We start from the raw sequence: 70558 nt of genomic DNA, 5'->3' as shown, positions 1-70558 counted from the left end.
TTTGCTTGTTCATCAAGTTTGCTTGCTCTCCAAGTTTGTAAAGGCTTGCTCACCAAGTTGAGCTTATTAATCTCACAGAAATAACCAACCGAATCTTCACTTGGGTGATCAAGGACTTCTCCAAGCTGGGGAACGAATCGCACAAGTCCGAAGTTTTCACTTCGGACAAAACGAATAAGTGGTGCGTGATTTGTCTTGTTTTTCTCTGGTGTTTGCGTTTTTTTTTTTTTTTTGTTGGTATAATTATTAGTGTTGTTGTGCCGGGTTTCTGTAGGGTGTTTACGATTCTTCCGACAGTCGTTCCGGAAGGAAGTATGAGAGTTATAAGATCAATGGTATTGGAGCTATCTCCGGTGACATTTGGTGAAATTCGCGGGTCGGTTTACGCAGAGTATAAGCTGAGAGTGCTCGATCAAATCAATGGCAAACACTTTGAGCGCACAGGTATGTCCACCCTTTTTTTTTGTTGCAATTGTTACCAAATTTGCCTACTAAGAGCATGTCCAATGTAGTGTTAAAAAAATCGAGCTAAATGTATAATTTGATGCACAATACCAAACAATCCAATTGAGTGCTATAATTTGTGTCTAAAATTGTAAAACAAAAGAAATGCATTTTACTATTGATCCCAAGGATTTAGACTAGCGGGCTTAGTTGGGTAAAATCAGATACTCACAGTTAAAAAAAAATAAGGAAAATTTCACACATATATCGTTTAAAGATGATAAGTCACTGAATACCTCAATTATTGAATATTCTATAAAAACCTCATTTTTTTTTAGTTTTCAGATGATTTAATAGTTATATGAAATTAGACGGTAAACAACCAAGAAAAAGTTAAAGGAAACGGTGAACAATAAAAAAAAAGGTCAAATATAACAGGAAAAGCTTTAAAAAATATCCTTGGAATAATAATGAGACATGAGATATTCTCGAAAAAAAAAAAAATTAACCCGGTAGTCGAGTAATTTCCTTAAAAAATAATAAGCATTTTTTTATATTTAAGGTGTTAGACCATTGCTAATCTCACCACTCTAATTATGTAGTAGAGGTCCCAATTTTATAAGGAAGTAGCATTTACAATAGAATTCTACATCGGAGCATACGCATAACTACATATTGTAAGAGATTGGGCGTTTAGCAATGTGAAACGTTTAAATTGGTTAATTAGCATTACATATTCTAATGGATCCTTTTTATATGCTGCAGAGAGCTCATGTTTTGAACCCCCGAACGAAAGTCCGTTCAGCCACTTCACTGAGCTTATGCCGTTGGAGGATCTTCACGACGAGTCAAATGGATTTATCGTGAACAATACCCTGATTTTCCAAGCGGAATTCCTTGCTGTCTCTAAAACCAAGATGTCTGGCCAAAAAAGAGAGAAAAGTGGAGGCGACAAACGAGAGCGAGTGAACGCCAGCTCTTAAAAAAAAAAAATTATGTTCATGGGGTTTTTGTATATGGTGTCCATAATTGATGTGAATTCGTCGGAGTTCAAATTTGAGCGGACCGTCTATCGGAAGGTTGTGATATAGACGAAGCTTTCGTGCTCGAAACTTTCAAATTAGGATGGATCGAATGATGCCACGATGGGTTGCGGAATTCCCATCGATAAATCGGACGAACGCCACAAGAATTTTGAGCACAAATTCTTGATAAGTTCTAGACTAAGAGAATCCTCACTAAACACACAAACACACTTTTTTCATATATCTTCCAAGATGCCCATACTAGAGCTTACACACACATATATAGTCTAGATAATAACCTCTAGACACAAACCATACATATTCTAATTCAATGGTTATAAAACCAAATGAATGAAAAAAAAACATAACCACCAAGTAATGAAAATTAAAAGCTAGAGGTTACAAACAAGTAAATCCAAATTTGTTGATGAGTCCATTGGTCTTTCTTCACATTGATGCTTGAGATGTCGTCATCATTCCCTCCGGGTTGAGAAGGATTTGCCCTAAAATCAAATTGTCTTTTCCTTTAATTTTTTTTTAATTTTTTTTTTATTATTACCTCACTTTCTTGGCACATTTGTTGTTGGTCTTTGAAAATTTCTTTTGGAGAAAGTGGTGACAAAGTGATGTCGCGGTGGTTGTGGTGGAAAGTGTACTTGTTGGTGAAGCCGTTGTGAGATACCTTCCGGTCGAATTGCCATGGCCGTCCGAGTAGTAAATGTCCGGCCTTCATTGGAACCACGTCGCAAAGAATCTTGTCTTCATATATTCCGATTTTAAATGGAACGACAACTTGTTGAACAACTTTAACACCTCCATTAATGTTGAGCCAATGGAGCTTGTATGGTCGTGGGTGGTTGGTCATCGATAAATCAAGCTTGTCGACCAAGGTAGTACTAGCCACGTTGGTACAACTACCACCATCAATGATCAAACTACATACCTTGTCCTTGATGAAGCACCGTGTTTGGAAGATTGTTTTTCGTTGAGCGTCGTCATCTTCCTTAGCGAGCACACTTAAGGACCGACGATTCACAAGTGTGAGACTTTTTGGGATGTCATTGGCCGGATCTTCTTCGTTCTCTTCTTTTTCTTCCGTCGACTCTTCATCGGTGGCGTACTCTCCATTTTCCGTCAAGATCATGGTGCGCTTGTTTGGACATTGGCTAGCGATGTGTCCTCGACCTTGGCATTTGAAGCACCTTATGTCACTATTTCTTGACATGTTGATGCCGGTATTGTCTTGAACATCATGAGTGAGTGGCGTGGGCGATGGTGGATCCACTATTTTGGAGGAGCTTGATCCTTTATCTTCTCGTTGTTGGTAGGGCGTCTTCCAAGGAGTCTTTTCGGCGGTCTTGAAGGATCGATTGCTTCCTCCTCTTAATTGTTTCTCTATGATATTTGCCATGTGGACCATTTCTTCAAGCTCTACGTAGTGGTGGAGCTCTACTTCGTTGGCGATGTCGATATTGAGCCCGGCTAGAAATCGAGCCATTGTTTGTTCTCGGTCCTCCTCTATATGTCGGCGCGGCTCATCAACATTTCCATCTCTTGGTAGTATTCTTCCACACTTCGGCTTCCTTGGTTGAGTCGTTGAAGTTTGGTATAAATTCCTCGGTGGTAATGGCTTGGCACAAATCTTTTCCTCAAGATTGACTTCATTTGCTCCCATGTGTCGATGGTGGGTTCGCGATTTTGATGGTTGTATTAAACTGGTTTTCAATCATTTTTTTGAAGTAAACGAAAGTGTCAAAGACTTCAGATTTAGTTTTTAGTAGGTAAATCCATGTGTATTTTGAGTGAGCATCAATGAAGTTTACATAGTATCTGAAACCGCTCCGAGAAATGCCGGAGAGGGCCCCCACAAATCAGAATGAATCAAGGCAAAAGGCTCATTGTAAACAGTAGTAGATGAAGAAAAAGGTTGTTTGTGACTCTTTCCCAAGTGACAAGCTTGACAAAAATGGAAGGTACTTTTCATTTCTTTGAGCAAATTACAACTTTGAAGAATTTGTTGCACAACTTTACTTGCTGGGTGTCCAAGGCGTCGGTGCCAAATGTCCATTGAAGATTGGGCATTGGCTTCGAAGTCGAACGCCTCTTTTGGAAGAGATGGACTAGAGACACTAGATAAACATAGACCAGTGTTTTTGATTGAAGGTAAAGGCTGGTTGAGACTAGTTCTAAGTGATTTGGTGTGTGGCGAAGCTTGAGGATCATGATGAGTGTTGAGATGGAAACGGTAGAGACCCCGATCAAGACTCCATCGCAGTAGCACCTCCCCCGTGGCCTGGTCCTTTACAAGACAAAAATTTGGGTGAAATTCAAAATAAACGTGATTGTCAAGAGCAAATTGTGAAACACTTAGGAGGTTTTTTGTGATATGAGGTACATGGAGCAGATTTGAGAGTAAAAAGGTGGGAGAATTTTTTGAGGAAACTATAAATGAGCCAACATGAGAGATACGCAAACCTGCACCATTTCCGACAAGAAGTTTGCTGCCACCATTGTACTCCGAGCCAAGGTTGAGGTTGCTGAGGTCATTCGTCACGTGGTTGGTGGCTCCAGAGTCTGGGAACCAGCTTGAGTTGTGGGTGGAGTCGTTTGAAGTAGAGATGTTGGTCGAGAAGGTAGAGGAGTTGTTGTTGTTGTATCCACCATCGGGGCCTGCCTGACGTGATGACGCTGGTGACGAGCCGGAAAAGGATGAGTCAAACCTGTAGAAGCACCGTTGGACGGTGTGGCCCATTTTTCCACATAGTTGGCACTGGACACGGCTATTGTTGTTCCAGCCTCTGCCTCCACGCCCTCGTCCACGGTGATTGCCTCTGCCTGACGGTTGAGGGTTGCTTGGTGGTCCTTGCTGGAAGGAGGTCTTTCTTGGAGGCTGGTGAGGTGACTGGGAAGCGAACTGAGCAGATGGAGCCACTATATCTCCGGCAGGGTCGAGCCTCGTTTCAAAGCTCAGAAGGAGTGCTGCAACATCCTTCACAAGAAAGGGCTCCATCTTCGAGGTGATAGGAACAACCACTGGATCGTACTCATGTCCAAGCCCGGAGAGGATGTGGAGGATCTGGTCGTCTTTGCTGAGCTTGTGACCTGCGGAGGCAAGAACATCGGTGTACGCCTTCATCTTGGTGAGATATTCCCTCATGGTTAGACTCCCTTTCTTGAGAGTTTGGAGTTGGAGCTTGTACTGCATGATTCTGGCACGAGATTGGGAGGCAAACGATTTTTCTAGTGAATCCCAAATTTCACTGGCCGTTTCAAAGCCCACCATGTTGACAAGCACCGATTCTTACATGGAAGCCAACAGCCAAGAGGCAAGAAGTTGGTCCTGTCTGACCCAGGTGGTGTATTCACCATTGGGTTGGCCTTGAATGGCACGCCCGGTGACTGGATCTGATGCTTCAAAGAACTCCGTCGGTTTTGGTATTTTTCCAAACAGAAAGCCTTCAAGGCCATAGCCCCTGACATTGGAGAGAACTTGTTGCCTCCACACCAAATAGTTTGTGTCTGAGAGTCTAATGGTGAGGGATTGGTTGGAGGGATTTATGAAGTAGGATTGAGGTGTTTGTGGGATGAAGGTTTGACCTTCGGTCTGAGAGCTTTGCTCTAGGGGAGTGGGTAGGTCTGTCATTCCTGGTATTGCTCTGATACCATAAAGGAAAACTAGACATAGTATTTTTGAATAAAAGAAGCAACAAATATTATTGTATTCATTGATGATATTAAAGGTGATAGGTGCGTTAATCACGCGTAAAACTCCTATTTCCCGAACCAAAAACCGACGAGTCCTCAAGTATTTTAATGGTTTTAGTAGGTTTTTGAGTAGTTTCAGATTCAAAAGAGAAATAGAGCGTCTACAATCAATTTCGTGGAAAAAGGACGGGATTTGGAGACAAAACGGTCGAAATAGAGTCAAAAAGCACAAGCAAGGAAATTGGCGACAACCGCGCGCCGCGCACCCTCCCTCGCGCGCCGCGCGATGACAGACTTAGAGACCGCGTGACGCGCCTCGGCAATAGCGCGCCGCGCATCCTGGGAACGCAATCATGAAATCACACAGAGTCTTACGCGCGCAGCGCGCATAACCCGGATTTGGAGCCGCGCGCCGCGCAAGGACGACCGCGCGGCGCGCGCTCTTCGGGTTTTGACGGAGTTACTTTCCGTTTTTGATGTTTTTGAGCGAATTAAATCATTCCAAAGGCCCAATATGCTCCGAAAATCACCCTTTGACCTATATATTAGACACTAAGATCTGAAAACAAAATCTTCCTTTTTGTTTTAGTTTCTCTTTTATTGTTTTGGTTGTTCTTGAGAGCTTTTGAAAGAGGAAAACGGCGTTCTTCAACGGAATTGACAACCCGACGAGTTCTCCTTCTCCGAATTCAATCGTTCTTCTTTCTTCCCTTTCTTTTATTTATTTTATTGCTCTAAATTATTGTTGAACATCAATTTTATTTAATATGAATTCTGTGTTGGTTTCAATCTTTATTTTAGTGCTTTTAATTATTCTGTAATGTTTAGCGTTGATTATGAATTCCATTAGAGGCTAAGTTTCTTTTGGGGTTGCGATGTAGCCGGGATTGATAATGGTTGGGGGGCTCGTTAGGGTTAGATAATCATTGTTTGCTTCATTATTATGGATTGCTTGATATGAATTGTTCGTTATGCTTTCTAGTGCTTGATCACCATTAGAACTGTTATCTAGGATTGTTTAGCTACTCGAGAGAGAGAGTAAATAATCGTGCTTTTGTTCATGTCATCATAGTTGATCCTAGGTTAGAAAATCTAGGCAATTTATGTAATCGTTTGAACTCTTGTTTCATTGCGTGTGATTGTTTTAATAGGATTAGATGCCGAGAGGATAATAATCCGTCAATTGCATAGGTTTGCTAGAACACTCGAGAGAGGCTAGTGAATAAGTTTGATAGAGTGAGATTAGCATCCATAGGAGTAGATTTTGTTGTTCGAGCCCGAAACCCCCGTCCTAGTTAGTTCCGGTGAAATCGTGACCCCTACCATCTCTTCTTGCAAAACTCGTATTTAACTCTCTACTTTAGTTTTATTATTGCTTTTGTTACAACCATCTTCTTAATCTTACTTGGAATTAATTAGCATCAAGTTTCAGAAAATCACTAGAGTAACTAGTCTCTGTGGGATCGATATCCGTTACTTACGTAACACTATTACTTGTTCGATACGTCCGCTTGCGTGCTAGTTATCAAAATATCGCAACAAGTTTTTGGCGCCGTTGCCGGGGACTAGTCTACAATAGCGATCGGATTTGCTTGCTCTTGCTATTTAATTTCTTAATTTTTGTTTTCTAACTTTTTGTGTCATTTTCTTGCTTTTGAAGGTGTATGCGAAAAAGATAGGTCATCAGCTCTCGTTCCAATCAACCCTGAGATCGAGATCGGCGTGATCCATATGGTGCAACAATCCCAATTTTCGGGATCACCGGCCGAAGACCCGCAAGACCATCTCACCAACTTCGTCGAGATCAGCAACACGTTCAAGCTCCACAACGTGTCCGACGAAGCCATCCGCCTCCGCCTCTTCCCATTTTCACTACGGGACCGAGCCAAGATGTGGCTCAACTCCCTCCCGCCGGGTTCCATCACCTCGTGGGCCGACCTGCGCGTCAAATTCATCTCAAAGTTCTTCCCGTTCGAGAAGATGCACAAGAGACGCAACGAGATCCATTCGTTCTCCCAGTTCGAGGGTGAGTCTTTATTTGAAGCTTGGGGACGCTTCAAGGAGCTGCAGCGGAAGTGTCCTAACCATGGCATCCAAGGGTGGATGATGGTGCAAATCTTCTACGGCGGCCTTTCTCCTTCATCGCGCACCCTCGTCAACACCGCCGCAGGGGGATCCTTCTTCCAAAAGACCGAGGAAGAAGCTCATGCCATCCTCGAGGAGCTCGCGTACAACAACGACCACTGTCCTTCCGAGCGAAGAATTCAGAAGCGCGAGCCGGTCACGCCAGAGATGGAATTGATAAAAGCTCTCGCAGCACAGGTGGCCGACCTCACCAAAACGCTCCATGAGCAGAAAGCTACAGTTCATGCTATCCAAACCCCCGCCCCCGAGTCGTGCTTCTGGTGTGCTGGCCCTCATTCTAGCGATGAGTGCGCGCAAGGGAACAAGGGCCAACAAGCAAGCTTCATCAACAATCGGCCGCCCTACAATCAAGGCCCAATGAGCACTTATCAGAATGGCGGATGGCGCGGTCCCCAGAATAACATGCCGATGCAACCCGCACCGCAAGCTCGGCCTCGACCGCATCAGAATCAGCCCCGACCACCGCCATATCAAGCCCCACCATTGCGAGCTTACAAGAACGAGACCAATCTGGAGGAGCTCGTAGCTAATTTGGCCACGTCGACGACTGCCTTCGTGAATACCACCACCGATTTCATGAACGAAACGAAGACGGCACTCTCGAACCAATCGGCTCAGATCCGAAATCTCGAGACGCGGGTGGGGCAACTCGCAACCGCCATCCACACACGACCCCAAGGCACACTTCCAAGCACCTCCGAAGTGAATCCAAGGGAGCACTGCAATGCCATTTCTCATCAACACGTTGCAGCCACCGAGAGCCCAAAGAAAGAAGAAGAAGAGGCTGCCCCGATCACCAGAGCTCCTAAGCCGCACCCGCCGGTCCATACATATGAGCCGCCACTTCCGTTCCCGCAAAGGCTCACGGTGGCACTTTCCGCCGAGTGTAGTGCGCTTCTAAAACAAGAGCTCCCGCCAAAATTAGAAGATCCGGGCAAGTTTACATTTCCGTGCACCATTGGAGACATCTTCATCGAGAACGCGTTGTGCGATCTTGGTTCGGGCATCAACCTCATGCCGTCGGCCGTCTTCAACAAACTTGGGGTGGGTGAACTAAAGCCCACGCGCACCACTCTCCAACTGGCAGATCGGACCGTAAGGTACCCGCGCGGCTTCGTGGAAGACCTCCTCGTTAAAGTCGGAAAATTCACTTTTCCGGCCGATTTCTACGTCATCGACATGGACGAGGATCGCGATATCCCCATTCTCTTCGGAAGGGCTTTCTTGGCCACTTGCGGTGTTTGCATAGACGTGCAAAAAGGTGAGCTAAAGACGCGCGTGAAGAACGAGGAGGAGACGTTCGGGATCTGTAAAACCCGAAAGCGCAAGAAGGAAAAAGAAGAGATCTACGTCATCGAGACGTACGAAGTCGCCACTCCACCATCCACACCTCCGCCACGGGCTCTTAAAGAAGAATCAACAAAAACTGCGAGCAAGGGTGCAAAGCCGAAGTCTCCATTCAAGCCATGGCGAGGACGTTGGCCGAGGCCATTCAAAGAGGTATGGATGAAGAAAGAGCGCGTAGAAGAAGATCCACCGCCTCCCGAGCGCGGCGGCGACGAGTAGGGGAGTTCTACCACCCCCGCGAGGTAAGTTCTCTGTCTCCCGTGTTTTTATGGATCTACATTGAGGGCAATGTAGAGATTAAGTTTGGGAGGGTGAACTACTTTGTGGGGGATTTCTGTTAGATTAGGTTGTTTTTTTATTTAATTTTGATTTTCTTAATTTTGTTTGGTGATTGCTTATAAGTGATAGTATTAAAGTGTTTTCTCTCGTTACTTGCCAATGATACCATGTATTTTCAAAGAAATCCGAGTTCGAGTCAATTTTAAAAAATTTTGTGCTTCATTGTGATTGACTAGTGGTTTGAGTAACGCAATTTCGGTTGATTTTTCCCACTTATGCACACACGTCGTCCCGGGGTTTGAGTAGTCCTTAGAGGTTCGATCACATCTTTAAATGTCTTTTAGCTCACGAACACTAAGAACCGCTCTAGCCCTCATCGAGGCGAAATGACATGTCACGAACCTAGGAAAAATGACATAGGCCTTCATTTGGACCGATCAGAGCCAAAAAGCCAACCCGTAATACTTCCTTGAGCACCCTTGCAGAAAAAGCCGAACGATTAATCATTTCTCGTTACTTAGTCAGAAAAAGCCAAGCCCATATTTGTTGAAATCCCACAAAGAACCCCGTTAACTTAGCGACTCTTGAGTGAATTCTTTCGATTTTGTGACATGTTTTTCGACTAGTCTCTACGTGTTTTATAGTTCATTAGACCCACGCCGGTGATTGTTCGTGTTTATTTTTATTGTTTTGTATCAAAAAGAAAAAAAAAAGGAAAAAAAAATGAGAAAAAAAAAAGAGAAAAAGAAAATACTACAAAAAAAAGAGTGTTTAATTTATGCATTTTATTATTATTTGTATTAGTTCCTGGCGTGGTAATCTCTGACATTAGTTTTAGAGACTAGACGTTGCATAGTCAAAGTTTGGGGGGGAAAACATTGGGAAGTAAAGGCTTAGGAAAGAAAACGTTCGCGAAAGGTGAAATATTATACCATGAACGTGGGAATGGGGGAGTGAGTAATATCATGTGAAAGTTGGTGAGTTTGGTGAGATTGAGTCGCTAGGTTGACGTTTTAGCCATATTTTGACCATATCCTACCGTTGACCCTAGCCTAACACTACAAGCCGACAAAGCCCTATTGATTTCTTTGGTAAGTGTCTTGCATTAGTGGAGAGTGAGCGGCGAAAAGCATTATGGTGTTCGATTCACATTCATCTCATTATTATTTGAGCACTTGACATTAGAAGACGTGAACGAACATATTGAGTTGATCTCTCACTCTTTCGGGACATATTTCACACACGGGAGATTTTGATCGGGAATGTGTTGAAAAAGGCCATTTAGTCAATCTAATTACTTTTGGGTTTCATGTGATGATTGACTTGGATTCGGAAATTTTTGTAGGTTGAGGCATGTAACTAACACTTGATATTGTTGCTAACTTTGTAATCACCATTCGTTTTTTAGTGTAACTTCTTTGGTGTGTTTATTTTATTGTTTAGTCTTTTGTGTTGCTTGAGGACAAGCAACGGTTTAAGTTTGGGGGGATTTGATAGGTGCGTTAATCACGCGTAAAACTCCTATTTCCCGAACCAAAAACCGACGAGTCCTCAAGTATTTTAATGGTTTTAGTAGGTTTTTGAGTAGTTTCAGGTTCATAAGAGCAATAGAGCGTCTACAATCAATTTCGTGGAAAAAGGACGGGATTTGGAGACAAAACGGTCGAAATAGAGTCAAAAAGCACAAGCAAGGAAATTGGCGACAACCGCGCGCCGCGCACCCTCCCTCGTGCGCCGCACGATGACAGACTTAGAGACCGCGTGCCGCGCCTCGGCAATAGCGCGCCGCGCATCCTGAGAACGCAATCATGAAATCACACAGAGTCTTACGCGCGCAGCGCGCATAACCCGGATTTGGAGCCGCGCGCCGCGCGCTCTTCGGGTTTTGACGGAGTTACTTTCCGTTTTTGATGTTTTTGAGCAATTAAATCATTCCAAAGGCCCAATATGCTCTGAAAATCACCCTTTGACCTATATATTAGACTCTAAGCTCTGAAAACAAAATCTTCGTTTTTGTTTTAGTTTCTCTTTTATTGTTTTGGTTGTTCTTGAGAGCTTTTGAAAGAGGAAAACGGCGTTCTTCAACGGAATTGACAACCCGACGAGTTCTCCTTCTCCGAATTCAATCGTGTTGGAATCGATCTAGGGTTTAAGAAAATAATTAACGCTTCGGGAAGCGGCGGAATTTTAAAAATTTTCTTTTACAAGTAAAAACGGTTTTTACTAACCTAGACAAGTGCAAGTACATGTAATTAAAAACTAATATGAGCTAAGAAGTTTACTAACCTTTCTTGAAGCTTGATCTTTGAGAAGCTCTTAGAAAGTTGCAACGCTCGTCTCCCCTCGCAGCACGTCTCTCTTCCTTTCCTCGGCACCTCGAGCAACCACGAAAGTTTCTATCACTAAATCACTCGAAATAAAGGAATTAGTGAGTGGGCACTTTTAAACACTACGACTTAAGAACGAGTCTTGAAGTCGCAGAGCTAAACACTAGGTCGAGTGAGGACCTAGGTGCCAAAACAAGAAAAATCGAAAATAAACTAGAGAGAGAGAGAGAGAGAAGAGGGGCGGCAACCACAAGTTCTAGAGAGAGAAGCTCTCAATCTCTAACTTAGATGGAATGAATGAAAAGTGTGGAATGAGGCTCCTATTTATAGGAGAGGTCTCACCTTCAATAAGGTAGTTTCCTCTTCTATAGAATATCACATATTCATGAGCCAATTTCCCTTTTCCTTCATAGAGGTGCACGTCCAAGACAAAACAAGTAGTCCTTGGATTTGTTTCCTCTTTTGTTTGCTTCTCTCTTGACCATATTTGGGCGCCCACATGCTTCCTCTTAGGGGAAATTTGTTTCCTCTTTTTCTTTTGGCAAGTATCATGATACATTTATGCACAAAATATTCTCTCTTCCTATGGGTATAATGGGCGCCTACTTTTCATCTAGAAGGAGCTTCTAGAAGCTTCTTCATTTGTTCATGACAACATGAGAAAGGCCCATTAAGAATTTTCAATAAAATTCTTATGAAATGAAATTAATCCACAAGGCCCAATGATCAAGTCATGGCCGAGTGATGCATGTCATCAAATGACCTTGTCAAAAAATTTATTGACATTCATTTCATCATATGTCTCAAAAGACAAAACTACCCTTTTGACAATTTTCGTTCTTGTTTTGACTTAGCTTCCAGTTTAACTATTCCTATCGATGTGATTCGTGACAGTGACCTCATGGACCCAAATGAACAAAGCTTGAACTAAACACTTGGACTCAAAAGTTCACAAACCTTTTCCAAGTTTAGCTTAATGCCAACTGACTCCACTAAAGAGCTGACACTGAAAATCTCTCGGTTCAAATGAATTTATTTTCTACTCAAGAATTCACGTAATTATAATGAGCGGATCCACTGAATATTATCTATGTTTACCCTTCATGAATGTCATCAGCTAGTCGGGATTTACTAAATTACCATTTTACCCTTCTAGCTGTTATTTCCTCAACTCCTTTGTCGCTTGTGAATAAGTTAGAAACAATGTATATGACGAGGAGCTAACAAGTCACATTGTTTCATCCAAAAGAGTCAGGACTCAATTTGGACACTGGCCTGTTCATTTATTCACACTCCAAGGAACAAAGCATGATGTGACATACATTGCATTTCAGCAATCTTGTACATGAATTCCATATCTATGAGAACTTCACAAAGTTACTCATGACATACTCACAACTTAGTACTTCACCAATAGGCCCTGTTCGGAATCACATAGTGAGTCCGAACTCTGACTTTCTCAAATGAGAATACTAAGGTGTGAAATGGCATGTCTCATTTCAGGATTAAGGTAAGCATGATGCAATTCGTACATAGTGACTTCGAGACATAAGAGGTTAAATGGTTTGTTCGTATCTTGTCTCTAGAAGTGCACTGGTCAATTCAGTACCTTCGGAAGATACCTAGAAGAACTATAGAGTCCCCAACGCTCAATGCCTCATAACCAGACATCATAGATTCTTCTAATAATCATACTGAGGTCAATAGTCCTTTGACCCTAAGATTGCGAATATATCGTTTTAAGCAAACTACGAAGAGTTTGTTCATGCAAATCTACATTTGTCTCTTCGTAAGTTGTTAAGTTTGTTTATGGACTAAAAGACTAAGGTTTTATCATAAAGCTTCAAACAAAGAAAGAATGAATGAACGTTTCAACTTTATTAATGAATGAATAGGCAATTACAAGCAAGAGTCGTCATGAGACTTTATTACATCAAATGTACAAAATAAAGATTACAACTCTTCTTGTGGGCACCATTGACAACAAATCGTTCTTCTTTCTTCCCTTTCTTTTATTTATTTTATTGCTCTAAATTATTGTTGAACATCAATTTTATTTAATATGAATTCTGTGTTGGTTTCAATATTTATTTTAGTGCTTTTAATTATTCTGTAATGTTTAGCGTTGATTATGAATTCCATTAGAGGCTAAGTTTCTTTTGGGGTTGCGATGTAGCCGGGATTGATAATGGTTGGGGGGCTCGTTAGGGTTAGATAATCATTGTTTGCTTCATTATTATGGATTGCTTGATATGAATTGTTCGTTATGCTTTCTAGTGCTTGATCACCATTAGAACTGTTATCTAGGATTGTTTAGCTACTCGAGAGAGAGTAAATAATCGTGGTTTTGTTCATGTCATCATAGTTGATCCTAGGTTAGAAAATCTAGGCAATTTATGTAATCGTTTGAACTCTTGTTTCATTGCGTGTGATTGTTTTAATAGGATTAGATGCCGAGAGGATAATAATCCGTCAATTGCATAGGTTTGCTAGAACACTCGAGAGAGGCTAGTGAATAAGTTTGATAGAGTGAGATTAGCATCCATAGGAGTAGATTTTGTTGTTCGAGCCCGAAACCCCCGTCCTAGTTAGTTCCGGTGAAATCGTGACCCCTACCTTCTCTTCTTGCAAAACTCGTATTTAACTCTCTACTTTAGTTTTATTATTGCTTTTGTTACAACCATCTTCTTAATCTTACTTGGAATTAATTAGCATAAAGTTTCAGAAAATCGCTAGAGTAACTAGTCTCTGTGGGATCGATATCCGTTACTTACGTAACACTATTACTTGTTCGATACATCCGCTTGCGTGCTAGTTATCAAAATATCGCAACAAAAGGCACGCAGGCCTACAAGCTTTATACAGAGAGTGATGTATGAAGGGATAAGAATGCAAGCTGTCAAGACAGCCTGGCAGGGATATTTCCGTTGTGATACCAATCCTTGTCAAGTCTCAGTCACCAATAGGAGAGCTACTGTTTGTACGAGAAGAGGAGAGGCTGACACGTGTGGAGTGGTCCAAGCCAAGCTGAGCGGGAAAAGCTTACTTTGGAGAAAGAGGAGCGGGAGAATGGATAAGGATTAAAACGACAGTGTCAAGTTTGATCTTTTGGTTTCACTGTCGTTTTATATCACTTAATACAAGTTTTGACAATTTTGACAATTTTCGTTCTTGTTTTGACTTAGCTTCCAGTTTAACTATTCCTATCGATGTGATTCATGACAGTGACCTCATGGACCCTAATGAACAAAGCTTGAGCTAAAAACTTGGACTCAAAAGTTCACAAACCTTTTCCAAGTTTAGCTTAATGCCAACTGACTCCACTAAAGAGCTGACACTGAAAATCTCTCGGTTCAAATGAATTTATTTTCTACTCAAGAATTCACGTAATTATAATGAGCGGATCCACTGAATATTATCTATGTTTACCCTTCATGAATGTCATCAGCTAGTCGGGATTTACTAAATTACCATTTTACCCTTCTAGCTGTTATTTCCTCAACTCTTTTGTCGCTTGTGAATAAGTTAGAAACAATGTATATGACGAGGAGCTAACAAGTCACATTGTTTCATCCAAAAGAGTCAGGACTCAATTTGGACACTGGCCTGTTCATTTATTCACACTCCAAGGAACAAAGCATGATGTGACATACATTGCATTTCAGCAATCTTGTACATGAATTCCATATCTATGAGAACTTCACAAAGTTACTCATGACATACTCACAACTTAGTACTTCACCAATAGGCCCTGTTCGGAATCACATAGTGAGTCCGAACTCTGACTTCGAGACATAAGAGGTTAAATGGTTTGTTCTTATCTTGTCTCTAGAAGTGCACTGGTCAATTCAGTACCTTCGGAAGATACCTAGAAGAACTATAGAGTCCCCAACTCTCAATGCCTCATAACCAGACATCATAGATTCTTCTAACAATCATACTGAGGTCAATAGTCCTTTGACCCTAAGATTGCGAATATATCGTTTTAAGCAAACTACGAAGAGTTTGTTCATGCAAATCTACATTTGTCTCTTCGTAAGTTGTTAAGTTTGTTTATGGACTAAAAGACTAAGGTTTTATCATAAAGCTTCAAACAAAGAAAGAATGAATGAACGTTTCAACTTTATTAATGAATGAATAGGCAATTACAAGCAAGAGTCTTCATGAGACTTTATTACATCAAATGTACAAAATAAAGATTACAACTCTTCTTGTGGGCACCATTGACAACAAACTCCCACTTGACTCAAAGAAGATGTGTGTAGTCTTTCATGCCTAATCCCTCACGATGTTGGTCGAAGACCTTGTTCGCTAGGGCCTTGGTGAATGGATCTGCGAGGTTGTCCACCGTTGAGATCTTCTTCACTTCCACGTCTCCGCGCTGCACGATCTCTCGAATCAAATGGTATTTCCGCTCAATATGCTTAGAGCGCTTATGGCTTCTAGGTTCCTTTGAGTTAGCGACAGCCCCACTATTATCACAATAAAGGGTCATGGGCTCGTCGACGTTTGGAACAACTTCCAAATACTTAAGGAATTTTCTAAGCCATACAGCCTCTTTGGATGCTTCACAAGCAGCCACATATTCTGCTTCCATTGTGGAGTCAGCAATGCAAGATTGCTTAATACTTCTCCACACAACAGCTCCACCATTAAGGATGAACACAGATCCCGAAGTGGATTTCCTGGAATCCTTATCCGCTTGAAAATCGGAGTCGGTATATCCCGTCATAGTCAGGTCAGTACCTGAGTATGTAAGCATCAAGTTCCTAGTTCTTCGAAGATACTTAAGAACATGCTTAACAGCAATCCAGTGCTCGGGTCCAGGGTTGGATTGGAAACGACTAACTACGCCAACGGCGAAACAGATGTCAGGTCTAGTGCAAAGCATAGCATACATGAGGCTTCCTACGGCAGAGGCGTAAGGGATTTTCCTCATGTCTTCAATCTCTTGTGCAGTCTTGGGAGACTGGTCCTTAGAGAGTGAAACTCCATGCCTAAAGGGTGTTTGACCATTCTTGGAGTCTTGCATCGAGAAGCGATCCATCACCTTATCAATATAAGATGCTTGAGAGAGCGACATGGTCCGGTTTTTCCTATCTCGAAAGATTTGGATCCCCAGAATGTACGCGGCTTCTCCTAGATCCTTCATATCGAATTGCTTTGCCAGCCAGACCTTAACCTCAGATAACTTACCCACGTCATTACCAATGAGTAGTATATCATCGACATAGCACCAAAAACACAACTTTGCCTTCGTGTATTAACTTGTAAACACAAGGCTCATCTATTGACTGTTCAAAGCCAAAGCTCTTTACAGTTTCATCGAATCTAATATTCCATGACCTAGATGCTTGCTTTAATCCATAAATGGACTTAAGCAACTCACAAACCTTGGTCTCTTGACCTTCTTCCACGAAACCGTCTGGTTGAGCCATGTAAATGCGCTCGTCAAGATTGCCATTCAGAAAGGCTGTCTTGACATCCATTTGCCAGATCTCATAGTCGAGAGCTGCAGCTATGGATAGGAGTATGCGGATGGATTTAAGCATTGCGACTGGCGAGAAGGTTTCTTCATAGTCAATCCCTTCTTGTTGGGTATAACCCTTCGCCACAAGTCGTGCTTTGAACGTCTCGACGTTCCCATCAGGACCCCTTTTCTTCTTGTATATCCACTTACACCCTACGGGTTTAATCCTTTCAAGAAGGTCTACAAGTTTCCAGACTTTGTTGACATACATCGAGTGCATTTCAACTTTCATGGCGTCAAGCCAAAGGTTTGATTCAGAACAAGCCATCGCTTGGCTATAGGAAACAGGATCATCCATGTCAGAGACGGCTACAAGAGAGTCTCCATAAGACATGTACCTGTCAGGCTTTTGAGTAGCCCTCCCACTACGTCGAAGTGCTACTTGACGAGATTCTGATGAGTTGGGTTGTGTTTCAGTTGGGGTAAGAACAGTTCTTACAAATGAGGTAGAAGCTTCCTCACCCAACTTTTCTTCAAGCACAATTTTGCTTCTAGGTTTCGCATCCTTCATAAAGTCCTCCTCGAGGAAACTAGCATTCGTGCTAACGAAAGTCTTATCATCCTCGGGACTATAGAAAGTAAAACCTTTGGTTTCCTTTGGATATCCCACAAACAGGCACAATTCTGACCTACTAGCCAACTTGCTAGTCTTTTGCCTCAGCACGTGTGCAGGGCAACCCCAAATTCGGATGCGGCCAAGATTCACTTTACGGCCAGTCCATCGTTCATAAGGAGTACCAGGAACCGTTTTGGACGGAACTTGGTTCAGAATGTAGGTGGCTGTTTCGAGGGCATATCCCCAAAAGGAAAGCGGGAGTGATGAGTAACTCATCATTGATCTAACCATCTCCATAAGAGTTTGGTTTCTTCTCTCTGACACTCCGTTTTGTTGAGGTGTGCCAGGTGCGGAGCGATACCTTCTTCTTTAAGAAAGTCATCGAACTCTCCAGACATATACTCACCACCTCGATCAGATCGAAGGGTTTTGATCACTTTGCCAGTTTGCTTTTCCACTAAAGCCCTAAAGACCTTAAATACGTTAAAGGTCTCGGATTTGTGTTTGAGCAAATAGACAAACCCATATCGTGAGTAATCATCGGTAAAGGTAACGAAGTATTCGTATCCCCCACGTGCCTGTTGGCTGAGCGGACCACATACATCAGAATATATCAGTTCCAGCAACTCAGTGGCTCTTCGACCCTTATCGGAGAAAGGTCGCTTAGTCATTTTTCCTTCTATGCAGGATTCACAAGTAGGTAGTGAACCTATTGCAGAGGCTTGGAGTGGACCATCCCTCACAAGTCTCTTAATCCTATCTAGACTGATATGACTAAGTCTCAAGTGCCAGAGGTATGTTGATTTTGTTAGATCGGAGGATTCAGAAAGTTTGATCCTCTTTGGCTCCCTAATTAGATCATTATCTATTTCGGTGTCTAAAAGAGAAGGTTTAGTGGGATAGATGTAGAAAAGAGCATTCTTCATACATGCATCAGTGACAAAAGAATTATCAGGAAACGAAATACGAATTCCATTCTTAATGAACTTTAAACAATAATCTTGCTCACGAAGACGAGCAACGGATATTAAGTTCTTCCCAAAGGTAGGAACAAAATAAACATTATTCAAGTTTAAAGTGCGGTCTTCAAAAGACAGCGTCACGGATCCCACAGCCTTCGCGGACACCAGGCTCCCATCACCCCATTTGAAACAAAACTCGCCTTCCTCTAAGCTTTTGGTTTTCTTGAAACCATTCAAGGAACAACAAATATGGTTAGTAGCAGCGGAGTCAAGAATCCACGTCGATACATTATCAGCTACTAAGCATGCTTCGGTAACTAGTACAATACTATGTTCCTTTGCTTTGAGATTGGCAGGACAGTTCCTTTTATCGGCCTTGTGAGGTCTCTTCTTAGTTCCAGAGGCGGAGGCTCTTTGCTCAGTAGCATGTGCCTCTCCTTGATTCCTCTTTCTCTTAGTGAGACCTACAGCAGTGTGAAGTTCCTCCATAAGCTTGGTAACAGTGTACTCTAGCTTGTTAATGGAGTAGTTCATCTTGGAGGTATCAAGAGATGCGGGGAGAGTTTCTAAGATCACATCTATGACATTCTTCCCATCAATCTCAGATCCTAGGATTTCCATTTTACTCAGATGACTAATGATCAATATCATAAAGTCTCCAACAGGAGTCCTAGCCTTCATGCGACAGTTCATAAATTATCGGACTGCTTTTTACCTTGCTTGACGCCTTTGCCCTCCAAACATCTCATGGAGATTGGTGAGCATGTCGGTGGCAGTTTCGTAATCACGATGTTGTTGTTGCAACACATTGTTCATCGATGCCAGAAAGTAGCACCTCGCAATCTCATCGGATCGAAGCCAGGCCGCTAAGGCGTCATTGTCCTCTTGAGTCGAATCATCATTCGTCAGAGGAGGACACGGGGTGGTGAGTACCCACTTGTGCTTGGTAAGGATTATGTCGAGGTTATGTTTCGAATCTACGTAGTTTTCGTTTTCGAGTTTGTTCGAGGAAAGGATGAACGAGAGAAGGTTGAGAGACATGTTGCTTATTTAAGTTGAAACAAGTTTATGATTAGTCTTTGGTTTAGGATTTAAGTTTTATTAAGACTTTTATAAAATCCAAAGGTGTTATAAACCAAACGATAATTTACTCCCTCAAGAGAAGGCCGCAAAAAATCTCCTTTTATAAGTAAATGACACATCATTAATGCTAAGCCAAGATGTCAATACATCAATTTTGACTAGCCACCTTGTAAATTGGTTTGATCACTCACATCCTTTCGCAGGGCCTCGAGGGAGGATTACTAGGGATTGAGTCTAAGTGTGTAACCAACCACTTAGTCCAAAAGGTCAACTTAGAAAAACAACCCCCCAAGGGGAGGCCTTGTCATCATCGTCTCACTCTCGGACGTAGCTCATTGAGCAATGATCAGAGCAAAGCGCCCTTGAGTACTCTCATTTAAGAGAGGGCCACGAGGGTGACTCTTAGTCCGGCGACACTTGCACTTTTCATTAGTGTTGGGGATCGTGGGTTACAAACAACAAGTATAACCCTCCCACTTAGTTTTTGGAGTTGGTTCATCGACTCTTATAAGTTCGGAAACAGATTTCCTAGTTAAAGAGCGACAGAGCGGACAGCTAGAAGAGAATCCTAGATCGACATGTTCAGAGCAGTATTAGTGCATAAAGGCACAATGTACATACTCGATCTTTTCCTATTTTCTATTTCGGGAAAGTGCGTGAGGGAAGTGTGAACTTCAACTCACTCGAACACTTGAAAGTTTGAGATTACACATCTTTTTATTTTTCGGCTTGTCTACAAGGAGACCTCCCACTCAAATTTTCAAGAGCATATAGATTTTGAACATATGTGATATAGATATAGTTTTGAAAACATTTTGAAAACTTATTTGATTTGGATGACAAAATATTTTCAAGTATGAAAGTGAAAACGGTTTTTCAAAATTCAAACTAGTTTTGTAAAAATTCAATTTCAATTAAACTTTCAAAAATCAAAACATTTTAATCTTACACATCATGTTTATAATCATATGAAAAACATTTTTGCTCCAGAAAATTTTCTCATTAGACTTCTATAACTCATGGTAGTGGGGTTTGAAAATCCGGATTTCTAAAAAACTGGAATTTCAGCACAGCCGCGCACCTTGGAGTAAAATCGCAATATCTGGCGGCTCCCATGTCCTTTTGAGCCGAAACCGATGGCATTGGACAGAGGACAGACAGAGCTTTAATTTGATTCAAGAATAATTAAATTTCGATTTCTAAGCAGAGAGTTATGCCACTTTTAATGCGGGTTTACTCCAGCTCGAAGAAAAAGAAATAATTAAAGCTTGGTCCTTTTTAGGTGCGAAAATGAATCGAGTGTAACGGAACGTTTTATGAAGGTTGTTAAAGCTTTTATTTGTGTTTTATTAGCAAGGTAATAACAAGGAATAAAAGAAATAACAACAAGCATAAAACGATTCAAGTAAAAATAAGAAACTAGTAAGACAAGAAAACTAGTCACAAAATTTTACTCGAAATTTCTCAAACCTTTAAAACACGTTTTTCAATATAAAAAATTAAAAAAATTTAGAACTGATTCTAGTGTGTTTTAAAAACATCCCAAAATCATAGAAAAACAACATGGTTTTTAATTTAAAGACATGAGCAATAAATTAAAAAAAATCTAAGATAACAATTCTAACTTGTCACAAAATTAGCAAACTTTCGAAAACGATTTTCAAGCTCATATTTTTAAATACATGTACATGCTAATCTTTGACCATAGCTCTGATACCATTTGTTGGAATCGATCTAGGGTTTAAGAAAATAATTAACGCTTCGGGAAGCGGCGAAATTTTAAAAATTTTCTTTTACAAGTAAAAACGGTTTTTACTAACCTAGACAAGTGCAAGTACATGTAATTAAAAACTAATATGAGCTAAGAAGTTTACTAACCTTTCTTGAAGCTTGATCTTTGAGAAGCTCTTAGAAAGTTGCAACGCTCGTCTCCCCTCGCAGCACGTCTCTCTTCCTTTCCTCGGCACCTCTAGCAACCACGAAAGTTTCTATCACTAAATCACTCGAAATAAAGGAATTAGTGAGTGGGCACTTTTAAACACTACGACTTAAGAACGAGTCTTGAAGTCGCAGAGCTAAACACTAGGTCGAGTGAGGACCTAGGTGCCAAAACAAGAAAAATCGAAAATAAACTAGAGAGAGAGAGAGAGAGAAGAGGGGCGGCAACCACAAGTTCTAGAGAGAGAAGCTCTCAATCTCTAACTTAGATGGAATGAATGAAAAGTGTGGAATGAGGCTCCTATTTATAGGAGAGGTCTCACCTTCAATAAGGTAGTTTCCTCTTCTATAGAATATCACATATTCATGAGCCAATTTCCCTTTTCCTTCATAGAGGTGCACGTCCAAGACAAAACAAGTAGTCCTTGGATTTGTTTCCTCTTTTGTTTGCTTCTCTCTTGACCATATTTGGGCGCCCACATGCTTCCTCTTAGGGGAAATTTGTTTCCTCTTTTTCTTTTGGCAAGTATCATGATACATTTATGCACAAAATATTCTCTCTTCCTATGGGTATAATGGGCGCCTACTTTTCATCTAGAAGGAGCTTCTAGAAGCTTCTTCATTTGTTCATGACAACATGAGAAAGGCCCATTAAGAATTTTCAATAAAATTCTTATGAAATGAAATTAATCCACAAGGCCCAATGATCAAGTCATGGCCGAGTGATGCATGTCATCAAATGACCTTGTCAAAAAATTTATTGACATTCATTTCATCATATGTCTCAAAAGACAAAAATACCATTTTGACAATTTTCGTTCTTGTTTTGACTTAGCTTCCAGTTTAACTATTCCTATCGATGTGATTCATGACAGTGACCTCATGGACCCTAATGAACAAAGCTTGAGCTAAAAACTTGGACTCAAAAGTTCACAAACCTTTTCCAAGTTTAGCTTAATGCCAACTGACTCCACTAAAGAGCTGACACTGAAAATCTCTCGGTTCAAATGAATTTATTTTCTACTCAAGAATTCACGTAATTATAATGAGCGGATCCACTGAATATTATCTATATTTACCCTTCATGAATGTCATCAGCTAGTCGGGATTTACTAAATTACCATTTTACCCTTCTAGCTGTTATTTCCTCAACTCCTTTGTCGCTTGTGAATAAGTTAGAAACAATGTATATGACGAGGAGCTAACAAGTCACATTGTTTCATCCAAAAGAGTCAGGACTCAATTTGGACACTGGCCTGTTCATTTATTCACACTCCAAGGAACAAAGCATGATGTGACATACATTGCATTTCAGCAATCTTGTACATGAATTCCATATCTATGAGAACTTCACAAAGTTACTCATGACATACTCACAACTTAGTACTTCACCAATAGGCCCTGTTCGGAATCACATAGTGAGTCCGAACTCTGACTTTCTCAAATGAGAATACTAAGGTGTGAAATGGCATGTCTCATTTCAGGATTAAGGTAAGCATGATGCAATTCGTACATAGTGACTTCGAGACATAAGAGGTTAAATGGTTTGTTCGTATCTTGTCTCTAGAAGTGCACTGGTCAATTCAGTAACTTCGGAAGATACCTAGAAGAACTATAGAGTCCCCAACGCTCAATGCCTCATAACCAGACATCATAGATTCTTCTAACAATCATACTGAGGTCAATAGTCCTTTGACCCTAAGATTGCGAATATATCGTTTTAAGCAAACTACGAAGAGTTTGTTCATGCAAATCTACATTTGTCTCTTCGTAAGTTGTTAAGTTTGTTTATGGACTAAAAGACTAAGGTTTTATCATAAAGCTTCAAACAAAGAAAGAATGAATGAACGTTTCAACTTTATTAATGAATGAATAGGCAATTACAAGCAAGAGTCGTCATGAGACTTTATTACATCAAATGTACAAAATAAAGATTACAACTCTTCTTGTGGGCACCATTGACAACAAATCGTTCTTCTTTCTTCCCTTTCTTTTATTTATTTTATTGCTCTAAATTATTGTTGAACATCAATTTTATTTAATATGAATTCTGTGTTGGTTTCAATATTTATTTTAGTGCTTTTAATTATTCTGTAATGTTTAGCGTTGATTATGAATTCCATTAGAGGCTAAGTTTCTTTTGGGGTTGCGATGTAGCCGGGATTGATAATGGTTGGGGGGCTCGTTAGGGTTAGATAATCATTGTTTGCTTCATTATTATGGATTGCTTGATATGAATTGTTCGTTATGCTTTCTAGTGCTTGATCACCATTAGAACTGTTATCTAGGATTGTTTAGCTACTCGAGAGAGAGTAAATAATCGTGGTTTTGTTCATGTCATCATAGTTGATCCTAGGTTAGAAAATCTAGGCAATTTATGTAATCGTTTGAACTCTTGTTTCATTGCGTGTGATTGTTTTAATAGGATTAGATGCCGAGAGGATAATAATCCGTCAATTGCATAGGTTTGCTAGAACACTCGAGAGAGGCTAGTGAATAAGTTTGATAGAGTGAGATTAGCATCCATAGGAGTAGATTTTGTTGTTCGAGCCCGAAACCCCCGTCCTAGTTAGTTCCGGTGAAATCGTGACCCCTACCTTCTCTTCTTGCAAAACTCGTATTTAACTCTCTACTTTAGTTTTATTATTGCTTTTGTTACAACCATCTTCTTAATCTTACTTGGAATTAATTAGCATAAAGTTTCAGAAAATCGCTAGAGTAACTAGTCTCTGTGGGATCGATATCCGTTACTTACGTAACACTATTACTTGTTCGATACATCCGCTTGCGTGCTAGTTATCAAAATATCGCAACAAAAGGCACGCAGGCCTACAAGCTTTATACAGAGAGTGATGTATGAAGGGATAAGAATGCAAGCTGTCAAGACAGCCTGGCAGGGATATTTCCGTTGTGATACCAATCCTTGTCAAGTCTCAGTCACCAATAGGAGAGCTACTGTTTGTACGAGAAGAGGAGAGGCTGACACGTGTGGAGTGGTCCAAGCCAAGCTGAGCGGGAAAAGCTTACTTTGGAGAAAGAGGAGCGGGAGAATGGATAAGGATTAAAACGACAGTGTCAAGTTTGATCTTTTGGTTTCACTGTCGTTTTATATCACTTAATACAAGGTTAGACTGATCTAGAGATTTTTTTCAATTAATTGAGTAACTAAGCCACTAAAATTTGGAGATTTACTATATAGCCAATTTTTTTTTTTTTTTTTTTGTAAATTTTAAGTATATAGTCATTATGGTGATGTGTAATTAATTGGACGTTTATAGCATTTCATTTATGTCATTGGAGTCTGATAGTTATTTGCAATTATTAATGAATATTTACAACTATTAATGTTTTTTTGGATTTGTTAATTAAATTTTGTGGCTATTAACTTAAAAATTACCAAATGTTACCTACATGGAAAAACATGAGTTTTCATATAGCTATATATCTTGAGAGCCATTTTTTGGGGTAATTGGCACAATAGTCCAATAGTCCACTCTCCATTTAAAAAGTAGTCAAAATTTCATTTTAGTAACAAAATAGTCCACCTAATCCGTAGTAAATTAATAACTAAAGAGTAAATTAAATTAACTAAAAAGAGTAAACTTTACTCTTTAGTTAATTAATTATATATTGCGGGTCTGATGAGTTATATTCTTAATAAAATGAAATTTTGGCTAGAATTAAAAAAAAAAAAAAAAAAACTAGAGAATTGACTAATTGCAACAAATTCATAATTTTTTTTTTATCACTTATACTTAAGTATGCTTGATGCATAAAATGAAGAAAAAATTAAAGTTAATTAAATTTTAAATCATATTTGAGTAGTTAAGAGTCGTAACAAAATTTTAAATTTTGGAGCATTAAGATTCAAAATCATGCTGTAATTTGAAAATACTTATATAGAATGCTTTAATATTTTCTTTAAAATTATCTAATTAAAGTTTGGGATTTTAAAAATTAACACTGCATTTTAGCTAATGTAGCTGTTCAAAGAAATTTATCATTTTCATACAATGTAGAACATCTAAATTTACATCAGTTTTCTTTTAATTATTTTCCCAATTTTTTAGTGGAGGCGCGTGTCCCACTAACGCCCAAGTAAATCCGTCCCTTCTTGCCGCAAAATTATCAATAAACTTTTCTTGCTTTTCTTGGTATGCCTTATAAACGTGAAGTTATTTGTATAAACCCTAAATTGATTTGAGGGTACTAAGAAGGTTAATTTATTTGCTCTAGTTAAATGTGTATCATGATTGATGTTATATTATATGTGTTTTGTTCCAAGCATATACTGGGATTTATCAAGTTCTGAACCTAATTAATTTTAGCAAATCAGTGGGTGAATATAATTCTGAATGAACTACTAGATTATAAATAAAATAGAAAACCATTGAGCTAAGAAAAAAATGGGAAAAGATAGTTCAATTGTTGGAAATTAATTAGGATGGGATGCTCTATAAGTTCTCTATCTAAGTAAATCTTCCATGGATTTACTTTGCCAAAAGTATAAGCATATTTTTTTTCTGCGCCTAAAAGAAATTGATCATTTTAAAATAATAAAATCGTCTTTTTTTGCGGTCCTAAATAATTTAACTATCGATTTCCAAAGATGTATATTATTGGCTATCGTAGGGTCCTAAATAGTACGAGTTGCATATTATAAAGGGTAAACTAGCAACGTAGCCATTTTGAAACATGGTTTTTGAAATCTAGCCAACGTTTGGTAAATTTTGCAATCTAGCCATTTACTGAAATTTACGGATATAAAATACCTAATTTACCATTTTTCTTATACTTACTTGATCAAAACACTAGCCCACGTTTGACCGGTTTGAATTGTATACAGCCAATTAATTTCATATTTTTTCGCAATTTAATTGAATATTTAGCTAATTTAATAGGAGATTCGGTGATATAATTAAAAGAGAAAATTTAATGCAATAAATGCACAAAAAATTTACCATAAGTAACAGAAATTAACAAATCAGCGGAGATTAACAAAAATTTACAAACATTTACACTGTATTTGCTTACACGGCTATAATTTCAGCAATTTAATTTCAGTTTTTTGAATTCATAATATGAGATTCGGTGATGTAATTAAAAGGGAAAGAAAATATTTATTTGATTGAATAAGTCAAACAAGATAATGAATACACGTAATTATGATAAAATCTCGTTCAAAATTAGAAAATAAATTTGGAAAACAAAAATATCGTATTAAATGCGTATTAAAGGAAAGGAAAGAAATCGGCTCCACCTGCACATATGTAAATTTACCATAATTAACAGAAATTAACAAAGCAACGGAGATTAACAAAAATTTACGAACATTTACACTGTATTTGCTTACACGACTATAATGTTAATTAAAGAAAAAAACGCTCAATAACAAACTTTGCTAAGTATAGAATTTTTTTTAAAATTCGAAATATAAACCGAATATAACAAATTTGGCTACAAAACCAAGTTTCAAAACGTGGGCTAGTATTTTTGAAACCAAATCAAGGCTAATATAGTAAATACCATCTTACATAAATATGACACGTCATCAAATTTGGCTAGATTCGAAAATTAAATGTAACGTTGGCTAGATTACAATTGTAATGTTTTATGTGGCTTAGATCGACTAATTTTTCTATTATAAAATTCTGACATATGATTTCTCTGATCCTCTAATTGAAATTTTTTTTTAAAGGATAAAACGATCCATCTGTTCCTGAATAGCTTCTTTCAAAAGGACTTATGCTTCCTCAGTAAATGTCTTGGTAGAGGATATGATTTCTTGGAATTTAGGTTTATTCATTTTTAAGTAAATACGTAAATCAACGATAAATTTTCTTACCTGTGCAACTTCTAATGAATCAAGATAACCATTCGTTCCGGTATAAATTGTATATATATACAAGTCCTAATTTTATTTTCAATTAGAGGATCAGAGAAATCATATGTCAGAATTTTATAATATGCAACTCGTACTATTTAGGACCCTACGATAGCCAATAATATACATCTTTGGCAATCGATAGTTAAATTATTTAGGACCGCAAAAAAAGACGATTTTATTATTTTAAAATGATCAATTTCTTTTAGACGCAGAAAAAAAAATATGCTTATACTTTTGGCAAAGTAAATCCATGGAAGATTTACTTAGATAGAGAACTTATAGAGCATCCCATCCTAATTAATTTCCAACAATTGAACTATCTTATAGGCAAAGTAATTCTGACATATGATTTCTCTGATCCTCTAATTGAAAATAAAATTAGGACTTGTACTTGTACAGTTGTACTTAAATATATATATATATATATATATATATATATATATATATATATATATATATTAGAAATATTGGTTTAGGATATTGTCTAAGTGCATGAATTAAAAAACACTAAGTTTGATGTTACCTCACATTTGAAAATCAAATTTAATGTGGAACACTTTAAGAAAATCAAACTTTTTGGTGAGTAAAACATGTAAAATACCCTTGTTAAAAACCTTCGAAACAACTAAAAAGATAAAGACAAAAATTTTGAAATCACTAAAAAAAATATAGACAAAATTTTTTAAGATATAAAAATGAAGGCAAAAATTTGCAAATATTATTTTAATACTAGTGATTTTTCTAAGTGTTTTTTTTTTTTTTGGTCTTGATCTTCTTCATCGTTTTGAAGTTTTTGTTTTCATTTTTTTAGTGATTTCAAACATTTTACCTTTTATTTTTCTAGTGATTTTGAAAATTTTAAAATGTTATTTTTAGTGTTTTTTTTAAGTGTTCAACTTGAAGCTTGATTATTAAATATGAGGTAATAGAGTTTAGTTTCTCAAGTTTTCTAAATGAAATTTTTAGCAAAGCTAAATGATTTTTTTTTAAGATGGGTTGGTGTAAAGTTATTGGATGTAAAATAATAATAAAAATATTTTAAAATTGACATTTGAGGTAATATACGCCACTAAATTGATATGTTCTTCATTTTGTATGCCCAATTAAGGTTGTGCATAAACCCTAAAATTGATTTATATGCTCTAGTTAATTAAGTACACTATGAATCCATGATTAATGTTCATTTAGAATATGTGATCTGTCCCAAACATGTTATAAGTAAATCTTCGGGGATATATTTTGACAAAAGTAAAGGCAATTTTCTGCCTAAAAGAAATTAGTCCTTTCAAAATAATAATCTTCGTCTTTTATTTTTATTTTTTTGCTGGAAACATTCGTCTTTATTTGGCTGCCATCTTTCCACTAACTGGTACCAATATATTGCAGTCCTGAATTTGGATTGTCGGAAAAATTACTAAAATACCGATTACCAATGGTTGGAGATGGTTATATTTTTCCAAAAAATTAAAGAATTCTAAAAATTTTCAAATGAAAAATATTTGTCGATAAGAATTGACATAATTTATAATCTATTATTAACTTAATAAAATTTAACAACCTATGAAGCTGATTACCAAATTACACAAAATCGTAATTCATTGGTTTTTTTTTTTAGAAATCTCTTTTAACGGAAATCAGAAAAGTATAAAGTCTTAATTAATTATATAATATTGACAATCATAATGAAAATTATATTTACAAACAATACATTGTAATAAATACAGTACCAAACTTCATAATTTAAGATAAAATTCAAACCACAAATCAAATTTGTCCGAACAGCAAAATTTCCATTGGCTGCCAAATTATTCTAAAATAAATGAAAGGTTTACAAAATCCCCTCCTGTGATTGAAAATATAATTATAACCTCTATTTTTTTTTATTCATACGTTTACATATATTGTATATTTAATTATATGAAATATTTAATCTCAAATTACAAATAAATTATTTAAACTTTAAAAACAATGAATGTTATTTTAAGTGATTGAACTCATATCTACATACAAAAAATTGGAAAATTGACAACAATAATATCAATTGTTTGTCACTTGCCAAAAATCAATTAAAACTCAAATATTGACATATTTAATATTAAATATGTCACGAAATCAACCATGTTCATGATAAAATGTGTCACAGAATCAATCAATTCGTGATAAATATATCAATATTTGAGTTTTAGTTGATTTTTGATAAATAACAAACAATTTGTATTATTGATGTCGATTTTCCTAAAAAATAGTGTCGTCCAAATTATTTTTGGGGATAACTTCTACCTTTTTTTTTCAATGGGACGACTTCTACTTAAAAATATGTGAATAGTCTGACGTGAGCTTTAAATTATTTGTACGTGCATATTTTATTATTAATTTCCTAACCAAACTCAATTATATGAGAGAGAAATGAGATGTCCTTTACCTTAATATATATACATGTCCTATATACATGTCCTTTATCTTATAAAATACGAAAAGATCCCAAATAATCTAGAACTTTTTTGCATAAGGATAAAAATAATTTAAATACTAAATAGTTTGAATTTGATAGAACTATTTAGCCTAAAATTAATATAGGTGAAATTTGTTGTAACTAGTCAAGTTTGTCATTTTTATTTGGGGAATAGCCCAAGTTTCATTTTATTAAGTAAATAGCCCATATTTTCGGCTTAGATCATAACATCCTTGGTAAATTCGTGAATATGTTAATTTAATTAACCTACTGGAGCGAGTTAGGTTAATTAATTAACTTATTGGTTGAATATTAGTTTAGGTTCTGATTTTTTTGTAAGTAAAGTTAATTTACTAAATGATTGAATTTCGGAATTAGGTTAATTAATTGAATGCTTTGAATATCAATTGACTTAAGTTATGATTTTTGTAATTTTTTTTTAATTTCAAATCCTTCACAGATCAGTTAATTAATTAACCTAACTCACTCCAGTAGGTTAATTAAATTAACCAATTCGCGAATTTACAAAGTGCCTCTCCTCAATCCCCTCCATCGCCGCCGATTTCCTCTCCGCCGCCGATTCCTCTCCCCCCGCCGATTTCCGAGTCAATCTGAACTGTCGATTCTCCGCGAGTTAGGGATCAGCAATTAACTGTTTCTTCTTCTTCTCCACCTCCGATCTCTCACCACTCTCTCTCCTCACCAGTCCGGCCAATCCTCGCCGTACCTTCCCTGCGCCGCCAAGCAGCAGATCGCCTTCCCTTCTTCGTCTTGTTCCTCGGCACAGTGGTCGAGCTGGTTCGTTCCAGTGAGGTCGAGCATCGCCGCCGTCGGAGCTCGATGAAATCGACGCCATCTATGGCGGATCTTGACGGCGTCTATGACGGATCTCGCCGGCGACGTTAGAGATCAACAACGAAGATGGACGATGATTGGCGACGACGCGGCGGCGTGAAATGGATCGGCGGCGATCGGCGGCATGAAGTGGATCGGTGACATGAAATGGACGAAGACGAGAACGAGTTTAAGTTTAGGTTTTGGGAAAATTGAGTTTTGCTCTTATATATGAGGGTAATTTAGGTAGTGAAAGCTATTCACTTAATTTATTCAAACTTGGGTTATTCTCCTAATATTGGTAGGTTGATTGACGATTGAGCTAGTATTCTCACTCTCCCTTAATATAATGTGGCTAGTTGTTTATAATTAACAGGTAGTTATTATCAACTCGGCTGGTCCCCACGAGAGGGTGTTGGTTTTAATTTATATTTTTACAATAGTGATTTTTTTTCTAGACAATGCCAAATATAATAGCAAGAGAAAAAAAAATTAAAGTGTGAATTGGAGTGAGCATTATTCAGGGGTGGAAGAAGGAAAGGCTGATCATTATTCGAAAGAAAATGGGAATCAAACTAGGTTGGAAACTCGTTCTTCATCTCTGCTAATTCTGGTAAAGCTCAACCAAATACTCATTTAATACTTTTTCCATTTACTTATTCTCTTTCAAAGTCTCTGAGAGGTAGGTATATAGTTTGATAAATAAATTTTAGCAATATACTTTAAGACGTATATAAGAGATATGGTTTATGATGTTTTAGTTAGTTTCACAAGTGTTGTTTAATATCTAGTGATCTGGATTTTGCTTATTCAATCACAAAAGTTTTCACCTTTGTTCTTGTACTGTGATTTTTTTCTCAATTTTTTTTTTCTACTGATGTTTGTTCTTTTACATGGTAATAATGATATTGTATTTTTTTTTTCAGTTTATTTCTCAACATGTTCAATCCGGAAATAGTCTTGAAGACCACAAAAACATAATATATAGAGATCATCATTCCAAACCACAAAACCATTCCACAAACCCCATGGGTCACATGGAGTCCAACATAATGGTCTTCTTCACCTTAAAAGACCTGAAACTAGGGCAAACCATCCCGGTCTACTTCCCCAAGAAAGACCTCAAAAACGGAAATAATTTTTTCATAATATAAGATAAAGATTTATCTACTGATAAATAATAATTTTTCAGAAACTACGAATTGAGACGTAACAATACGTCTAGGTGGCGATATTATTATTATAATTTGATTAACTAATTAATATATTAGGGGTTTTCCCGAAAAAAAGAAAGTGCCCATTTTTAAATACAAGAGCCTGCGTACACGCTAACTTTTGATTAACAAATGTAACTGAACTTCCCTTGTCTTATTAAATGGCTAGTTAGCCTTTTTTACCCCCTTAACTATACCCTTTTATAAAGGAATATACCAGTGTTTTTACCCCGTTTTGAAAAATACAAATAATACAATTTAGTATAAAAAAAAATTACTACATGATTTCAATATGTTTGCATGCACATCTTATAATATCAAATTTACTTCTCAATAATGGCTGTTGAAATGTGGCGTTAATGAAATTGTAATCTCTTTGTTTGATTGAGGAGATGGATATCAAACCATTGACTCGTCCTTCACACAATTGTTTGTATTAATCATATGCATATAATTTATAATATTTCTGACGAGTGGTATTTATTAACCTTTGAAAGTTCTAAATATATTCCAAATTCAACAATTAGAACTCTTCCCTATGATTTTTATTAAAAATATTATTCATTCCTTACTATATGGGATCATCATCGGATTTTACAGCACAATATAATATATGTATTTAATATTTCGGTCTGTCTTTACACTTAATAAGTTTGTTGGCTATATTTAACTAATCAGGAAAATTAATCAATGAGTTGTGTAGAATATTTCTGTAATCTGGATCTCTTGTTTTACTTTGTATCCCTTTTAATTTACTCATAGTAATATTTGAAGCTATTTAACCTTTGTTTGCTTGTTTATTTGTTTTTTATATGTTTAAAATTTTCCGGTTTTCTACGCAATTTAATGATAACCATTTTGTTCAAAAAAAAAAAAAACGCTAACCGTTTAAATTATACCTAACATTCACTTATTATTTCAAAAGGTATTCATTTCAGTAACTGTTGAGAAACGGAATTTTGAACAGAGAGAGAGAGAGAGAGAAATGAATTGAATAGAACTTCGTAGCTTATTCTCATTCACCTTTGATGGTACATTGACTGATATAAACTAACAACTTTTGTAACCAAGTTAATACAAACCCCATGGGTCACATGGAGTCCAACATATGATGGAAAATGCAAGGGAAAGTGTATAACTAAAATGAGAATTTCATTTTCTTTCGAAAATCAAATGGAAAATGAGAATCTCTCCACATTTGTCTATGAGGGGATCACATTTATCTAGGGTAAAAATGTAAAACTTTTTAAAAATGGGCAAAAAATGTAAATAAAAAAATTTAAGGGGGGCTAATTAAAAAAATCATGGTAAAAATGAAAATTTTCTGAAAAATGGGTCAAAAGTGTAAATTTTATAGGATAAAAATGTAAAAAAATTTAAAAATGGGCAAAAAATGTAAATAAAAAAATTTAGGGGGGCTATAATTAAAAAAAAATTCATGGTAAAAATGAAATTTTTTTAAAAAAATGGGTCAAAAGTGTAAATATTTTAGGGTAAAAAATATAAATTTTTTTTAAAATGGGCAAAAAATATAAATAAAAAAAATTTGAGGGGGAGGGGGCTAGAGCCCACCCTGGACTTGAGTTAGCTCCGTCCCTAGTCTCATCGTTACTTTCCCGTCAATTTTCTCTCATATTTTCTATGACTTTCAAACACAATTAGAATTTTGACTTTTTCTATTATTTTCTCTTACATTTTCATTTTCTCTATTATTTTCACTTTCTCTCTTATTTTCCGGGTTCCAAACGGAGCCTAAAAGACCTGAAACTAGGGCAAACCATCCCGGTCTACTGATAAACCCTTGCCCTAGCTGCCTCAACGGGACGAAACTCACTGCCTCTATAAACAATATAAGTTTCGTGATGCCTCAAACCGGGCTTCTTCAGGTATAAAATAGACGAAAGAATTTTTTTTCCTATTATTATTGAACTATAGATCGAGAGAAATTGCGTATAACAAAATACAAAATCGTTGAATTTATTTTATGGAATCTAGATCGTCTGTCCCTTTTCGTATATCCAATAAAAATAAGTCACATCCCAATTTCTTTTAATTATTATTCTAAATCTAATAACAATAATAAAAAGGTGACGGCGTTATAATTTTTTATTTAAGAGTCATGTAGCGAGACATGAAAAAAAAGATAGATGATTCGGATTCATTCTTATGTAGATGAAAATACGAAGAAGTACTTTTTTATCGTCTCCCAAAATTTGATTGATTTATTTAATAAAAAAATTGGCTACGTAAGCCACCTAAACTATAGGAATTGTAAATTAGCCAACCTTTGGTAAATAATTTGTAAATAGCCAACTTGCATACGTGGCAGCGTATTAACTACCTAAAATATATGTTTGGTGGTGTTAAATAAGGCTTTTATTAATTTGTTAATAAGTTTACTTGGCTACTTACAAGAAATTAACCAAAGGTGGGCTATATCTCAATCCACTATATCCGTGTGGCTATATAACTTAATAACGGCCCTTATTTAATTGTATATAACTTTCAACTATCTTATTATACGATATATTGTTAAATTGTTCAGGCTCGCTACTTTGGAATCAAAGGGGTTTTCGCGACCGATTTCCCCGATCGCCCACCAGCCGCTTTCAACTACACGGGCGCCCCATTGACCGCGAATCTCGCAACCAAAGCCGGGACGAAGGTCAACAAACTTGCTTTCAATTCGAGCATCGAGTTGGTTTTACAAGACGCTAATCTTCTAACTGTGGAATCACACCCTTTCCATCTCCATGGATATAACTTTTTTGTGGTTGGAAGCGGAGTCGGTAACTTTAACTCTAGTAAAGACCCGCTTAAGTTCAACTTAGTTGATCCTCCTGAAAGAAACACCGTTGGAGTTCCCACCGGTGGACGTTGGACCGCCATCAGATTTAGGGCTGACAACCCAGGTAACATTTATTTTTCATTGTCATTAATTAAACCACGATTAATCATGCAAACAAACAATTTTTTTCACTTATTGATTTCACATTCCAAATACAACGTACTCTTATACATGCCAAATAATATTTTAAGAATAAAAAAGTCAATCATCTTTGAACTTTGCTGATTAGAATTAGATAACCTAAATTAATATATTTATTAATATATAAACAATATAGTATATTTTAATCTGTTGATGAATGATTAGCCAAAGTTGACTTTAGCTAACAATAATAGCAGCCGCAAAAATACTTTTCTCCTTTCACTCACTCACCTATGGAACCCTTTATTTTTATTTTTGTCAAAACGGAGAGGAGAAAAATATTTATATATCTGTGGCAATAATTTATGGTAATTATTTGCAGGAGTGTGGTTTATGCACTGTCATTTGGAGGTTCACACGGGTTGGGGTTTGAAAACAGCATTTGTAGTGGAAAATGCACTACTACAAAACTAGGATTCTACAACGCTTAAAAACAGTTGTAGAATGTTTCTACAACGCTTATTAAGCGTTGTAGAATCCTGCGTTGTAGAAGCTTCTACAACGCTTAAAAATCCGTTGTAAAATCCAACAGCTTTCTACAACGCTTAATGATCCGTTGTAGAAACTAAGCTTCTACAACGGATATTTAAGCGTTGTAGAAGCTTCTACAACGGTTTGAATCCATTGTGTAATTTTTAAATGTTTTCAAACATCTCGCCGCGGCGAAGTATATTTTTCGCCGCGGCGAGAAATTCTACAACGGATATTCAATCCGTTGTAGAATCATGTCGCCGCGGCGGAAATAATACGTCGCCGCGGCGACTTGTGTGCCGCGGCGAAGTACGTTCCACGCCGCGGTGACATGATTCTACAACGGATTGAAAATCCATTGTAGAATGTTTTCGCCGCGGCTATAATTATACTTCGCCGCGGCGAGGTTCACGCCGCGGCGACTTAGGTTCTGCGCCGCGGCGAGAGTATTCTACAACGGATTTTTATCCGTTGTAGAAGTTTTCTGAATATTTTTTTAAAAACCCGCCGCGGCGACGTTTTAGTTTCGCCGCGGCGAGGTGTATATCGCCGCGGCGAAACTAAAACATCGCTGCGGCGAGTTTTTGATGCATGAATAATGTGCTCTCGGTATCTTTTTTGCCGCGGCGACTCTTATTTTTCGCCGCGGCGAACGTTATACGCCGCGGCGAAGACTTTATTTTGAACCTGAAATCATTTTTTACACGTACTAAACCCGGTTTAAAAAATATGGCACCTGAAAATAACCTTCAATCCAAAAAATAATATATACATCTCCAAAACATTCAAAAGAAATATTTACATCTAAAACCAATCCAAAATTGAATATAAAAACTAACTAATCATCACAATTAATAAATGTTTGTACATAAGTTACCCATTCTTCCCTAACTCTCTCTAAATCCTCTTTTGTATAGTTTTTCTTACTTTCTAATTTTTCTACACCTCCTACGACTATATCGCTCGCGCATATACGAAATAACAAAATACCCGCATTCCGTGTTTCCGGTTTGTCTCGGAGCGTTCCAAGCCTTGATGTACGTTGACTGTCCGTTATTATTGGTTTTTTGGTGCTCGAGCTTGAAATCCACAAAAACCCTATAACACGAAAATCATAAGAGAAAAAACCTCTACAATGATTTATAATAAAAATAGTTTAAAAAATCAAAATATTACTTTTTTATCAATCGAGTTAAATCGATTGGAATTTTATTTCTTAACGGGTCGAAGAACATAGCACTATCTCTCCAAGGGTCGAGGACAACGAGCATCCAATGCGCACCTTTATTGTACGGCATCAAAGCTAGTTCACCAAATTTGCATTTTCGTACTATGTTTCCAACGTCCTTGACTCGTTTTGACAAATAAGCGTCCTCGTCGTTGTTTTCGATGTACGAACTTAAGCCCGGATTTATAAAACAATAGTCTCGACTCTTCTTCGCCTTTTCTAGCCTCGAGCGTAGATAGCTATGACAAACAAGTATTTGATTGATCAAAACACTAAATATTGAATATTTATATTAAAAACGCATATAAAGAAAACACTAACTCCATATAGACCGTTATGCTCCCCGCGTCAATTTCCAAGTATTGTAAAAAGTCGGAAACATCTTCAAATGACACCGGAATCGGGATAGCCGCGAGACTTGGACTAACATTGACCATAATCACATCCCCTTCCGGTAACATTACTTTGTTGGCATGTTGAGCGAGCAATCGAAACTTTGGATTAATCACCTTGTACGGAATCTTCTTAGTATCATCGATGCTAGGTTCACTCTTTAAACCGAGCTTTGAGAGTTGTTTGACAACCGGACCGCGACTCTCTATTCCCGTGTCCACTTCGATCAATCTCTTCGGCCACGAGACAAATCCTCCTATTGCATCTTCAATGGTTTGAGCTTCTTCGGTGGGAACCTTCCAATCTTGCAAATCCTTTTTACGATTCTCCACCCCCTGAGATTAGTCTGTTTGTGAGATATACAGCATCCAAATCGCTGAACGGAGAATTCGGAAGGTAGCCTAGATCTTGTTTTTTATATAAGTTTTGAATGGCTGTGTCGCGTTCTTTCTTCAATAATATATGACATCTATTCTCCACGCTAAGGGCTGCAACATACTTATTCCGGTGATCCTTGTCTAGGGTTTCTCTTATAACAGTCTTAATCAATATCTGCTCTTCTACTTGTTTCAGTGATTTCAGTGTCGCCCGAGTCTCAAAAATTTTAGAGTTGACGTCCTGGACACTTGTTTGCCAATCCTCAATCTGAATTTTCATAGATTTCATTTTCTCTTGATCACGAGAAATTATTTCACGAAGCTGTATGTGAAAGGAAAGAAGACACTGAATTAGGCGAGAGAGAGAAGAAATCACGTCAAGCATGTTAGAACCTACGGACAAAATATCTGAATATCAGAGTAAAGGAAGAAAAAAAAAACCTGAAATTCTGTATCTTTCAATGTTTGAAGATTCTCCAATTTAAGGCGACAGACCTTCATCTCTTGATTTAAATCCTTGATACGTTTCCTCATTTCGTCCAACGCCTTTGCAAATCTAAATAATAAGCAAAGGTCACATATTTGAAATGTATGAAAACCAATGTGATCCGAATCCAGTTAGCTAAATGCATAAAACAAACAGAAATGCTCTAGAATTACATACTTAAGAAATGACAAATATATCGGCAGAGTAAAATCATATACCTTGTGATGGAGAAGATATCATCGAATTTTTTTTTTACAATACGTGGGTCTTCAAAAGGCCAATTGGCTTCGTCTTGACGCACGAATATCACATTATCGAGAATTGCTTTGGAGACGCCCATCAGAGCAACAGTCTCTGTATCCATATCGGCCCAACAAGAAAAAGTATGGTCGAGTCTCTGCGGAGGCAATAAAACACTCATCATCAAGAGTACTGAGAAACAAAACTTTTGACTAGGCATAAAGTCCTACAAGTCCAGTTTGGAGATCCATGGTTTTAAGAATTCTCTGCTGGTTGTTCCTCGAAGCTTTTGGAATCAATATAAGAGACCTTATAGAGATTGCCTCCATTGTTGGGGTTCTGATTCGTAGCTTAATTGTCCCATTTACAGATGAGCAGTAGCCCTGACACACACACAAACAAACATTTAGTGTACACACAATCAAGTGAAGAGATCCAACTTATATAAACATGTTTATTCACACACACAATTAATGTGAGACTATCCCACTTTAATATTTCCCTTCAGGCACAGCGTGATCAGGCCGAGTAACAATCTCACTCACGCTTCGCGTTGGCCGGGCCAAATTCAAATTGTGTGAATGGGCAAGACTTTAATATCATGTTGAATTTCATCTTAAAACCAATTGATGCAGAAGTCAAATCGATATATAAACATATGTTTATTGACACACACAATCAATATGAAACTATCCCACTTTAATATTGACAACTAAGATCTCAAATTCAACAAATTATCATGTGTCCAAATTAACCAAAATAAACAAATTACAAGTTACGAAAATAGAAATCTCTTATTCAACAATAATATATGTCAAGTTGACTAAAATAAACAAATGACGGGCTACGAAAAAGGAAATATTATATTCAACAAAATTATGTGTCAAATTAAGCAAAATAAACAAATGACAAGTTACGAAAAAAAAAAAAAAGAGATTCCGGATTCAACAATAATAGATATCAAATTGACCAAAATAAATAAATGACAAATTATGGAAAAAAAATTCAAGGACAACGAACAAATATTCGAAGACCAAATTTTAGAAATCGAAATAATTAAGGATTAAAAAATCGAAATCCATACTAAGAAAACAAACCCAAATGTGTTATAGCACAAACTTATAAATTTATTATAATTATTAACGATCATTACCTAAAATAACACCCAGAGATTTATTAAAAATTGACAAAAACAATTTATCCCAATCTTTCTTATTGCTGATTGTAAGGTCCATGAACATAAAATGTTATCTTCAGCCTTTGTAGATCGTGAGAGATGATATGGGAAGAGTTGTGGGTAACGATTGCGAGTGAAGAAATTTGTGGTCGTTTTTATGGATAATTGCACCAGAATATGGAACACCATTTTTTCAATACTCAACTTTGAGCCAGTAGGATAAATAATTTCTTCATGATATTGTGCAAGGAATTTGCTAGATGGTAACAACATGTACTCAGAGTTGAGAGAGAGAGAGAGAGAGAGAGAGAGAGAGAGAGAGAGAGAGAGAGAGAGAGAGAGAGAGAGACCTTATGTATGAAACTATTAGCTGACCTCGCAGGAAGCACTCCTGCACAGGAAAACTTCATGCATTCCATTATCGCCTGAAGATCGACGCCAACACAAACACATAACCGCCAACAAAAAAATCGATGAGGTTCGAGATAGAATAATAGTGAAAACATGCAATATATAGGTATATAAGAGAGAGAGAGAGAGAGAGAGAGAGAGAGAGAGAAAAAAAGTACAGTTTTTCCGGTGCCAATGTCACCGACGATGAGAGTGAGGGGCTTGAAGAAAGTGATAACAATCCCTTTCTCGGGATTGATGCTTCGAATCCCTTCGATGAACATCGAATCGACAGTAGTCATTTTGCTGGCTCTCTCTTGGGTGACAGACGTGGGAAGAAGAAGAGTTTGGGTTCTCAGAAGATTTCTCAAGTTTTCTATTTTGTTTTCTTATTACACAAAAAAAGAAAGGAAACGAGCGTGTCTCATACGGCACAAATTATTTACATTGAAGTTAAAATAAAAAATAAAAACAATATCACTAAATAGATTAATATTTAGTATTTACTAGCCCATTCTATACAACTTATTGGGCATCTAGTCTAAGTTTTATTTTATTAAGAAAATAGCCCGGCAAGTAAGTTAATTAAATTAACTTAACTATTTAATTAATTTACTTTACCCTGGAAATACCCTTTTTTCAAGAACGGTAACTTAAGGTATTCATCTTTGCACATCGGCTACCGATCGACGCGTTTAGTAAGATCAGCCAAACGAGAGTTAATATACTTGAATTCTTGCTCAGTAACGTAAACATTATGGTGAAGTTCAAGAAAGATCTGTCAGGAAAAATCACCTGAAAAGTGCGGAATATGATTTTCCCTAACCTTCTCAATATATTGACATGAATGTTAATAACAATTTAATGACCGACGAGCCGACCAGCTCAAGACCGACGAGCTCGAGACCAACAAGCTCAAGGATGACGACGACGAGCTCGAGGTTGGTTCTTCCTCTTATTTAAATTTAGTGAATGTTTAATTTATTATATACTATTATTGACTGCCTATTTTGAATAAATATACTTTTTTATATGTAATTTTTTCTATAATAGCGATTATTTTAACTTAATTCGTCTTAATTTATTATATACCATTATTGTTTGAAATTTAAATATAGTTCACCAGTTTAAATACTTTCTATTAATGATACATTTATATATATAAATGATTATATTTGTATTTATATTTCAATTTTATAATTTGGTGTGTTTGAAAAAGAATTCTGCCCAAGCTCTCCGTGGTAGGACTTCTCCGAGGACTTATCCGAGGATTATACATTTATATTTTGATTTACATTGCAATCTAAATTGTTGAAATGCCATTATTGACACGAATGTCAATTTATTATATTGACACGAATGTCAATTTATTATATTGACACGAATGTCAATTTATTATATTGACATGAATGACAATTTAATGACATATTTGTCAATATATTATATTGACATGAATGTCAATAACAATTTAATGACATATTTGTCAATAAATTGACATTCATATCAATTTATTGACATGAATGTCAATTTATTGACATATGAAGGCAATGAAGCATACCAGCGTGTTCGTAAGTGGACAAGAAAAGTAGACCTTTTCAGAAAGGATTACATATTCATTCCAGTAAATTACAGGTAAGACTGGTTTCAGTGTTGTATTGCCTGAATTTTTTTACTATGCGATTAACCGATGCAACATGGTTACAGTTTTCACTGGAGTTTGCTTGTCATTTGCCATCCCGGTGAAGTGCCAAATTCAGTAGGTAAGAATAAATATTGATACACTGTTATCTTTTTTCTTGAATAATAGTTATCTCTCGGTCATTTTATGTTTCATTATCATAGATGAAGAATCTGAAAGTGTATGTGGTCCCCGGTGGAAACCTTGCCAAGGTCCAACGTGCTGTCTGTATGATCTCCAACTCAACCAGTGTTGCAGAGGTCTTCTCTTGCATTGACCACTAGTTTGACTTCATGTACGCCAAGCGAGCCTTTGTGCACTAGCAGGTTGGTGAGGGATTATTTTAACTTTAAAATATAAACTGACAGTTGAGATCTATTGAGAATTTATTGACAATAAAATATATCCTTTTAAACTATCAATAAAATACATCCTTGTAAATATATAGACAATATATTGAGAATTTATAATATTTGAGATTTTATTGACAAATATGTCAATAAATTGACATTCATGTCATTAAATTGTTATTCATGTCAATATATTGACATTCATTCATGTTCATGTCAAGAGATTGACATGAATGTCAAGAGATTGACATGAATGTCAATCTCTTGACATGAATGTCAATCTCTTGACATGAATGTCAATAAATTGACATGAATGTCAATAAACAGAATGGTCCTCTTCGTCTTGATGGTTGTCACAGCAGCGTTCACATCCTTGGGGACCATGTCACCTCTGTACATCAGACAGCAAGCCATGTACATCAGCGTTCACATCCTTGGGGACCATGTCGCACTTTGCCATCATGGTAGGCCTGTTGATTCTATACCTTTCGTAAAATAGTGAAACCTTGACCTGTGTGAGTAATAGACATGGCTGAGTTGGTTGGCGGAGCGTTGCTTTCTTCTTTTCTTCAAGTCTTGTTTGAGAGGTTGGCTCCAAAAGACATCCCCAAGCTGTTCTATTACTCACACAGGTCAAGGTTTCACTATTTTACGAAAGGTATAGAATCAAAGTAAGACAATACTTCCGTAAAAAAAAAAGGTAAGATCGTAATTATAGACTGATTAATTATAGTCCAAAGTTGTCTTTAATTAGCAAACTACCATAACAATAAAAATAAAATAAATAAATAAAAAAATTATAGAACTATATAAAATATAAAGAACAAAAAGAAACAGATCGACGTTGATAATAGATCAAGGTTTCTATATACAAAGTTGTCTTTAATTAGCAAACTACCAACCAACTCAGCCATGTCTAACTGATAATAGATCAAGGTTTCTCTATTGTCAAAGTAAGACAGTATTTATAGAGTAACTAGTTCCAGAGTTGCCTTTTTAACAAACTAGCATAGCAATAAATATAGAATCAACAAGACAGTATTCTATTTAAAAAAAAAAAAAAAGTAAGACAGTATTCATTGAGTAAGTTTTTATTTATTACGAAGCTGCCTTCTTTAACAAATTAACGTAGCAATAAAAAAAATTATGTAACTACATTCAATATTTACCAAAAAAAAAAAAAAAAACTCACCAGAGAGACGAAGCTGCTACGCAGAAGACGAATAGTTGAAAATCTCCACAAAACTATGGCAATTGAAATTTGAATGAGTGTTGGTAATTCGCGCCAGTATATGAGCTCGAAGAAGGTCCTAGTTCAGATAAATTCGATGAAACCAAGCCCGATTTTCCAAAGCACAAATCACCTCTGGGCTCAGACAACTATTCTCTGACTTCATGACTGTTTATCCGTTCAAGAACTACTACTTCAGTTTCTTGATCACATGTCTCGCTGGGTGCCGGAGAAGGATCTCGATCAATGCTATCAGCTTTTGGCATATTTCGAGAGCGATTTTCAACGATCTTGTATATTAACTTCTTGATTTTTTGTCTTTTGAGAGAAGCCTCCTTAGGCAGGAACCAGTTTCTGCTTAACTGGAAATACGTGAACTGGTAAGTTATTCTACGAATGTCATTCGCATAGAGAGTATGTTATAATTGAAAAGCAGTAATGTAAAAACCAAAAAAAAAAAAAAATTAATATTATTCAGTTATAGTGTGAATGGTAAAAGTTTATAAACAACGTTCTACAAAGTATGATTAAAAGAGAAGTACTGCAGGGTACTGATTCCCACTCTTAAAATCCTAACCGGGGAACTACTGAAAAATAAATAACTATATGAAAATGTAAATTGGAATATATGAAAACTTACAAAATTGGATGACTTTGTGACATTGAAGGGGCAGAAGTTAAGAGGGGCTTCTTCCAGAAAGCGCTCCACATAATGGAGCAAGAATACACCACAGTCAAAGAAATTCTCCTGCTGTGGTAACTAATGAAGATGAAAAACAATGAAACTGTAAATAAGAAATGCCTTCTTCATAAACAGTGAGTAATGATGGTTGGAAAAGATGATAACTTCTAAACACTCCTCTTGGTAATTAGTTAAAAACATTCTGAAAACACTATGAGATGCTTTGAGAATGTCGTAGAATATTAAAAAAGGCAATGACTTGGAAAAGTTATTAAACATTATTTTGGTGTGATTAAGCCAATCTCCTTGGTGGTACTTAGAGGTATATATACCTCGAGCGAGATAAATTTCATGAAGCATCATTTGCAGCATCATTATGCCTTTCTTTCCATTCTTCACATAGATAACTACATTACAGACACAATGAGAAAAATTGGTCACAATTAGCATCTAATGCTATAATAACAGCTTCTAACTTGAGAACTAAATAGTTAGTTTAAGCAAAAATATAAAACATAGTATCCTTTAGCTTAGTTATCAGGCAAATGTCAAAAGCTACCTCTGGATGAGATTCTTAAGGCCATTGTGACTTCCTCGGATAGAATCCATGTGCAATATGCACGGTACCTTGGATACACTTTCAGATTCTTCATCTATGATAATGAAACATAAAATGACCGAGAGATAACTATTATTCAAGAAAAAAGATAACAGTGTATCACTATTTATTCTTACCTACTGAATTTGGCACTTCACCGGGATGGCAAATGACAAGCAAACTCCAGTGAAAACTGTAACCATGTTGCATCGGTTAATCGCATAGTAAAAAAATTCAGGCAATACAACACTGAAACCAGTCTTACCTGTAATTTACTGGAATGAATATGTAATCCTTTCTGAAAAGGTCTACTTTTCTTGTCCACTTACGAACACGCTGATATGCTTCATTGCCTTCATAAGCTTCAGATCGATCTTGGTCTAAATCCGCAAGCTTCCGAAAGAAAAAACTATTGAAGAAATGAAACTTGTGCTTTTCGTCTGACTGAAAGTTTCTGGCCAAAAATCTACAAGAAGAGCTCGTAATCAGGCTTCCTAGGAAATTTCCCAAAAATTTATAATTTCTTCCAACCATTCCAGATTAGGTATAATTTTATAAGTTCAGCTTATTACAGAAATGCCAATAATTTGATAAATTTTATAAGTATCCATGAGTTCAGCTTATTTAGTCTATGCCCATAATTTCAAGTCCCACACGTTTATAATATTATTAAAGAAATGCTCTAAGCTACAAAATTAGCAACTCTAGTTTCCTTCTGTGAATTAATAACTAGAACTGGATACTTGAAATAACTAAGAGCAGTCATATTATAAACAAATTTAAACTTACTTGATATAAAAATCAATTATGGTATCGTTGATAAATCTTTCAGGTTCCAGGAGTTCCATGTCTTCTTTGTGGATGATAACAGCATCAGGATCTCCTTCTGGATAGATAACGTCTTGAAAGGGCTTATCTTTTGCGACTTCTTTTTTATCTTCTTCTGTTTTCTTCTTTTCTTCTTCTGTTTTCTTCTGCCCACTTACAGAAACAAAATTCATGCCGACATCTTCTCGAAGACCTGTTTGAAATTCAAAATCATTGAATGTGGACAGTACGAACTCTCGAAGGGAAACAAAGTCATTTCGGATTTTGATATTGCAAGTTTCGACTGCCTTCACCCGATCCTGAAAGTATTTACGTGCAAATAAAATTAACTCATAACTCCTGAGATAGTTGTTACGAAATACAGTATTTTTGTGTGATGATTCACCTTTATTTTTTGCAATTCCGATGTCTTGATGTTCTTGACTACTCTCGACGGCTTTGCGACTTCAGATCCGATTGGATTGAAAACCAACTGCAGATTTACAACTGCATCAACCTCATTTTCTTATATGTCCAGAACATCATCAAAATTTAATATAAGCGAAAGTTGAAGTTACGTTGGTGCTGTTGAAGGGTATTTTGTTGACTGTGACCACAGAGATTTTAGAATTAGCTTCCCACCGAAGCATCAACGGGGTTGCTGTGTTTGAAATTTTTGTGCATAATTTCAACTCGCTGAATATGGGCATACACTCATATGCCCAAATCTGAAGCGCCACAATGAAGGCACCAATGTTAATCTTCGTGGGTTTCATCCTATTGTAAGACTTCCGCTTCATCACATAGCAATGGATCCGTTCCTTTAGGAAATCCCAAACAACATTACCCCACGGATGGTTGTTAAACTCGTCGGGGTTATCGACCATTTTAATGAACGCCATGTTCGTGATTGATTTTTTTGGGCTATCAGCGAGAAGGACGTCGTACAAGAAATGGAGGAGTAAACACTTCACCCTCTTCTCCACTGGCCACTTCTTTCTTTTCAAGACCAAAGAGGTTATATGTCCCCTGTTTTTCTCTTTCACAGGCAGGATATATTTCTTGTAAAGCCCATCCTTCTCTTCAGGGCCGTCATAGTTGAACTCTTTGTAGTTTTCTGCAATGCGCAAACCCACGATGTCAGCCAAGTGTTGTCTTGTAAAGGGTCGTGGTTGGCCTCCAAGCTCAAAAAAAAGTATGTCGGAAGAGTCTTTGCCATAGCGACCACACCTAACCATGATACTATGGATGATATTCGAGGACCGGGTGACTTTCGGCATTCGTAGAAAATGTCCGAAGCATGTAGCTTCGAAAAGCTTTTTTTCTTCGGGGGTCATATCCGTTGATTTCTCGAACTTGTCGAGATTCCCAAAGAAGCTGAACAAATCACTGATCATCTCATCTGATAGATCTCGAGACCAAGCCTACATAAAAATAAAACCAGCAATTCAAATATTCAAAACTGTCATTAACTGTAAACATGTCAATAATATTTGAAGATTTTATAAAATGGATCTCATGAAATGCCAAACAGGTCAATATACTTTTATTAAAAAGAATCTATCGTCATGTTTCTCTAAACAACATTCACAAAACAACCAGAGACTACCTTTCTAAAACAGTTCATACAAAACATAATTCAGCACGTTTCAACCAGAATACCACAAATAATCTATCAAGCAAAAAGCGACGCAAATTACATGATTATCGGAGCTTGACGATGGTTCTTCTTCACGTTTAGCTCGTTTTCTTTCCCTCTTTGGAGCCGACGACTTCGTCTTCTCCATTATCGGCTTTTCCTGGAGTTAGGATTTCTTGACCACCGGCGGTGTTCTCTTGTTTTTCCTAATCGGCATTTTCGTACCCAGGATTTCACAAAAAGGGGACCGGAAATTATTATTAACCAACACAAGTACATCGACAGTCAATCCTCTGTCCACGTTTTTTTTTTTTTTTGGGGGTGATTTGGGCGAATTGCGCGGGAGATATGTCCATTGAGAGAGAGAGAGAGAGGTACGCTGAAGGCTGAGTTTGGGCTAAATTTATTTTAGAATTTGGGCTTGGAGGAGAAAATAACAAAACCTATTTTCCAATTTAAAATCATTTGTTAATTGTGATTTTTCTTATTTTAGGACTAAAAAAATGATTTTTTCCTACTTTGTGTTTTTTTTTAAGTCTAAAATAGGACCTCGTCAGCAGAGATAAATTTATTTTTTCATCTTTTTACCCTCACTTTCAGCAGAGATAAAATAAATCGCTCTATTCCGGAAGTCTTGTTTTGGTCAATTCCTGCACTTGTCTGTAATCACCAAGTCTTCCATGATTGCAAGTCATTTGGTCTTAAGATCAAGGTATTTTGAAAGTGCTAATATGTCAAATGACTCACTGGTAATTGAGATCGGAGGACGACCAAGGAGGCAGTCGGACATGACGGCGTATTCATGTCAATAAATTGACAAAGACGTCAATATATTGACAAATATGTAACAAAATGGAGCAACCTATATTTCACATTCAAACTGGTGACACTCACTTAAAGCCCTTGGTCTGCATTGTTTGAAGGTACACGGATAAACATCTTCACGATTTCGTGGGCTGCAATTTTTTAAGGTAGTTTCGAGAAATCAACATCCACAAGAACTCCAACAGCTCTGAGATTTATTTTATTGACATCCTTTTAAATATATTGACATGTTAATGCCACCAGTTTGAATGTGAAATATGGTTTGCTCCATTTTATTGACATATTTGTCAATATATTGACATGAATGTCAATATATTGACTTGAATGTCACTATATTGACATGAATGTCAATAAATTCTCAAATCTCGTCAAGTATTGGGCTCGATCTCGTAATATGAATGTCAATCCACCCATATTGACCACCCATATTTGGCCGAGTAAAGATGACCGGGTGATCTTGGCCGAGTGAAGATGGCCGGATGGTCTTCTTTTTTGGCCGGTCGGGTGGTCATTTTATTTGGCCGACCAGGTGGTCATTTTTGTGGTTTTGTCTTGAAGATTTGTCAAGAAGTCTAGCTTGAAAACATTCTTTGAGAGTCTTTTGAAAGACATTTCATGAGAGTTGACTCGGAGCTTGGCGCGTGAATTTGCTTGTAGGCTTGGGCCTTGTGTATGGGCTTGATGTTTTGTTTTTTTGCTCTCGGTGTGTTATTTACACCATGTGAAAATAACGACATAACAACAACCTAGCATAGCAATGAATACTAAATTATAGAACTATAAAAAAAATATATAAAAACAAAAACTTACGGGAAGACAATGGGTTCTGTATAGAATAGATAGATATACACAGTGGTTGAAAATATTGGCAAGTCAAAGTCAAAGTGAGTATTAAACAATGCGAGGACGTTAATACGAATACTTAAAAAACATAAAATAAATGTTAGAAATAATACGGAAATAATATTTATTTTACGGAAAATAAGACAAGTTTAGTAGAAGAAATAAATAAATAAAATACTACGAATGCTAGAAATTAAAATAAATATGAACAACAACAAAAATACGTACGTAAAGAAAGGTAAAAACAAACAAAAAATGTCGAACACAATGCAATGGTCACAACCTCCCTCACTCTCTCAAACTGCTCTCTAAAACCATATCTCTCTCTACATTCTCTGTAATCCAAACACCACCGAACACAATGTCTCGTCGCGGCGGCGGTCGAGGATTCGTCCCTCGCCAGGACGAAGGAGGACGACAACAGAGAGAACGAGAATGTTACGATTCTCGATCGCCGCACTTTCTCGGTGAAGGATTTCCTTCTAGGTTTCGCATTTCTTGACACACTCTATCTCTCTCTAAAAACTTACTCTCACCTCCGACTCTCTCTTTGTCTAAAAATACGTACGAAAGAAAAGGTGTTGAGCAATTTGGAATGCAAGTCCATAATGCAATTGTCACAACCTCCCTCACTCTCTCAAACTGCTCTCTAAAACCATCTCTCTCTCTCCATTCTCTGTAATCCAAACACCACCGAACACAAACACAAAATCGCGGTGACTATCCGACGGCCCCTCGCGGCGGCTCCACCGGCGAGGCCGACGTCTGAGCCAGAGCGGCTCTCGCTGCTGGTGGCGCAGCTGCCGCTTCAGATCTTGCGGCCGGTGCCGGAGCAGGAGAGGCTCGAGCGGCCGGAGCAGGCGCGGGACTTGATCCCTGAGCCGGAGCGCCGCGACCGCGACTGCGACCACGCACGGCGCCGGAGCCGCGGCGAGGGGCCGTCGGAGCCGGCTGGTCCTGGCGAGGGACGAATCCTCGACCGCCGCCACGACGAGACATTGTGTTCGGTGGTGGTGATGAGATCGACGCCGCTTCCGTTGTCGACTAGGATTCGAGAGACTTCGCATCCGGAGATATCTAAGGTTATCACGAGGCCATCGTCTGGTCAATCCAGTTCGTCTGTATCTCTCTTACTGAATGAGATGATGTCTTCTGGGTAGTTTGTCTGGGTCGCTCGTTTAGCCGAGTCGTTTCCTCTGGTGTGTCTTGATCGAGTTCACCGATTCTTGATGGAGCCTTGATCTGCCCATGATTACCTCGACTTGGGTGGATGAGGGGTATGACCGCGCCCTTTGTGAACTGCCTCCGTAACCGCGTTGCGAGATCAGGTCATGACGTAATTCAGGGCGAACGTGTTCGCTACGTGAGGCACGGAGCCTGAGGGTGTGTTGGATAAAGAAAACAAAGTGGATATTTCTGGGAGACGTACCAGATTCAGTTGAAGTATGCTAGTTGGCTGCCCTCCAAGCTGGAAGCTCAACAAAGCCAGCCTCTATTCCAATAGAGATCTGTACAATTGCTAAGGGGCAGCGTTACACAAAAAGATTGAACGAGATGCAAGTTCGTAATATGCTCAAAGCAACTTGCCAACGCCCCCATGAGAGGGAAAATAGCATAACCAACATAGCCAATGCTAGTCGCAAGATCGAAAGAAAAGGTGTTGAGAAATATGGAATGCAAGTCCATAATGCAATGGCCACAACCTCCCTCACTCTCTCAAATTGCTCTCTAAAACCATCTCTCTCTCTACATTCTCTGTAATCCAAACACCACCGAACACAATGTCTCGTCGCGGCGGCGGTCGAGGATTCGTCCCTCGCCAGGACGAAGGAGGACGACAACAGAGAGAACGAGAATGTTACGATTCTCGATCGCCGCGCTTTCTCGGTGAAGGATTTCCTTCTAGGTTTCGCATTTCTTGACACACTCTATCTCTCTCTAAAAACTTACTCTCACCTCCGACTCTCTCTTTGTCTTATTTTTATTTTTATTTTTGGCGCTATAAACACAAAATCGCGGTGACTATCCGACGGCCCCTCGCGGCAGCTCTACCGGCGAGGCCGACGTCTGAGCCTGAGCGGCTCTCGCTGCTGGTGGTGCAGTTGTCGCATCAGATCTTGCGGCCGGTGCCGGAGCAGGAGAGGCTCGAGCGGCCGGAGCAGGCGCGGGACTTGATCCCTGAGCCGGAGCGCCGCGACCGCGACCGCAACCACGCATGGCGCCGGAGCCGCCGCGAGGGGCCATCGGAGCCGGCTGGTCCTGGCGAGGGACGATAAGTGAAATTTGTGTTGAATCAATAATTGAGAAAATTCTTTCGTAGTGTTGAAAGATTGAAATTTTTCAATAATGATTTATGGACCAACGAAAGGGGAAAATAATAATTTTGTGACATTCATTGAGGAATGTACAAAATAGTTTATTTCCTTATAAGCAATTGCCAATATTTTCCGGTGTTTGTCAAGCATGTCATGGCTTTTCAAACAGTTTGAAGTTTTAAGAAAAAACACAAATAAATTCCAACTACAAGACACATACAAAGAACTTAATATGAACCTTAGTCAACTATTCTCAATCCTAAGAAGAAGAAGAATTTGAGACTACAGATTCACTACATGGACAACACATCACTAAATGTTCTTATGATCAAACTAGTATAAGTTCGAATTAAAAAAATGGAACATAAGTAAATTCAACAATTCAGTTTCACTTCTTATTAAGGTATTCAGCTCTGCAAAAAAGCCGCAGATCGACGCGTTTAGTAAGATCAGCCAAACGAGAGTTAATATGCTTGAATACATGCTCAGTAACGTAAACATTACGGTGAAGTTCAAGAAAGATCTTCTTCATCTCATCTTGGACATGGTCTAGTTTGGCTATGAATTCTTGCATAATTGCATCCACCAAAGCTGATTTGGAAGCTGAAGCTGATTTGGAAACCGAAGCTGATCGGGAAGCTGAAGGTGATTTGGAAGCTGAGCGCTTCCTAGAACTAGACTCTAAACACTGTACAGTTTCAGAATCACTCTTTGAAGAGATTGCAGGAGGAAACTCAGGAAATATTTTTAGCAACTTAGCATATTTAGACGGAGAAATCTCCAGGACCCTGACGTCTGCTTTATTAGCCTGCGAGAAAAAAATATTGTTAATTTTGCTAATTCTAAAATATTGTTCCAAGAGTAGCAAATGCTTACTTTGATCCAATCAGATAAGTTAGACAGCTCATGCTTCTTCTTCTCCGGGGTCCAATTAAGAGTCGCTCGCATTTGAATAAATTTAATTAACTCTCTCCTCAAGCGTGTTTTCTGACTCTGGAAAAAATCCTCGTCATATTTTTCGTTTGGGTAAACTTGGGAAAAAATAGCTTGCAAAGCCTCATAGTTCGGCGTCGGATTTATTGCTTTGTCCATCACCAAAAAATCCATAAGTATCTCTTCGTGTTCATCGGTCCATGATTTGGGCAAAGACCCCATCTATGACAAAAGAGATGAAATAATAGTTGAAATTTTTAAAAAAATTACGAGAAATGTGAGTCGGTCGGTCGACAGAAAACTTACGAATCCGGGGTAAGAGTCGGCCACATATTGTATTTCTTCCGATTTGAACCGGTTGTCCTCTAAAGGATGCCTCTTATCAATCTTACAATAAAACAAACAAATCAAATAAATAAAATGAACCAAATATACAATTCAGTAGTTTGACATTTTGACGATTTCATCCTAAACATTTTATTTGGCTATTTCATCCCTGAATTTTTATTAGTTAGAAGTTTCGTCCTTCCGTTAGTTACTATCAATGTACATCCTTCCGTCAGTTACTATATACAAAATTGAGTTTTGGTAACGAAAGATCCAATAATAGACTATGCTTCTCTAGCAAAAAGCAGTGAGGAAAAAAAATAAATGGAATCAAAAGCGACGATGGAGGTAACCTAACAAACTGAAGATACTTATTTAATGTTGTGCTTCAGGAAAAAAAAAAAAAAAAAAAAAGAAACTCTTAATTTGATATTGTACTTCCATGACGAGATTGCCAGGAAAATACTTAAAAGCAGACCACTTGCAAGAGACAAGTCTATGTGGGCAGTCACTACTACAGAAATCTGATACGAGAAACCAAACGAAAGGGAATTTAAACAGTTAGAACACGATTCAAAAACAGAAAGAAAAAGCAAAAAAAAAAAAAAAAAAAAAAAAAAAAAAGTCTGAAACAGGAATTTCGTCGAACACGTGATGTAGAATCACAAATTTAAGCATGAAAAACAATTCATAAATACGAGACAATTAATAAACACAATTCCACAGAAGCAGCAAATGGGCAAGTAGTTCTCAATCTTCGGATTTTTGTAATTTGAGGGACGGAGCAATTTCGAGGTGGATGTCGAGTCTAATGCAAGTTGTTTGATTCTCCCTCCTCTACCGGAACTTCCTCGCGGAATGACCGGAGAGGCTTAAGGGAGACCAATTTTTTTTTTTAAACATTCCTATCTACTACACATACCTGTCGCCGCCGCTGGAGGGCTCGGAAAATTGCGATTGTTCTAGTAGATGGAAGGAGAATTTTGTTCCTTTTATCATGAGGTTTTGGTTTTCTCATATTAAATTTTATTCGAGAGGGTCGGTTTCTGCCCGAAAGCAAATAAGTATTAAGTTTGGGATTTCTCATATTTAATTTGATTTACGAGGGTTGGTGACATTAATTTGATTTGAGTTGAAATATAACTATACGCAACAAAAAACAGTGCCACGTGGAGGTTTTTTATACTTTTTTTATTGGTAAATTAAACTCAATTTATTGGCTAATTATTTAAAACAGTATATTTATATCTATATTATTATATATATATATAAAGGAGAATCCGTTTTTCACTGTTCACGCTGACTCATGTTACTATTATCTCTACAGTAAGAGAAAAATGCGCTTTAAAAGTTTAATAATTACATATTTTTAATCTTTAAATTACAAGCATTGTCCATACAGAGTTACATCCGCAAAAAAATCTAGACATCTCTAGATTACTGGCGTCAGCTCAGTGGAAAGGTTATCCAGAGAGTTCTGGATAGGGACGTCAGCATCAGAGAGCATGTTATTGGGAAATTTCTAGAATGAGTAGTTCCTTCTCCATTCCTCAGTCTCTATATAGCTAGACCCCCACAATAAATCTGTAATGAAACCAAGCAAAAATCAGCATTATATTGATTCACGCCCTATGTAAATCTTCAAATCAAACAGTTCATTGCCCACAAAATCAGCAAAAAAAAAAAATCGAGGATTGTAGAAGAGCTTGGCTATGGAGGCTTCACCAAAATCCTTGGCTACGGGGGATTCACCAAAATCAATCATAGTGCATATTCATGAATAGAAAAATTTCAAAAATTCATCCACCACCTACATGGTTGATATCCAGTAGTCATAATAAAAAAACTAATCAAGTAAACTGCTCAAATTGAATTAAATCTCGACGAACATGCCGAAAAAGTTATGGACAGACTATTCTGATCCATGCTGGGAGACAATTTCCGAAGCCTATGAAAGCATAACAATTACACTGAGAAGGAACAAAGCAGAACCTGGAGACGCCCATTTTCCCAAATTTGGACCAAACCTATATTAGTTCTTCTATCTTTCTGGTAACTAATTTTTTTTAAATAGTAAACCCATCTCTTAACTATATTTTGATACTCTAATATAGTTCAATCACAATAAAAAAAAAAAAAAAAAAATAAGGATTCACTTCTGTATGCCTCTATTTCACAAATCTCTCTAATACTTTGTACCACACTAATCCACATCAATATCACACAGACACAAATATATATTATAAATATATATATATACAAGCAAAATGGTCGCGCGTTGCTGCGACTCGATGAATAATGACGTATTCAAAATATTAGGTAAAATAACATAATAATTTTAGTTTTAGCTACAATTACATAATAACAAAATAACATATCATATCTACACAATTTTAATTTACGACGAATAAAATGATTAAGTTGTACAACTCAAAAATGCACTTTTTAATCGTACAAATTTTATGTTTTATTTTACTTTTTATGAAGAATTTTATATATACATATATAGTACTCACCATATTACCAATTCTATTTCTAAAGTTCAATTAGAGAATAAATAAAGAAAGTTGTAAAAATTTATTCATATTATTATAATTTAATTATTTCAAGTTGAAATAAATCACAAATAATATTTTTGTAAAATTCATCCTATTTCTAACTATATATATATATATATATATATATATATAACTTCTATTATCTTCTTCATTGTTTCCATGTAATTCATTTTTTATGAACATATCGTTGAACTATGAGGTTAATTTAAATTCTGCCATGAAATATGTATTCATATACATCAAACATAATTGCAAAGATACGTCGTTGGTACAAAACATATATGAAATAATTGATTATAATTCAATAACGCCATTGTAAATATAAGAGAAATTACATTAAAGACAATGCAAAAAAAAAATCAACATTAAATACTTCGACCATATAAAATTATATAAGCTAATTTTTTTTTTATTACAATTAGTCTTTTATAAAATTTTATTTGATTTTATGATTTAAAAATAAATAGATAATTTTCAATAATTAAAATTAATAGAATAAATATCTTCCGTAAGTGTCAGAGGACCAATTCTATTGGCCCAACCCTTCCCACACATTAAGAGTATAGTAAATTTAATTTTAAACGTAGATCGTCGTTCTAAAATATCGGACGGTCAAAATCTAACCGACTATAAACAAAACAAATTTCCTCTGTCTTCTTCATTTTTCTTTTGTCATCCTCTCTCTCTCTCTCTCTCTCTCTCATCTGGTTTTTTAGGGTTACGAAAATAAAACATCTTAATTTCAGATATCCCTATCCCCTCTGTCTTTCTCTCTTTCTCTTCTCGTCAATCCGTATTCGTCTGTTTCTCTATCGTTAGTCATGCATTAATTTTTATTTTTTATTTTTTTTGTATTTGTTCTGTCTGTGACAAATTCTTAAGGCGATGAGTGATGTTAATCGAGACGGTAGGGCTACGAAGGTGAAGGCGGACGCAATTTCGGGGATCGATGCAGCACGGGGCTGATGCCGCCCCGGGATGGGGTTTCCGAGCTCATCGTATAGGTTTAAAGAGTTCCCTTAAAATGTCTGTAGCTTTGAGGATGTGAAGCAAAGATTGCAGGTTCATTTGAGCTGAGAGTTTGTAAAGAGGCATTTGATGTCATGACTCAAATGGCTAAGGTTAGTGTTTTTATTTATTTATTATTATCTTAATCAATCCGTTTTAGAAAACTCATTGCCCTAATTTAGCTTCCTGGGTCGGTTTTTATTTATTTATTTAATTTAAATTAATATTTGTAGCTTGCATTATTCAACGGAATCTTTGTCATACTCCTAATATAGCCTTTGTTTGTCCTCTGTGTGTATTTTTCTAATATCTTCTCATGAAATTCGTCTATATTGATTGTTAATAACGCTGCTATATTGTGGCTGTGAAATCGTGGTTTGTGGCGGTGTTTTTTTGCTTGTGAGAAAGTTCAAATGGATGAAGAGTGAATGTCTCGGGAAACATGTGCTTCACTTTTTGGTTCCTTCCTATTTTGCTTCTCGTGTTACTCGTCTTAATTTAATCATGAATGTGATCTTGGTGTGTTGTTGTAATACTGGTATAGTTCTAATTTCTGGACTGGAAGAAAATATCGTGAGTACTTAAATAAGTCAGTACATATTTGGCTAAGTAATCATTTAAGTAAACTAATTAAGTTGTTTTTAGATGCTAACATTTGAATTAGTGAATATATACCTGAATTAGAGTAGTTGTGATTTAGAGTACCTAAATTTTATTTTTTCCTTAACTTTTCTGTAAGTGTTGTTTTTGGAATTGGAACTCATGGCTCTTTGTATTTTAAGCCAGAAAAAAGGTAACTATGGTCCGGCTATTACCTTATGATGAAGATGATGCAAGTTTGGAAGAGCAGAAGATTTTGAAGAGCAGAGTGGTAGGCGTCATGTCTTAATTTAATTGAGTGTGTGTGTATATATAATAATATTAAAAAGCTTCTTGAAAATTCGGGCAGCTCCACCGATCAGTTCAGCAGAAGACTTCTGGAAGAGTCCAGAGAATCATCCAATTGCAGCACATCACAGCACAGTGCAACCGTTTTAATTTTTATTATTTTATAACCGTCACATATCTTCATTTTTTTTCTAATGTTAAAAAGACACTTCTGCAACTTTCCAGAAAAGAAAGGCCGTCGTCGAACAATCTAGATTTCCCTTATACTATTAAAGGGTATTTTCGTCATTTAGAGAATTGTCAGGGCATTTTTGTAATTTCAAAAAACTGTGTAACAGTTTTTTGAGTCTAGGTGAACAGGAAAACGTGGTTCTCCTTTTTATATATATATATATATATATATATATATGTGTGTGTCAGATGACAATTCAGTGTATACAGATTAAAAAAAAAATTAGAGTACAAAGTTTATATTTGTTTCTTTGATGTTTGTTATCATTTTCTCCTCATTCTCATTTCACATATGAGTCTTGGTTATTTTATTCTCTCATTCTCGGTAGTTTATCAATCAGCAAAGAAAACCAACAATTATCAGAAACTCCAGAATCTGGTACGTCGGCTTTCCGGCGTCGGAGGACGAGTGCGTTAGGGCTTCCTCCAGAAGACGCCGGTTTCGGAACCCGTACTGGATTCTCATCTCCACCGCCGATACCGACTCTTCCATCTCCGGCGACGGACCGCCGAACTACACCGCCAGAAGTCGAGTTCCCACTTTGTTTTCTTTATCCAACACACCCTCAGGCTCCGTGCCTCACGTAGCGAACACGTTCGCCCTGAATTACGTCAACTACAACAATCGCTCCGTGCTTCGGCGGTCCGTCGCCGGAGATGGAAGAGTCGGTATCGGCGGTGGAGATGAGAATCCAGTACGGGTTCCGAAACCGGCGTCTTCTGGAGGAAGCCCTAACGCACTCGTCCTCCGACGCCGGAAAGCCGACGTACCAGATTCTGGAGTTTCTGGGCGACACGGTGCTTCAAGTCGGCGTGAGCACTCAGCTGATCGTGGACTATCCCGGAGTGGAGCCAGGACAGCTGTCCACTCTCAGGGCCGCCATTATCAGCACCGAGAGTCTCGCCAGAGTCGCCGTCAGGCACGACCTTTATCGATTCCTCCGCCGTACCGCTCCGGCGCTCGATTCCTCCGCTATGAGACATTTCATCCAATTTTTAACTCAAGTTATTAACATATTTTTTTACCCTAGCTGATTCGTTCGGCTCATCCTTGATCATTGGACAATTGGACGTCGAAGGCAAAGGAAACTGAAGAATGGGCTCGTCATATATATACTTAGCCCCAACCATCTCAGAAGTCATCTGAAAGACCTCGTTATGTTTGTGTTTTTTCTGTGAGAAAAAATATAAAAACACAAACATAGCGAGGTCTTCCGGATGACTTCTGAAAAACATAGCACAGCTCTGGTGGCAGCTCCACAGTCACATTAGTCGACTCTGCAAAGACAATCCAAAATCACATTTACAGATAAATGCATACGGAAAGGCAAGACTCTATCCAGTATTTTTAAATATTTGACTTTTCATGTCCATGCAGAATAGCACGTACAAGTGCCTCCATAAAAACGATGTTTACAATTTTGTTCAATTGCAAGATAACATCAACAAAAGCAATGAGGAGTATCGGTCCAGGTATTTCAACGAGAGAAGAGGAAGACAAACCTTTCTCCTGAACGTCTCTGCAGCGGAGATAATTCTTCACTTGGAAAAGTTTCCGCGCACTAAATAGTGGTTCATTGTTAAACTGCAGCTTGATTCCGTGCCTGGGGATTACAAATGAGGTGAACACTATTAGACTTGGTTCGTATATATATATATATAACAAGATCGTGCCTGTATAGACAAGGAAAATATCAAAAGACTACGTACTCCTCTTCAAAGTAGTTCTTGTAGGTACGGACTTTGCCATTCCTAGTTTTTAAAGGCGAATTTGCACTCAAACCATTCAACATGCCAGTAGTGCAATAGCAATATCCATTATGCGGGGTATAGACCACTGAATTCCTCAGCATGCAAGAACATACCATACCATTTTTGGTATGTATCCAACAAGAGCTACCCGCTGCAAAATGACAATTGATGTGACCGTTCAGAAATTCTCCACTTGAAAATAGTGCAGATTTGACAGAGTCCCAGTCAATAATCATCGGTCTTCTATCAGTGGTGGTAGCTGGAAGAATAAGATAATCCAACTCAACACTTTCTGGTAGATTAAGCTGGTTGAGAACTTCTGTCAAATTATTCTTGACCATTAGGAGGATGACTTGGAACCTTCTTGACCATAAAACCTGTCACCACCAATTACATAAAAGTAAACCAATTAATTTCCCATGCACAACAAATAAAGCTCAAGCAACACCGTATAAGAGATCTTACTTGTTTTCGGTTAAGACTCATTGACCCAATGTATCTTATAGACACTTGGATACTGCCTCTCCCAGCGCTCAAATCAAATTTGCTACTTGTTATGTCACTTTCAAACTGAGTTCTTGTGGCCAGTACAAGATCGTGTACTGAAGCCCCGTAAGTGAAATCTTGCTTCAGCTCAATCAAATAACAATGATACAACATGTCAGCATCAGTGGGACGATAAGAGCCAACGATTTCTGTAGGGACATAACGAGGCTGCTCATCTTCGTATGGCTGGCTCGCTGCACAGTCATGAACGAGTAATGCGTAATTAATAAAAAATTAATGTGTAATGCAAAGAAGAAAAAAAAAAGTTAAGCTAAAATCGGTGATGGGATTGGAAGATTACAAAGCTCTTTTGCCTTCTCTTCTTCCTCGAGCACCATATCAGGGACGAGCTTGTCGGTCAAAGCACCAATCTGATGAAGTTGCTTGCATCCTTCAAGGCATGCAATCTGCTTGAGAATTTTTGCTTTTCCAGTGGCGGACACAGATTGGATAGGACAGCTCATCGGCATGTATAAAGTGCCAGTGGTCTTGTCCCACTTTGGAGTAGGTTTGAAATACCTATTCAACACAAATAATGCAAATTACACTAAGAGTCGTACAAGGATGGAATACTGAATAAAATAAAATAAAACTTACCCATCAGAAGGGAGCCTTGAACAGTAAAAGTAAACCAAGACCACTTTAGGGACCAAAAAAACGGCTATGAACGGCGATGGCTTGCGGAGCTGATGAGCGTAGCTCCGAAGAAGCATTATCGCAATTAGAGTCTTTCCAGAACCAGTCTCCAAGTACACTATCGTGTTCTTCTTCAATCCTTGTTCCAGTGCTTCCAATTGGTAACTACACACACAACAGTCCAAAACTGAGGCATTAGAAACTTGAATCAAGCGTCACAGAGAGTTAAAATCTCTTTTCTTTCTCATCAACTTTCTAGGCAACCAAATAATTTAAGGAAAAAATTCAAAATAGATCAATGTACAAAATATAATTCTTTTGTTTCCTCTAAAACTCACTTTCGTGCCATTGGAAGAGGATCCGGACATACTTCCACGTTAGTATCGATTTCCATGTTCACTGACCCCATGGGAATTCTCTCTGAAATCGAAAATCGTAACCAGTATTCTCTCTGAAATCAAATGCACCAAACAGAGAAGCACACACCCACACGGTCACACCCACACGGTCACACCCACTCCCTCATTCACTCTAGAAGAAAAAACCCTAATTTTTCTCAGAGGCAAAGAGACTGTAAGAGACCAAGGGATCTATTAATTTAGCTTACTGCCCTTAAAAAAGTGAGTTTTTACTCCGTACAAGTTTCATTTTTAACTGAGTACCCTCTATACCTCTCTCAATATACCCTTTTCTTTTTTTATTTTTATTTTTTTTATTATTATTTTTAAACAAAACAGCAAATGAACGCATATTGAAAAGAAAAAAAAAACAGCGTACGTGCTTGGTACAGGGTTCTGGCTTGAAATCATTGAGTCAAGCTTCATTCGGGCGGTAGACATTCCGGTGGCGAAGTCGAGTTCCGACGATGACGACGATATTGACGGTGCAAAAACTCAACCCCTAAACAAATTAGGGCTTTGTGTTTAGGTAGTTTCATGAATGAAATTTTTATATTTCGAGTTTGATACTTCTTTTTGTTGTGTTAGACTGAAAACTTTGTTAGTTTTGAACCAGAAAAATATGTATCCAACTCAATGAAACTTTGATTGGAAAATATTTTCGAATGTTGAAGATGATCGTCGAACTCTACTGATACTGGTAATTTCCAGTAGATCAGTAGAGCAGTAGAGTTCCGGAGGTAGAGGTATCCAACTCAATGAAACTTTGATTGGAAAATATTTTCGAATGTTGAAGATGATCGTCGAACTCTACTGATACTGGTAATTTCCAGTAGATCAGTAGAGCAGTAGAGTTCCGGAGGTAGAGCAGTAGATCAGTAGAGCAGTAGAGTTCCAGAGGTAGAGCAGTAGATCAGTAGAGCAGTAGAGTTCCAGAGGTAGATCAGTAGAGCAGTAGAGTTTGATTTAAGCATGAGTCTGTACACTGCAGGAGAACTTCCATTCCAGTCCAATGATTTCGTTGACAAATTAGATAACGTAGGCGAGACCGGGAATTCAAGGTAGTCGTCAAGTTTGCGTCGAAGCCCGACCTCCATCACCTGCGCCAGTTTCTTCAAGGAAGACAGCACGATATGCCGCAAGAAACCATACAAGTGTTGGATGTTGTCCTCCGGCAAGCTCCAGCAATGAAGTAAGGGTGAATGTCTGTTTAGAGTGTTTAAATACTATCAGTGATTGTTGTAGTTATATATGTTTTTGTTTTCTTATACATATGTTTTTTTGACGCAGGTATACTGTTGTTGGGAGGTCTTTTTTCAACCCGACCCTTGAATAAATTACATATAAAAAAGTATATTTATTCAAAATAGGCAGTCAATAATATTATATAATAAATTAAACGTTGACTAAATTTAAATAAGAGGAAGAACCTCGAGCTCGTCGTCGTCATCCTTGAGCTTGTTGGCCTCGAGCTCGTCGGTCTTGAGCTGGTCAGCTTGGCGTTTTGAAGTAGATCTGTCAGTTAAGTAATTATACATGAATGTCAATAAATGCCAATAAAATAAATCTCAGAGTTGTTGGAGTTCTTGATTATGTTGATTTCTCGAAACTACTTTAAAATAGAAACTGACAGTTGAGATCTATTGAGAATTTATTGACAATAAAATATATCCTTTTAAACTATCAATAAAATACATCCTTGTAAATATATAGACAATATATTGAGAATTTATAATATTTGAGATTTTATTGACAAATATGTCAATAAATTGACATTCATGTCAATATATTGATAAATATGTCATTAAATTGTCATTCATGTCAATAAATTGACATATATGTCAATAAATTGACATTCATGTCAAAATATTGACAAATATGTCATTAAATTGTTATTGACATTCATGTTAATATATTGACATTCATGTCAATATATTGACATTCATGTCAATATATTGACAAATATGTCATTAAATTGTCATTCATGTCAATATATTGATAAATATGTCATTAAATTGCCATTCATGTCAATAAATTGACATTCATGTCAATAAATTGACATCCATGTCAATAAATTGACATCCATGTCAATAAATTGACATTCATGTCTATATACTGACAAATATGTCATTAAATTGTTATTGACATTCATGTCAGTATATTGACATTCATGTTAATATATTGACATTCATGTCAATATATTGACATTCATGTTAATATATTGACAAGAATGTCAATATAATAAATTGACATTCATGCCAATATAATATATTGACAATCATGTCAATATATTGACAAATATGTCATTAAATTGTCATTCATATCAATATATTGATAAATATGTCATTAAATTGACATCCATGTCAATAAATTGACATTCATGTCAATATATTGACATTCATATTAATATATTGACAAATATGTCATTAAATTGACATGTATGTCAATATATTGACATGCATGTCAATATATTGACATTCATGTCAATATAATAAATTGACATTCATGTCAATAATTCAACAATTTAGATTGCTTGGGCAGATTTTTATGCAAACACCACCAATTATAAAATTGAAATGTAAATCAAAATATAAATGTATAATCCTCGGAGAAGTCCTACCACAAGCAGCTCTCGGTGGCGGAGATCACCAACATTCTGATTTTTCCTTCAAAAAGTTTGAGAGCTTGGGCAGAATTCTTTTTCAAACACACCAAATTATAAAATCAAATTGTTGGTGATCTCCGCCACCGAGAGCTACTCGTGGTAGGCCTTCTCCGAGGATATGACCGGAGCATAGGATTATACATTTAAATTTTGATTTATATTTCAATTTTATAATTGGTGGTGTTTGCATAAAAATCTGCCAAAGCAATCTAACTTGTTTGAAATTTAAATATAGTTAACCAGTTTAAATACTTTCTATTAATGATACATTTATATATAAATGATTATATTTGTATTTATATTTCAATTTTATAATTTGGTGTGTTTGAAAAAGAATTCTGCCCAAGCTCTCAAACTTTTTGAAGGAAAAATCAAAATGTTGGTGATCTCCGCCACCGAGAGCTGCTCGTGGTAGGACTTCTCCGAGGATTATACGTTTATATTTTGATTTACATTTCAATTATATAATTGGTGGTGTTTGCATAAGAATCTGACCAAGCAATCTAAATTGTTGAAATACCATTATTGTTTGAAATTTAAATATAGTTAACCAGTTTAAATACTTTCTATTAATGATACATTTATATTATATTCACATGAATGTCAATATATTGAGAATTTATATTATAATGAGAATTTATAATATATGAGAATTTCTAGACAAATATGTCAATAAATTGTCAATTTCTTGACATATTTGTCAATATATTGACATGAATGGCAATTTATTGACATGAATGACAATTTAATGACATATTTGTCAATATATTGACATGAATGTCAATTTATTGACATATTTGTCAATAAAATCTCAAATATTATAAATTCTCAATATATTGTCTATATATTTACAAGGATGTATTTTATTGATAGTTTAAAAGGATATATTTTATTGTCAATAAATTCTCAATAGATCTCAACTGTCACTTTTTTATATGTAATTTTTTCTATAATAGCGATTATTTTAACTTAATTCGTCTTAATTTATTATATACCATCATTGTTTGAAATTTAAATATACTTAACCATTTTAAATACTTTCTATTAATGATACATTTATATATAAATGATTATATTTGTATTTATATTTCAATTTTATAATTTGGTGTGTTTGAAAAAGAATTCTGCCCAAGCTCTCAAAATTTTTTAAGAAAAAATCAAAATGTTGGTGATCTCCGCCGCCACCGGGTAGGCCTTCTCCGAGGATTATACATTTATATTTTTATTTACATTTCAATTTTATAATTGGTGGTGTTTGCAAAATCTGCCCAAGCAATCTAAATTGTTGAAATTACAAACAAACTCCCGGGAGTTTAATAACGTCCCGGGAGTTTGACTGGAAGTCCCGGGAGTTTAGTAAACGTTTTATTTATTTTATACTATTTTTGAGTAAATATACGTTTTTATATGTAATTTTTTCTATAATAGCGATTATTTTAACTTAATTCGTCTTAATTTATTATATACCATTATTGTTTGAAATTTAAATATAGTTAACCAGTTTAAATACTTTCTATTAGTAATACATTTATATATATATGATTATCTTTGTATTTATATTTCAATTTTATAATTTGGTGTGTTTGAAAAAGAATTCTGCCCCAGCTCTCAAAATTTTTTAAGAAAAAATCAAAATGTTGGTGATCTCCGCCACCGGGTAGGCCTTCTCCGAGGATTATACATTTATATTTTTATTTACATTTCAATTTTATAATTGGTGGTGTTTGCATAAAAATCTGCCCAAGCAATCTAAATTGTTTAAATTAGAACCAAACTCCTGGGCGTTTAACTTATGAATTAAAACAATTTAAGTGCCCTCCTTGAGCTCGTTGCCAGAGTAAGGCATGGAAAAGACATCTATGTCATGAAATAAGTCGCCTAGAGCTTGTCGTCGTCGTCGTCTTTGAGCTCATCCGCCTTGAGCTTGATCGGAGCATATGATTATACATTTATATTTTTAGGTATATTTCAATTTCATAATTGGTGGTGTTTGCATAGGATTAACTGACATATCTACTTCAAAACGCCAAGCCGACAAGCTCGAGACCAACAAGCTCAAGGATGCCTATTTCAATTTTATAATTTGGTGTGTTTGAAAAAGAATTCTGCCCAAGCTCTCAAAATTTTTGAAGGAAAAATCAAATTGTTGGTGATCTCCGCCACCGAGAGCTACTCGTGGTAGGCCTTCTCCGAGGATATGACCGGAGCATAGGATTATACATTTAAATTTTGATTTATATTTCAATTTTATAATTGGTGGTGTTTGCATAAAAATCTGCCAAAGCAATCTAACTTGTTTGAAATTTAAATATAGTTAACCAGTTTAAATACTTTCTATTAATGATACATTTATATATAAATGATTATATTTGTATTTATATTTCAATTTTATAATTTGGTGTGTTTGAAAAAGAATTCTGCCCAAGCTCTCAAACTTTTTGAAGGAAAAATCAAAATGTTGGTGATCTCCGCCACCGAGAGCTGCTCGTGGTAGGACTTCTCCGAGGATTATACGTTTATATTTAAATGTCCATGATCACGCACGCAGGTTTAAGCCTTGCTGCTTCATTGCATATCACTTTCCCAGCTTCCCCTTCAACTATCCTCGCCACTGTCTTTACCTATTATTTATTTATTTTTATATAAGACATCACTTATTAATTATTTTAAAATTCGCACAAACAACCACAAAATAGTAATAATACTAATATTTTTTTTTAAAATTAACAGACTAAACCAGAAAACAAACCATGGCTATTTCGAAGGCGTCAACAGCAAGCTTCTCCATCAGTTGCTGAGTCGCCTCGTAGACGAGATCGTTCCTCACACCTAAAAAAAATAATTATAATAACATAAAATTAATAATCACATTTGGCAGCACGATCTCGTCGCCTCCGGAGCTTCTTCGTCGCCTCCGGAGCTCTTTCACGGGTCCTTGGTTAGTTGGGGGCGACATGAACGACGTCGCCTCCAACTCTGAGATTAGAGGAGGCAGGGACAGAGGTCCCGGCCAGTTATCTGCTTTCAGAGAGATGATTTCGGATTGCGACATCCATGACTTAGGTTTCGAGGGAGACCCCTTCACCTGGCGCAGAGGAGGTATAGAGGAGCGCCTGGATAGATGCCTTGCGAGTCACGAGTGGAGCGATCTCTTCCCTTCGGCCGCAGTTCGTCACTTGAGATTCCGGAGATCGGATCATAGACCTCTTCTTCTGCTTACAGCGGGTTTCGGAGATCGCCGGCGGCGCAGGAGGCCGAGGCGTTTCTTCTTTGAGGAGTCTTGGATAGGTGAGCCTGAGTGTGACGAGCGGATCCGTAGAGCTTGGGAGACGGGCTAGAGTGGTGATCAAAGTCCGAGCTTAGCTGACGCGATCTGTCAATGCAGACAGAGCCTCTCTCGCTGGGGCGGAGAGAGGAACAGAGAGACCAGAGACAGGATTGAGAAGCAGAAGAAGATCGTTGAGCTTGCAGGACTATCGGGTCCGGATTTCTGTATGGAGTCCTTCAGACGGGAGGAGAGACAACTTGACGCCTTAGTCCAGAAGGAGGAGCAGTACTGGAGACAGAGGAGCAGAGTGTCCTGGATGCGGTGCGGGGATAAGAACACGAAGCTTTTTCACCGCAAGGCTTCTGCTAGGAGGAAGAGGAACGCTATCAGAGGATTGGAGGACGACCACGGGGATTGGCACAGTGGAGACACTGAGATAGAGAGGATCGTCTCCGGTTACTTCGGTGACATTTTCTCTTCAGCGAGGCCTTCTTCGCAGAGAATCGAGTTAGTTTCTGCGGGCGTACAGCCTAGGATCTCAGAGGCTTTGAACACCGAGTTGGAGCGCCCTTTTGAGCCAGGGGAGGTGAAAAATGCGCTTTTCTCGATGGATGCGATCAAGGCCCCGGGAAGTGACGGCTTTCCCGCGATTTTTTACCAGAGATATTGGGACGTAGTAGGCAAATCGGTCTTGAAGACCTGCCTTGGAATCCTTAACGACGGGGACGAGGTGGCCACCATTAATGATACTGTGGTCACCCTTATCCCCAAAGTTGAGGACCCGAAACGGGTCAGCGATTTCAGACCGATTAGCCTGTGCAATGTGATCTATAAGATAGTGGCCAAGTGCTTGGTCAACCGTCTTAAGACTACTATGCACGACGCTATTTCTGAGTCCCAGAGCGCTTTCGTTGGTGGTAGACTGATCTTCGACAATGTCATGGTTGGTTTCGAGGCTCTCCACACGATGAAGCGGAAACGCTTCGGTAATGGTAAGTGTGCGTCTCTCAAGCTTGACATGGCGAAGGCTTTCGACAGAGTTGAGTGGGCCTACCTGGAGTCGATGATGCTGAGACTGGGATACAACACGCGGTGGGTGCACCTTATCATGAGATGCATTACCTCAGTCAGATTTGCTTTCAACATCAACGGCTCAATCCGAGGCAGTGTGACTCCTTTCAGAGGCCTCCGCCAGGGGGACCCTCACTCTTCTTTCCTTTTCCTCTTCTGCTCTGAGGGTCTCTCGAGCCTCTTTCGAGCGAGTGAGGAATCTGGAGCGATCTCATCAGGAGTCCGGTTCCGGGACCTTCATGTGTCACACCTTCTCTTTGCGGATGATAGCTTGGTTTTTTGCCGAGCGACACCTGACGAGTGCGAGAGGGTTACTGACATTTTACGGACTTATTCTGAGGCCTCGGGCCAGATGGTGAACTTTCTAAAGTCCGATGTCTGTTTCGGTACGGAGGTTAGCGATGAGGAGGGGGAGGTTCTGGCTCAGATCCTAGGTGTCAGGAAGACGGACTGCCATAAGCGATACCTGGGTCTTCCCGCTTTCACTTGTCGGAGGAAGGCGGAGCTTTTTGGATTTGTGAGAGACCGCGTTTGGGCTAAGATTAAGAGTTGGAATGGCCTCTCCCTCTCGCAGGCTGGCAGAGAAGTCCTCATTAAATCTGTCCTTCAGGCGATCCCCAGTTACGTGGCCTCGTGCCACAAGATCCCGCTGCGTTTGATCAGAGACATCCACTCGGCGATCGCCAGATTCTGGTGGGGGGGGGGGGTGGAACAGCGACGAAGAAGATCCACTGGTGCAAGTGGGAGGACTTCACGCGACACAAGTCAGTGGGCGGGATGGGCTTCAGAGATCTGGAGAAGTCCAACCAGGCCCTTTTGGCTAAGAGTGTCTGGAGGCTTATCAGGAGACCGGATAGTCTGGTAGGACGAGTCTATAGACAGAGCTACTTCCCCGACGGTGATATTATGACGGCTCTCCCTGGCTCGTGTAGCTCTTCCATATGGCGCAGTCTTCTTTGGGGACGTGAGATCATTCAGTCCGGTTCGAGATGGCGGATCGGGGATGGGGAGTCTATGTTGGTCATGGGCGACAGTTGGGTTCCGAGGGACAGACCGGCCACCTGGATTGACCCCCCTTGGATTCCCTCCGATATGCGGGTAGCTGAGCTTATGAGACCCGACGGTAGCTGGGACGTTGATCTTATCACAGCGATGTTCGGTGAGGAGGATGCTGCGGCGATCCTGAGCATTCCGTGTGGGGGTGAGGATACTCCTGATGTGCGTCGCTGGCATTTCACTGAGAACGGAGAGTACTCCGTCAAGAGTGGCTACCGCGTCGCGATGGAGAGTGCCAGTACTCCGGTCGCCAGCTCTTCAGATCCGACGGTGATGGAGAAGTGGTGGACGAAGTTCTGGCAGCTGAGAGTTCCTCCTAAGGTGAAACTCTTCTGTTGGCGAGTCTGTTTAGGCCAAATCCCGGCCAGAGCAGTCCTAGCCAAGAAGATGATCACCTCTGATGATAGCTGCCCTGTCTGTCAGGAGGCGAGATAGACTGTTTTCCACGCGTTTTGGGGTTGCAGGTGGAGCAGGAGAGTCTGGAAAGAGGTGGGCTTCGGCCACATTCTTCCGCCTTTCAGAGACGGCGATGCTTTCGACGCTATCCTCAGAGCGACGGAAACCCTCGAGGTTCGTTTCCATGCGCTTTTCATTACCATTATTTGGGAACTTTGGAACCACAGGAACAATGTCTTGGCCGGGAGATCAGCTTGGAGCCAGCCACAGCTAGTCCAGTGGACGGTGAGCTTCCTCGAGGAGTACAGAGCGGCTACGGTTGGGGAGACTCCATCGAGCACTAGGATGACTACGACCCCCAGATGGACCCCCCCAGGGACGGGACCCTCTCGATTAACGTCGACGCGGCACTCGCTCGCGACCGTGGAGGCTTCGGTGTCGATTGTATAGTTCGAGACCACACCGGAGAGGTGATTGCCTCGCAGACGCTATTCCTGGCTAGGGGGTTCTCCCCCCAGCTTGCGGAAGCGTATGCTGTCCTCCAGGGCATAGAACTAGTTCGCAGCGTCGGTGGCAGGAGAGCGGAGATCCAGTCTGACTGCTTGGGGGTGGTGAGGATGATCGATGAGGGCGTGACGCTTGTGACAGAGCTTGGGACGATCTTGCACCGCATCTTCAGAGAGGTGAGGGAGCTTGAGGTTTTTCGCATTATGCATATTTCTCGTCTTTGTAATGTTGCTGCGCATAATCTAGCGCGATATGCGGTTAACCATCACTCGTCCTCGACCTGGCTGGGTTTAGTCCCGCCTTGTTCGGAAGAGGCCATTCGGGCCGATGATCGCGAGTTGAGGTCCCGCACGGCCTCCTAGGGCCCTGTTTGTTCGAGTTTATTTTGTTTCTTTACCGTTGGTTTCGGTTTCATTCTTATCCTTGTAACCACGGTTTTCCTCCGCCATACGTGAGGGTTTTTATGATATTTCGTGGCACCGATCACGTTTCCTCAAAAAAAAAAAAAAAAAATTAAACGACTCACAATGATAGAATTTTGTTTTTTTGTGTGTTTAAGTTAAGACGTGTCATATTTATTTATTTTTTTTTAAAAGACTCCCTTTTCTTGATACATGGCTACTTTTGCTGTCGGCAAACTTTAGCTGAAGATTACATTCTCTCACACCACGTCTTAGAAAAGATAAATAATATTTATTAAATATTGCTCCATTTGATTTTAATTGTTGCATGGATTTCAATTTTTAATTGTTGCATGTAAAAGTGTATGGAAAATTTGACTTTCTATACGTTTTTTTGGTTATACTACCAAATTACAAAAGAGAAATTTTATGTCAACCTAAAAAGTCTAGAAATATTTTGATTAGACCTCGTATATTCAAAATATATCAAATTAGATTTTTGACTATTTTTTTTACAGTTTGAAATGATTCAAGAAAGTGTAAGACGGTTTAAGATGAAATTTAACAAAATATTGCGATGAAATTCAATTACTTTTTAAGATGGGTTTAGGATGCTTTAAGACAGTTTAAAATGGTTAAAAGTACAACACTAAAAGTACTATCCTTCATTACTATATTATTAAAATCAATAAAATAGTAAAATAAAGTTGATTTGGTAGTGAAATTGATAATCAACTAAAGCTAAAGTAATATAAAATTCTTTATTTTTTCCGTGTAACATAATAACACACCAAATTTGGCCAGATATGTACACACACTAAAATATAGTGTTGTATTTGCAGTGTGATTGTAGAAGATTTTGCACTATATTTGATGATATACCGTTTGGTAGGAGTTCGCTTGAATCAATTCCGTGTCAACATATGACTAAAATATAGTGCTCCATTAAAATCTTTAAGTTTAAACATACTTAATTAGTTACAAATCTCTCTTTGTCTTTCATGTTTAGGCATCGCCGCATATTTTACATTCTTCAACGACAATGTTGCTGAAGAGATATTCATTAAATTGTTCTAGAGGCGACGTTTTCGTCAAAGATAGTTAAATAATCAAAATAAATGACACAAGTATTTGACTTATTTATTCGTAAATATCTGTGACAACACTGTCATCGAGATTCAATTAATTTAAAAAAATATTTCGGCTAAATTTTAAGCTGTTAATTTTTCTTTCTCTTACCATTTCGGAAAAATGAATCTCAGCCAAATAAGAGATACCCGTTCATATTTTAAAGGTAAAGCATGTCCATTTTTTGTAGTTGTTGCAACCGACTATACATATTAAGCAAGCAAAGAATGGAGTCTAAAAACTAGAAAGTGAAGTTACATGTCAACTGATCAATCTTTGACCAAGTTTTGAACACAGCTAGTAAAGCAAACCAAAATAATAAGAAATTAAAAAATTTTCAA

At 37.7% G+C, this 70558-nt stretch overlaps 7 protein-coding genes, 1 long non-coding RNA gene and 1 pseudogene across 8 annotated transcripts in view; 3 read left to right on the top strand and 6 right to left on the bottom strand.

The window, feature by feature from the left end:
• Positions 1 to 1445, top strand: part of LOC149388453 (ubiquitin C-terminal hydrolase 12-like) — a 1619-nt gene extending 174 nt beyond the window's left edge. Inside the window, exons 2-4 of the mRNA XM_089622437.1 lie at positions 79 to 181; positions 251 to 444; positions 1210 to 1445. Of these exons, the coding sequence (XP_089478563.1) occupies positions 79 to 181; positions 251 to 444; positions 1210 to 1427 (515 nt within the window). The 3' untranslated portion in view covers positions 1428 to 1445. The remainder of the gene's footprint in view (positions 1 to 78; positions 182 to 250; positions 445 to 1209) is intronic.
• A 5619-nt stretch (positions 1446 to 7064) lies between these two features.
• On the top strand, positions 7065 to 8885 carry LOC149388452 (uncharacterized). The gene has a single exon (XM_089622436.1). The coding sequence runs from the start codon at positions 7065 to 7067 to the stop codon at positions 8883 to 8885; it is 1821 nt and encodes a 606-aa protein (XP_089478562.1).
• A 24543-nt stretch (positions 8886 to 33428) lies between these two features.
• Positions 33429 to 35131, top strand: LOC149388451 (laccase-11 pseudogene; annotated as a pseudogene).
• Positions 35132 to 37127: 1996 nt separating this feature from the next.
• On the bottom strand, positions 37128 to 39782 carry LOC149388450 (DNA repair protein RAD50-like). The gene is made up of 6 exons (XM_089622435.1): positions 39660 to 39782; positions 39441 to 39515; positions 38144 to 38296; positions 37892 to 38070; positions 37628 to 37742; positions 37128 to 37454 (listed from the first exon to the last, which is right to left on the bottom strand). The coding sequence occupies exons 1-6, from the start codon at positions 39780 to 39782 to the stop codon at positions 37128 to 37130; spliced, it is 972 nt and encodes a 323-aa protein (XP_089478561.1).
• A 2944-nt stretch (positions 39783 to 42726) lies between these two features.
• LOC149388449 (uncharacterized) lies at positions 42727 to 43779 on the bottom strand. The gene is made up of 3 exons (XR_016300783.1): positions 43754 to 43779; positions 43380 to 43499; positions 42727 to 43101 (listed from the first exon to the last, which is right to left on the bottom strand). It is a non-coding gene; the product is annotated as an uncharacterized LOC149388449 (long non-coding RNA).
• A 197-nt stretch (positions 43780 to 43976) lies between these two features.
• On the bottom strand, positions 43977 to 45826 carry LOC149388448 (putative ubiquitin-like-specific protease 2B). Its single transcript, XM_089622434.1, has 7 exons — positions 45674 to 45826; positions 45405 to 45554; positions 45233 to 45319; positions 44809 to 45146; positions 44285 to 44485; positions 44157 to 44212; positions 43977 to 44074 (listed from the first exon to the last, which is right to left on the bottom strand). The coding sequence occupies exons 2-7, from the start codon at positions 45534 to 45536 to the stop codon at positions 43977 to 43979; spliced, it is 912 nt and encodes a 303-aa protein (XP_089478560.1). The 5' UTR covers positions 45537 to 45554; positions 45674 to 45826.
• Positions 45827 to 50817: 4991 nt separating this feature from the next.
• Positions 50818 to 52824, bottom strand: LOC149388447 (uncharacterized). The gene is made up of 4 exons (XM_089623818.1): positions 52631 to 52824; positions 51688 to 51768; positions 51325 to 51603; positions 50818 to 51256 (listed from the first exon to the last, which is right to left on the bottom strand). Exons 1-4 carry the CDS (start codon positions 52793 to 52795, stop codon positions 50837 to 50839), a joined length of 945 nt encoding a protein of 314 aa, XP_089479944.1. The 5' UTR covers positions 52796 to 52824; the 3' UTR covers positions 50818 to 50836.
• Positions 52825 to 57197: 4373 nt separating this feature from the next.
• LOC149388446 (endoribonuclease Dicer homolog 2-like) lies at positions 57198 to 58451 on the bottom strand. The gene is made up of 4 exons (XM_089624644.1): positions 58104 to 58451; positions 57897 to 57997; positions 57628 to 57671; positions 57198 to 57545 (listed from the first exon to the last, which is right to left on the bottom strand). Exons 1-4 carry the CDS (start codon positions 58379 to 58381, stop codon positions 57390 to 57392), a joined length of 579 nt encoding a protein of 192 aa, XP_089480770.1. The 5' UTR covers positions 58382 to 58451; the 3' UTR covers positions 57198 to 57389.
• Positions 58392 to 59885, bottom strand: LOC149388445 (endoribonuclease Dicer homolog 2-like). Its single transcript, XM_089622433.1, has 6 exons — positions 59666 to 59885; positions 59289 to 59492; positions 58993 to 59210; positions 58611 to 58885; positions 58506 to 58522; positions 58392 to 58404 (listed from the first exon to the last, which is right to left on the bottom strand). The coding sequence occupies exons 1-6, from the start codon at positions 59734 to 59736 to the stop codon at positions 58392 to 58394; spliced, it is 798 nt and encodes a 265-aa protein (XP_089478559.1). The 5' UTR covers positions 59737 to 59885.
• Positions 59886 to 70558: the final 10673 nt, after the last annotated feature.

Source organism: Urtica dioica, chromosome 8, assembly GCF_054948205.1.
Source record: "Urtica dioica subsp. dioica isolate 48M chromosome 8, U.dioica_male_clone48M_v1_H2, whole genome shotgun sequence".
Taxonomy (NCBI): domain Eukaryota; kingdom Viridiplantae; phylum Streptophyta; class Magnoliopsida; order Rosales; family Urticaceae; genus Urtica; species Urtica dioica.
Note: the sequence above shows the minus strand (reverse complement) of the source record. Positions and strands in the feature narration are given on the sequence as shown.

Coding starts and splice junctions, on each gene's coding strand:
- LOC149388452 (XM_089622436.1), top strand. CDS start 7,065: ATGTGGCTCAACTCCCTCCCGCCGGGTTCCATCACCTCGTGGGCCGAC.
- LOC149388450 (XM_089622435.1), bottom strand. CDS start 39,782: ATGACTACTGTCGATTCGATGTTCATCGAAGGGATTCGAAGCATCAAT. Junction 37,743..37,891: donor GATATCTTCTCCATCACAAG/GTATATGATTTT, acceptor CTTATTATTTAG/ATTTGCAAAGGCGTTGGACG. Junction 37,455..37,627: donor TGAAAGATACAGAATTTCAG/GTTTTTTTTTTC, acceptor ATGAAAATTCAG/ATTGAGGATTGGCAAACAAG.
- LOC149388448 (XM_089622434.1), bottom strand. CDS start 45,536: ATGCCCATATTCAGCGAGTTGAAATTATGCACAAAAATTTCAAACACA. Junction 45,147..45,232: donor CGGAATTGCAAAAAATAAAG/GTGAATCATCAC, acceptor AAATACTTTCAG/GATCGGGTGAAGGCAGTCGA. Junction 44,075..44,156: donor TGAAGTGCCAAATTCAGTAG/GTAAGAATAAAT, acceptor TCATTATCATAG/ATGAAGAATCTGAAAGTGTA.
- LOC149388447 (XM_089623818.1), bottom strand. CDS start 52,795: ATGAGAAATCCCAAACTTAATACTTATTTGCTTTCGGGCAGAAACCGA. Junction 51,604..51,687: donor CCGACTCTTACCCCGGATTC/GTAAGTTTTCTG, acceptor CTTTTGTCATAG/ATGGGGTCTTTGCCCAAATC. Junction 51,257..51,324: donor ACTTATCTGATTGGATCAAA/GTAAGCATTTGC, acceptor TTTTTCTCGCAG/GCTAATAAAGCAGACGTCAG.
- LOC149388446 (XM_089624644.1), bottom strand. CDS start 58,381: ATGATTATTGACTGGGACTCTGTCAAATCTGCACTATTTTCAAGTGGA. Junction 57,672..57,896: donor CAGAGACGTTCAGGAGAAAG/GTTTGTCTTCCT, acceptor TTGTCTTTGCAG/AGTCGACTAATGTGACTGTG. Junction 57,546..57,627: donor TGCCACCAGAGCTGTGCTAT/GTTTTTCAGAAG, acceptor AAACATAACGAG/GTCTTTCAGATGACTTCTGA.
- LOC149388445 (XM_089622433.1), bottom strand. CDS start 59,736: ATGGGGTCAGTGAACATGGAAATCGATACTAACGTGGAAGTATGTCCG. Junction 59,493..59,665: donor CCTCTTCCAATGGCACGAAA/GTGAGTTTTAGA, acceptor TTGTGTGTGTAG/TTACCAATTGGAAGCACTGG. Junction 59,211..59,288: donor TCAAGGCTCCCTTCTGATGG/GTAAGTTTTATT, acceptor TGTGTTGAATAG/GTATTTCAAACCTACTCCAA.